This window comes from Neltuma alba, unplaced genomic scaffold (genome assembly GCF_004799145.2).
Source record: "Neltuma alba isolate B1F8T4 unplaced genomic scaffold, ASM479914v2 tig00012402_pilon, whole genome shotgun sequence".
Classification (NCBI taxonomy): Eukaryota; Viridiplantae; Streptophyta; class Magnoliopsida; order Fabales; family Fabaceae; genus Neltuma; species Neltuma alba.
The window spans coordinates 284,870-348,618 of NW_021636895.1; the positions used below are offsets into that span (position 1 = coordinate 284,870).

The window sequence follows — 63,749 nt, forward strand, 5'->3', positions numbered from 1 at the left end:
AGTTAATGCAGTTTAAAGTTTTTCTTGGTCTGTGTGAAACTTATTGGAAGTGCCTTATAAATAGGACAAGAGGAATATTAATGAGATATTATTACAAGAGTTGATAATTATGTTACAATTATTTGAAAATCCAAAAAACACATGATAAATAATGATGATGGAGTTGTGAATATCATTGTAAGAGTTATCAATCATGTTACGAATATTGAAAAAATCTCCAAGCAAAGCTGTCAGTTGCCAAAGCTCTAGTATCTATTGCTAGCAACCGATGGTAACTTGAGTTTTTTTTTAAAAAATAAAAGACAACATTATAAATCCACCAATATTTTAAAATTTCTATCTAATCATTAGGGCTAATTTGGAATTTCTCAAATTTAAATGATCTTTTTGGATTTTTGAAAATTCAACTGTCATTTTCTCTAAAATTTTCCTTTCATTGAACAATCAACATAACATGATTATGTGATTGATAAAATAAAACGAATTAATATTTGAATCTTTATAAAAAATGTGTTCTGACAGTGTTTTGAACATAGTTGTCTCCGAGTTAAAAGAAAAAAAAACACGCATACACTTATACTTAGGGAAAAAACGGTTTTTTTTTTTTTTGACCAGAAAAAAAACGGTTGATAGAAGCATAAAATAAACTTTTATGGGCGTTACAGATAGTTAGACGGCTGCAGGATCTGGGCTCTGTGCCACTCAGAATGCTGTGTAAGTCGACATTGCTGGGTCCGAGTCTGTTTATGCTTCTTGGGGCTTAGAAGTGTGTCTCTCATGATTTTACTTATAAGACTCTCTTCAAATATTGAAAAATGTATAGTTGTCTCCGTTTCAGAAGGAGCCAATCTTACAGATATAAATATGACAAGAGGTAATTCACAATTATAGTATTTATATGACAAGAGGCAGAAACACAAGATGAAGAATACAAAACAAAAACAATGAACTCCATACACGCATCTGCTCTTTTTTTATAGCTGCATACGAGTATGGTCTTTTAAAGATGATTAGCTTGGCTTGAATTATTAGACAATTCACACAGTGTGTAGTTTATTACTCCTATGTGTTAAGGGATTCTTTCTAATAGTTGGCCAGTGTTCTAATACTCCCTCCAATCATATATAAAAGCTTCACTTTTGAAGAAGGATTTGATCCGAAATATAAGTTTTATTTTTCAATTTGTCTCGGCATTTATTACTCTTTTTCCTGTTTTGTTTTTAGTTAACTGTATTTAATATTTCATCTCTCTTATTAATATTAACTCCATATATTTTCTTTTATCATTTGTTCATTTATTGCCTCTTTTATTTACTCTCTTAACAAATAAAGACAAATTTAGAAAACAAAATATATTTCTGATATATTTATTATTTTTAACTAATTTTAATTATTAGTTCGTTAAATGTGACTTGGTTATTTGAAGCTTATATACAGGATCAGAGGCAATATTAAACTCACATTTTAAATTGTGTTAATACTAAATGTGTTTTAATTGAAAGTTGGATTAATATTCACTAAAAGGGCTATTTAAGAAAAATTTCCATCCATTGTTATAAGGTCCACTTAATTAAATTATGTAGTTTAAGAAAACTGTTAAAATTAAAAATAATAAATATGTTAAAAATATTTTTTTTAAATATGCCTTATTTATAAGTGGGTAGGTGTGAGTGAGAAGAAAATAAAAAAATATATGAAAAAAAGATAATAAAAGGGTATATTAATTAAAAATAAAATAGATAAAAATATATTTATTATTCAGATAAACACAAAGAATGTCAGGCAAAAAAGATAAACACAAAGAATGTTTTATAAATAAAAACAAACTAATTCAAAAAATTAAATTAGATGGAGGAGCAGTTATTTCTTTTCGGGCTTTCCTCCAACAGGTCTTGGTAATTGTTTGGCTTCTGTTGTGGCGGTGGTTAGGTGTATTGATTAATTATTGATTGATTGACCCACAGATAATGGGATTTAGTATCCTGTTACGTATGTCATTGGGTCTGTGTCATTTCAGGCAAAGCCTGGGCTATGGGACGTTGAAGAAATAACTGCAAAACTAATTAACCCCCATCCATACTGATCACTTTTTATTATTTGAGCTAAAAAGCACCCCCTCCACAATTTATGGATATAACAGTTCGGTTTCTCGAAATCCCATGTTTACTGTACTAGTACTATAAAAGATGGAACACAAGCATGGGGATTTGATAGGATAATATTAGCTCTGATCCTAATTATAAAAGTCAGTTCACTAATTTGAAAAAATTAAGAAAAGAAGTTAAGTTAGTTATTTATAATAAATAGGTGTTTTCTTTCTTAAAATATCCTTATTAATAAAGTATATTGGCTAAAACTATAATTATTAGAAGGATTATCTTGAAAAAATTGAGTAAATATGAGAGATAAAATGGATTAGGGTTTTATGTTTAGGATCAATACAAAAATCAAACAGGATCTTATATTAAAGACCGGATGTAATATATCTAATTACGCATGTTCTATTATATTGACTAATAATGACGAATGAGATGAATGCCGCTCCCACAAGCTTAAGCATCCCAAAAATTTTGTCACTGGTTTGGTATATTTACACGAGGAGAAAAATTTTATCATAAGCTACTTAGAAATTTTTTTTGTCTTAAATATAAATCACTTATGAAATATTTAATGATAATTTTTTAATTTTATTCTTATTAAATTCTCGTTGAAAAAAATAAGAAAGATGTGATAATGATTTGTAAATATATAAAAAAATATCTTACTAACAAAAGTAAATTTAAAATTTTTTATTAATTCAATATGTTTCTTAATATATGAAACTAAATTGCAAATAAATTATAAGTGCTAGATAAATTGACGGTGAGGAGGTAATTCTTGTACCATATTCTTGTGAACTGAGTGGGACACAATCATTTATTACTTCGGTCGTAGCGCGGTGCTAGGCCTAGGCCGCGGGCGTTCGTCTGTTCCTGAGTCCTGAGGACGGGCATTTAGAACCTGAAATTTTTCGGTGAAATAAGTACAACCATTCAAATAGATAAAAGAGATATTTGGGTTGAAGTAAAATTATGGTTTTAAAAATATATGAAATAAAGATGTAGAGTAGTTTTTTTTTATTTATGAAAAAGTATTTTTCAAAAATATTTTTTGGATTATCCAAACACTCCCAAATATTTTGTCAACAACACTTTTATGGTAATAATGCATAAAGCGAGAGGCACAATACATAGAGATCTCAATCAAAATCATACAGTCCACTTGACTGGTATAGTTTCCTACCCAATTCATTCTTAGAGAGGTAAAAGGGCCAAGACGAGTGTATAGAAAGTGACATCCTTTACGAGAAATCAAAGTTTGAATTAAGAAGAGGCACCAATATTTATATCCAACAGTAACTCAGATAAGATGTTTTTAATAAAAGAATATCTGTACGCGCAGAAACAGGCACCACTTACCTCGCAGACGATAGTTACTTTGTTTGATATGATTCCATGAAATGGACAAGTTGGCCAATGTAGTGTTGATGTTGCAGCTCCATGTCTCTGATAATTGCAGCAGCCTGCCCTGCACGCAGCCTCAACGGCTCTCCTTCTTCCAAAACCATGGCTAATTTCAAAGCTCTTGCTATGTCTTGTCTGTTAAAAGATCCATCTTCTGCTCTCTCTATCTCCACACCCAAGCCTTTCTCTACCAGTAATCTTGCGTTTAAACCTTGATCGGCTATCATCGGAAGAAGCACAAGGCTATGCCCAAACCCTAAAATCTCAATCATAGAGCCCCATCCTGCGTGAAACAATGAACCCCCAATTGATTCATGGCTCAGGATTTCCATCTGGGGCGCCCAACCTAAGCTCACCACCCCTCTTCCTCTTGTTCTTGAACCAAAGCCAGGAGGTAGAACTTCTGTTTCGTCCTTAGCCCATTCTGGTTCTCTCAGAACCCATATAAATGGCAGATCTGACAGCTCTAACCCGTGAGCTATCTCGTGAACTTGTTCCCTGTTGAGCTTGCATTCACTGCCGAACCCAATAAACACAACCGACTTGGGCTTTTGTTCATCCAGCCACTTGAAGACGTCTTTCCATGGCTGATCATCAAGTTTTGTTCTTTCAGGCATCTCTGGTGGGAGAAAACCCGCTGCCATCACTGGCTTCCCGTGAAGTTCTTTAAGCAGATCCAAGTAAGGGCCCTCAAACTCACTACATGTCCTTAACAAAATTGCTTTGCTATTCTTCATGACCTTTGCAAGCCGTTCTACATCAGAGAACTGGGTGCCATTTGAGCCAAAGAAGAATTTGAACATATGAAAGGCCTCGTGCTTCTTTTTTGCCACTGATGAAGGAAATTTGATCCAAGGCGGGGGTGACATCAGAGATTCCATGGATGGCCTGACCTTCGTTCTGGCTTCCCCAGTCAGATATTCCGGAGGACCAACAAATGCAGTTGTAGCAGCAGAAAACGCACTCAAATACATGACTGGAATATTTAGTTCTTGGCCAATGTCTATCGCCCAGTGAGACATGAACTCAATGATTATCCAATCTGGAGATTGATCTGCCACAAATTTGTGAAACGAGTCTTGCAAGAGATCGTATGCCATTTTCAACTGTGGGATCTTCTCGAATGGGATGTCTATTGAAGCTTCCGCACCTTTTGGCAGGTCTCCGTTCGGCAGCTCTGGTAATGGCAAGCCCACCAGGTTTATAAGAGAGGCTAAATTGGAAGGGACTTTGGGAAGTCTTTGAATATTTTTTGGGGTTGACACAAAAGAGACTCGGACTCCAAATCTGGCTAAGGCGATGGAAAGCTGAAAGAATGGCATCATGTGGCCAAAGGCAGACCACGGAAGCATCACCACATGAAGATCCTTCGCCATTTTCTTCTTCGTGTGTTTTGCTGCAACCACTTACTATTTGATTTATAAGCCTAGCTCTTCTTCTTCTCCTCCTCCTTCTTATTTCTTTTGGCCAACAACTGTTCGGTGGCCGTTAGTAAGGAGCATTGATTATTGAGTAATTGACGGGTTGATAATCGTTTCTGTCTCAAAACGTGTCGGTACTATTAAATACTTTTGTCGTTTAACGTACGTCATCAACTTTCTCCTCTCGCGTAATTTACTTCCTCACGCGCTAAATAATGGGTCCTAAGATAATTCACCCATACTAATAAAACTTGGTGACATTATTATTTTTTTTTACCATCAACTTGGTGACATTATTTATACCAATCATATGTGAAGTCATTTCATTTAATTATAAAAACATATTTTAAATGTCATAGACGAAAAAGACAGAGAGATGCAGTAAAATGACACATTTAATAGCGTAGAACCTTTTATAAATTTCAATTTGTCTCAAAATTTAAGATTTTTTTCCTACAATTTTATTTTTAATTATTTATTCTTTCTGTGCCACACCTTCTCTTATTATATTTTTTCATATATTCTATTCTATTTTTTATTTATTATAAAAATATATTTAAAAATAAAAATATGTTTCTTACCTTTTTATTACTTTTTGTTAATGTTATCTTAAAAAGCAGATTTTCAACTTCACTCCTATTTAATATATATACTGTTTTCAGTTTAAAATAAAAGTATGCAGACCAATAATTAGAAATTAAACTTTACATTTATATAATAAATTAAAATGACTTGTCTTATGTTAAACAAAAAAACACCCTTGTTAAGCTATAAATACAACAACAGGATTATGTGTGTTAGGGTGTCTGTTGGAGGCATTTCAAAAATAACAATAGAACCAGATTTTTTTTTGGGACTAAAGAATTAAAAAAAAAAAAGGTATTGTCAAACGGGAATAACCCACTCATTTTTCACTATTTCTTTTGCATTATGTCACACAACCTCTTGCTACTTAATTTACTGGTCTGGTTCTTTCTTTTTTGGTTTTTTGCCAACAGGTTTTGATAATTGTTTGGTTATTACAGTTGTGGTGGTAGCTAGGTGAATAGATTAATTGACGGATAGATAACCGTTTGGGTCTCTCAAGTGGGGTAGATATATAATCGCATTTAATAATGCCGTTACGTCCGCCAGGGGGTTGTCTGAACATTTATAATTTTTTTTTTATTTTATCCTTAGTTGACTATATTTAATACTATTTCTCTTTCATTAATATTACCCCATATATTTTTTAATTATTTTTTTATTTACTGTCTCTCTTATTCACTCTCTTAATAAATAAGGATAAATTTAAAAAAAATATTTCTAACCCATTTATTATTTTTAATTAATTTTAAGTGTTAGTTTGACAAACATGATTTAATTATTTAGAGTTTATATAGAGAAGTGGAGGGAGTATTATTTGAGCTCAAAAGGCCCCCTTCACAACTCAACGTATTATCGATATCAGTGTTCGAAATCCCATATTTACTGTAAAAGGCTGGGGAATTGATATAATGATAATATCTAATTTAAATGGTTTATAACAAAGATCAGGGCGGCGGATAAATTGACAGTGAGGAGGTAATTCATCTTGTTTTTTTCTTCTTCCCCGTTTTGACCACCTGAGTAGGGAGGGGTAATTCCTTAGATTCTTGTTAAGTAAGGGAGTATTTGGTAACCTCAAAATCATGGTTTCAGAAGCACTTTTCCGTAAAACAAGATAAATTTCTCCACATATTTACTTCGTAAACCGTAAAAACACTATTAAAACCATGGTTTGGTTTCTATCCGAACACCTCTAAATTGGCAAATAAATTAGGGATACATATTGATTGATTAATTGAGTGGGACATGATCCTTTATTACTTTGGTCAAATTGCGCTGCTAGGCCACGCGCGTTCTTTTGTGGGGCCTGGTGCTGAGTCCTGACAGGGCATTTAGGCTGTGTTTGGATGACACCCCAAACCATGGTTTGGAGAATAAATCATCCAAACACCCACCCAAAAACTAAAACTATGGTTTTGGAAAAAATAAAATTTTTTTGTTTTTGGAGAAAAAAAGAGAGAGTGTGAGAGCTTATAGGATATGTATCTTGTTATTTTTTTTATAAACATATTTAATCTTATATTTTATAAATATATATACATATTAATTAATTATTAATTATATTATCTTATGTATTATTAATTATGTTAATAAAAAATATATTATTAACAATTTTATTCCTTCAAATTAAAATATATCATAAAATCTATTTTTCCTGTAATTATCATATTAACTTATGTCTTTTTTTTAGTAATTTGTATATATAAAAAGTGCTTCTAATAACAACTATCCAAACATTCTCACTTCTGAAAATCACTTTTTCATAAAATCTATTCTTTCCAGAATCTATTCTCCAGAATCACTTTTCTAAACCACGGTTTGGTTTCATCCAAACACACCCTTAAAGCCTGAAATTTGCGGGTGAAATGAATGGAGATCGAGCAAGAGAAGCATTAAATTTTGGATAAGTTCGACAACTTGGGATTCGTTTCGACTAGTTTTTAAGTTTTTTTTAAAACAGAATATACAATATATATGTGAAAAAAATTTTATTTTAACTTATTTAAAATGTGTTTATAAATAATTTTTAAAGCTATACTAAACAGCTTTTTTGTTATCAACCATTCTTTTAACAGCAATAATGCACAAAGCAAGAAACACAGTACTGATATCTCAATCAAAAGCATAAAGCCCACTGGATTGATACAGTTTCCTACCCAATTTATTCTTAAGAGCGGTAAAAAGACTCGAAGACAAGTGCATGGAATCTGAAAATAATCTAACAAACACTTCTTACCTGGCACTCTTATTGTTGCAAACGATGGTTTACTTGGTTTGATGTGATTTCATGAAGTGAACAAGTTGGCCAATGTAGTGTTGATGTTGCAGCTCCATGTCTCTGATAATTGTAGCAGCCTGCCTTGCACGAAGCCTCAACGGCTCTCCTTCTTCCAAAACCATGGCTAATTTAAAAGATCCATCGTCTGCTCTCTCTATCTCCACACCCAAGCCTTTCTCTACCAGTAATCTTGCGTTTAAACCTTGATCGGCTATCATCGGAAGAAGCACAAGGCTATGCCCAAACCCTAAAATCTCAATCATAGAGCCCCATCCTGCGTGAAACAATGAACCCCCAATTGATTCGTGGCTCAGGATTTCCATCTGGGGCGCCCAACCTAAGCTCACCACCCCTCTTCCTCTGGTTCTTGAACCAAACCCAGGAGGTAGAACTTCTGTTTCGTCCTTAGCCCATTCTGGTTTTCTCAGAACCCAGATAAATGGCAGATCTGAGAGCTCTAACCCGTGAGCTATCTCGTGAACTTGTTCCCTGTTGAGCTTGCATTCACTGCCGAACCCAATAAACACAACTGACTTTGGCTTTTGTTCATCCAGCCACTTGAAAATATCTTTCCATGGCTGATCATCAAATTTTGTTCTTTCTGGCACATCTGGTGGGAGAAAACCTGTTGCTAATACTGGCTTCTCGTGAAGTTCGTTAAGCAGATCGAAGTAAGGGCCTTCGAACTCACTACACGTCCTTATCAAAATTGCTTGGCTATTCTTCATGATTTGTGCGAGCCGTTCTACGTCAGAGAACTGGGTGCCATTTGATCCAAAGAAGAAATTGAACATATAGAAGGCCTCGTGCTTCTTTTCTACAACTGATGAAGGAAATTTGACCCAAGGTGGGGGTGACATCAGAGATTCCATGGATGGCCTGACCTTCATTCTGGCTTCCCCAGTCAGATATTCTGGAGGACCAGCAAATGCACCTGTAGCAGCAGAAAATGCACTGAAGTGCATTACAGGAATATTTAGTTCTTGGCCAATGTCAATCACCCAGTGAGACATGAAATCAATGATTATCCAATCTGGAGATTGATCTGCTAAAAATTTTTGAAACGAGTCTTGCAAGAGATCGTAAGCCATTTTCAACTGTGGGATCTTATCAAATGGGAGGTCCACCGTAGCTTCTGCACCATCGGGTAGGTCGCCATTCGGCAGTTCTGATAATGGCAAGCCCACTAGGTTTATGAGAGAGGCTAAAGTGGAAGGGACTTGGGGAAGTCTTTCAATATTTTTTGGGGTTGACACAAAAGAGACTCGAACTCCAAATTTGGCTAAGGCGATGGAAAGTTGAAGGAATGGCATCATATGGCCAAAGGCAGACCATGGAAGCATCACCACATGAAGTTCCTTCGCCATTTTCTTCCTCATGTGTTTTGCTGCAACCTCATGCTATTTGATTTATAAATCTACTTCGTCTTCTTCCTGTTTTTTTTAAATTTTTTTGGCCAATAACTGTTCAGTGGAAGTCAGTAAGGAGCATTGATTATTGATTAATTGACTAGTAGATAATCATTTATGTCTTGGAACTGGTAGATATTTCTCCTTAATATTTAATTTAATCCTAAATATAAAAACCTAATTTATTTGTTTTTCATATTTATATATTTTTTCAAAATAGTTCTTATAGTAGTTGTACATGTTAAAGGTTCCATCAAATGGTAATTTTAATTAATACATATAATTAGTAAGGGTATCTTAAAAAAGACAATACCTATTTATTAAAAATAACTAATTTAACTAATTTTCTTAACTTCTTCAACTTAGTCAATTAGGTCTTATATTAAAGATCAGAAGTGGTATTAAATATTCGTTTATTACTTTTGTCATTTAGCATAAGTTGGCACATAAACTTTCTCCTCCAATGTTATTCATAAGACGCTGCCATTTATCGAAATTAAAAGACAATCCTAATTTTTATTAACTTTATTTTACAATTTAATAACTTTTTAACTTTTCTCTTATTCAATATACTCCTCTAATCCTATTTATTGAGTAAAGAGAGAATATTTTTTTATCTTATTTATAGGGTTTGAAAGAAATTTTTTATATGAATGTACAATTTTACTCTTCATTTATTATTGTGCTGACTTTGTTACATGAGTTATGATGTATATTAAATAGGAATAAAGTTGAAAACTTGTTAGATTTTAAATGAGATTTAATAAAGTTTAACATTTTTCTTGGTCTATATAAAAAAATGTTGAAATGACTTATAAATAATAACAAAGAAGCATATATATATTTGGCCAATTATTCAGCATATATGCTTTAATGAGAAGTCAAAAAAAAAGTATACAGATCAATATAAATTAGATATTAAATTTTAAATTTATACAATAAATTTCAAATGACTTATATTATATTATGAAAAAAAAACTCTCTTTCTATGCCACAAATAGAAGAAGATTACGAGTGTTATTAGTAGTTTTTTAGAGGCATTTCAAAAATAACAATAGGAGCTGGACTTGTAGGTGAAATAAAATGAAGTACATTTTACAACATTGGAATGTATAATGAAAAAAATCTTACCCACAAAAAGTCACTTCCACGGGACCCAAAATTTTTTTTTTTAAAAATTACCGCCACCTCCCATCCTTAATATAAAAGTTTATTTGACTTTTATTTTAATTATAGATATGAGTTTCTAATTCACTTTATTTCTTATATTTATTATTTTTTTCTCAAAGTAGTCCTTATAATCATGGTAGTTTTAGCTAATATATTTGATTAGCAAAGATATTTTAAAAAAGATAATAAATATTTATTACAAATAACTAACATAATTAATTTATGTAATCTACTTAAATTAATCAATTAGTTTTTATATTAAAGAGTAGAGGCAGTATTAGTCAAAATGTCAAACTACCAATCAAAGTATGATTAATTTTGTCAGGGCTCCAAATCTTTAAAGGCGCCAGTTTTTTGCTTGAGCCCATCCTCAGACAAAAATATTTTTAATTTTTTTTATAAACTGAGATAAAGTTTTTTATATATTTATTTCACGTATCATAAAATTATTTTAAAGTTATGGTTTGGTTTCTATTCAACCCTTTCAATTTCTATTCAAATATCTCTTTAGTGCTTATTTGGCATCACTTGTACATATATTTTATATAAGTTGAGACAAGAATCCTTTCATAGTATTATCTAAACATGATTAAAAAGCTATTTATAAGCTATTTTAAATGGATTCTTAATTTTTGTAACCACTTCTTTCGATTGAAAAAAAAACGCGAAAAGAGAGGGAGAATTTTGGTCCAAACCAATTTCTAATACAAGGACCCTGGTGAAATCATTTTATTTAATTATAGAAACATATTTCAAATGTCACAGACAAAAAACACACACACAGACACAGTAAATAAAAAGCATGGATTAAGAGAGACAAGTTAAATTTGATGTTTATGGAATGATAGAGACATAAATCAGGTTGGTTCAAGATTTTCTGTGCAGATTCCCTTCTAATGACGATATCACCCCGAAACACAACATGATCAACACAAAACAAAAACAGTACCGCTACAAGTGAATTGTACAGTTTATTTAATTTCTTGCCTCCCTTAATCTGTTGCTCACGATTTTTTTTTTCAATTTGTTTGTTTAGATATGGAAGAATTTGGATACCAAAAGTAAATCTAAAATTTTTTTTTTACATAACTCGAGACAACTTTTTTTATATATTTTTATTATATATGTTAAAATCATTTTTAAAATGCTAATAAAAAACACTCTTATGTGAGTTCGATTCACCCTTCGATGTGCGTTGCCTCGAAATCGAGAAGGGTAAAAAAAAAATAATTAGAATTTATAAAAAAATCTCAACTTGTTTTTATTTTTATTTTAGGATTATATTTAAAAGGAAAAAGGTTTTGCAATTTTGCTTAATTTACAGAGGCCTGAGGCTTTCTGCGGCCCAAAAGATGGTCCATTTAATTCTTACTGTTGAGTCTGCGTCAAGATGACCACTCACCGGCTAGTAAGAAGATACTTGTGTCAGGAAAAAAAAGAAAGAAAGGAGACACTACATGAAGCATATCATAATAGAATCAATCATTGCAGAACAATCCAGCCCAAGATGACGAGACGCAATACATTCTTCCATTTTGAGATGCTGATTCAGAATCCTCATAACAAGAAATTCCAGATCCAAATATGAAAAACAATAGGAACGGCAGATACGCATCCGGTCTTTTTATAGTTTCAGATGAGTTTGGTCTTGTAGAGAATAATTACTTAGATTTATTATACGATTTCATAAACTCAACAAGTTGGCCAATGTAATGTTCTTGTTGAAACTTGATATCTCCAAAAACAGCAGCAATCTGCCTTGCACGAAGCCTCAGTGGCTCTCCTTCTTCTGAAACCATAGCCATTCTCAAAGCCTTGGCTATATCATCCCTGCTAAACGATCCATCTTCTGCTCTGTCTACTTCTACCGCCAAACCCCTGTCTACCAGTAATCTTGCATTCAAACCCTGTTCAATTATCATAGGTAGCGCCACAAGGCTGTGTCCAAATCCCAAGTTCTCATTCACAGAGCCCCATCCGGTGTGAAACAATGAACCCCCAATCGATTCATGGCTCAGAATTTCCATTTGGGGTGCCCAACCCATGTTCACTAACCCTCTTCCTCTTGTTCTTGAACCAAACCCAACAGGTAAAACCTCTGCTTCATCATCAGCCCATTCAGGTCTTCTTAGAGCCCATAGGAATGGCACATCAGAAAGCTCTAACCCATAAGCTATCTCTTGAATCTGTTCCTTGCTCAGCTTGCACTCACTGCCAAATCCAACAAACACGACTGATTTGGGCTTTTGTTCATCCAGCCACTCAAAAATATGCTTCGGTGATTGACCACTGAGTTCTGCTCTTTCATGCTTCTCTGCAGGGAGCGAACCTGTTGGTATTACTGGCTTCCCAACAAGTTCTATAAGCAGATCCAAGTAAGGGCCTTCGAGCTCCCTGCATGTCCTCACCGACATAGCTTGGCAATTCTGCAGTATCTTTGCATGGCGTTCTGCATCAGAGACTGCAGTTCCATTTGAAACAAAAAAATTATTGAAAAGGGGAATGGCCTCGTGCTTCTTTAGTGCGAGTGGAGAAGTAAAATTGACCCAAGGTGGGGGTGACATCAGAGATTCCATGGACGGCCTCACACTCGTTCGACCTTCTCCAGTGAGATATTCTGGAGGACCAAGAAACACATTCGTGGCGGAAGAAAATATACTGAAGTACATGACTGGAATTTGTGATTCCTGAGCAAAGCCAAGCACCCAGTGAGCCATGAAATCAATAAGTATCCAATCCGGAGATTGATCTGCCACAAATTTTTGAAACGGGCGTTGCAAGAGATCATAAGCCATTTTAAGCTGCGGAACTTTCTCAAATGGAACGTCCACTGTAGCTTCTGCACCATCTGGGAGGTCTCCGTTTGGCAGTTTTGGCAGTGGCAGCTTCACTAAGGCTATTAGAGAAGCTAAACTTGAAGGCACATTTGGAAGTCTCTCGATATTCTTCGGGGTCGACACAAAAGAGACTCGAACTCCAAATTTGGCTAAGGCGACGGACAGTTGAAAGAATGGTAACAAGTGACCAAAGGCAGACCATGGGAGCATTACTATGTGAAGTTCCTTTGCCATTCTTTTTCTTCTTCATCTGTTTCGCTTCAACCTGGCTTCTTCTATATAACTAAAAAGTTGTAGACTGTTTGGTGGTACAGGGACGTTTACGTTGCAGATACAGGTTGGTTGCTCTTCTTATCACCTTTTTGTGGCTGGTGCGAACAACCCACACAAGCACAAGGAGCTGCCCCTATGTGGGCCGTCATTGTTGTGCAATATCTGCATATTTTGGGCTTAATGAGTGAGATCTGGTCGAATGGGGTTGACGGCATGAGGCCCAAGGGATATAATTCTTTTAAAACACATTGCTGCATAAATTGCTTACTTCTCAACTTGAGTCCAGCATAAAAGACTAGTCTCTTACAACATGTTGAATTAAAATTTAAATTTTTTTGTAGGAGATATGCTCACATTGAGTACTCGATAGTGTCTTGAACAAAATTCTCTTCAATAAAAAAAAAGGTTTCTCAATCTGTCAAAGTAGAGTTTTCTTGAATATGAACATGAAAAAAACACAAATGGATCAACAAACTCATTCAAATTCTTTTTTTTTTGTTTTTAATAATTTTTTCTCTTAACGGATTCACAATTTAGAAAAAAAAATTTGAACTTTCATTTCATAGAAAAAATGAATATATTATTTAAAATTATAAATTTAAAGATTTAAATTTGGACAGTTCAAATTAGACATATGGTTTATATCTCATCACAACAATAAGCAATTATTATTGATGAAGAGGGAAAGCTAATATTTGGAGCTTGCTAGACAGACAAAGGCTAATGTAATGTTTGGTTTTGTGTTTGTTGAAAGATCCAGACACGATCATGTTAGTCAGCTAGGATTTCAAGGGTAGGTTACCTTCTTGACATGGTCTCATTCCGAATTAATAATCATTTGACCTATGTTTGTATAAAATATTTAGGTTATTCCATAATATTTATAATGCCTTCTCGGGTATAGTTCCCCCCTTTTTCGGCATACGTAGTCATGACTGCATCTTCTAATATTTTCTCTGCTCAGTTAAAATTAGTTATTTATAGCAAAAATCTCAAAGTCACCCGATAAAAAGCCATTAATTGATGGGGTTTAGTTAATTAGTTAAAAAAATTATAATTAATTAAGAATACTCAGTGAAAAATTTTATAATTCTAACCAAATATGTTGTTCTATGAAATATTTAAGAGGTCTTTATAATAAAAATTAAATTTCAACCAGTTGCAACTGAGGACTGCTTGCTCCAATACCAATTGTATGGATTTCAATGAATAATAATAATAATTCAGTTACAAGGCATATGGCTGTACCGTATATCTTCAACTCATCAAAAATAGCATGATTCCTTTTATGAGTTGATGTTTCATTTTAAAGATGGACATGACAAGTTGATTGAACGAAGCAGGGGTGAACGGGATAAGGCAGAAATCCAAACCCTAGAATCCTACGAAACCTAACAAGATCAGCGATGATTGATTGGTGTTAACAGAAGCCGCATTAATTAATGAACCGAAGCTAACATGCCATTGGAGGCCAGCCGCTTTTTCCCCAGCCCCACCACCTCGCCACTTACAACTAATCATAACGTTAAGATCCATTTCTTCAATGACCAAATTTTTTATTCTCTAAATTTTTGATCATGAATAGGAAAATATAAGATGCTAATTAATTTTATCTTTTAAACATACTTTTTTAAAATATTTTTATTGATGGTCCATGATAAGAAAATTTATACTAAATAGTAGTTATAATGCATATGATTAGAAAGATTATTCCGGAAAAAAATAACAAATTAATAAATACTACTTCCATTCTATATTATAAAAACTAGTTTGATATTTAATTTAGTCATAAATATAAAATCCTGATATATTTTATCTTTTATATTTATTTATTTTTTAAAGTAGTTCTTATAATAGTTGTATATGTTAACCGTTTTATCAAATAGTAATTCTAACTAATATACATAATTAACAAGAGTATTTTGAAAGAAATAATAACTATTCATTATAAATAATTAACTTAATAAATTTTTTTAATGTACTCAAATTAATCAACTAATTTTTACATTAAAAAAGTAATAATTAAATTAACTCATATGGATGATGTGGAGTATTTTTCAAAAAGAAAAGACAAAGAATAATGTTATCTTTTGTCGGAAGCAAACAGAGAAGTGGGCTCGTGATGGTGTTTCGAGTTTCGGCACAGAAAAGTTTCTGTGGCTTGGAATCACATCCGCAAACACCTCCACTTATTAATGCCCATTTAATTAAACTTTTACCTTTCTAGAAATTCTGAGTGCTCTCGTGACTTACAAGTTACAACCTTCAAATTATTATTATTATTATATGTTTATTTCCTTTTAGTTATTATAGGTTTGTCATTAAAAAAAAACCTCAAACGTCATTAATTTTATCTTAAAATTTAATAATTTTTTTAATTTTGCTTCTTTTTAATATATAATATAGAGTATCACTTAGAACAAAGTCTATGTAATAATAAATGATAGATAAAATTATATATTTATATAGAAAAAATTAATGATTTAACTTGTAGAACTAGAAAAGTAGTATTTTTTCTTCTACTTTATAAATAGGGTCAACAGAGTATTTTATTATAATTTATCGACTTAATTTTTTTCTTTGAATAAATTATGTCCTTAATTGGCTAATAGTCAGACAAATTTATCCACTTGAATGAAATGCCATTCCCATTATTAATATGGGGTACAAAATCCGTGAGCATGCATCTTATTTTAAGATCCACCCCACATTCCTAATTAAATATTATAGCTAATTAAAAATTTGACGTCCTGCCAAGATGTGTATGGTGAAATTCAACCTAAATTGCTGATGTTATATGCCACTAGTTTGAACTTTTAGATGGAAAAATATTTTTTTGGGGGGAAAAAAAACAAACACAAACTGTTGAGTCCCCCCCCCCCCCAAAAAAACAATGGATACTCTCGCAAAACAGTCATATCAGTGGTGAATACATTTTACATTCTATGTTGATGGTTCTTCATATCAGAATCAAAGCTTTGAATTCTTGCAATACATTGTACTGAATATTTAGAAGGTGCAAATATGCCATGAAAGCTTAAAACTATAACAATATTGCTCTAAATACTACTCCTTCAGTCCTTAATATAGGATCTAATTCTTGAGTTAGTTTTGATCTTAAATATAAAAACCATTTCTCATATTTATCAATTTTCTCTAAATTACCTCTATAGATACTCCCTCAACCATAATCAAGTAGAAGAGGAAGAGGAGGTATTAAGAAAGATGATTATAGTGTTTTAGGAAAAATGTGTCACTTTTCTTATAATTAACTAACTTACTTAACTTGCTTAATCTGATCAAATTAGTTAAATAGGTGTTATATTAAGGACCAGAAGAGTGTTAAAAATGTTGATGGTTAACATTAGTTTGTTATTGGTAAGGGGAAGTATTATTACAGTTTTAAATTTTTATGATATATTTACATCTCAAACAATATTTGGGTGCCCAACATTCCCAAACAAAATTTTTTTGAAGCAGATTGACATCTTAAAGGTAATTAGTTTTAACATCATCTTTGTGCAGTTGAACTTATAATCAGGGAGTCTCTCTGTTAATTTGAAATATTTCAAATGGTCATAAAAAATATTATCCATGGCGTGAGAGAATGTTTGTAAGAGAAGGAAGAAGATAAGGATATAAAAAGAGGGAGGGCGGAGGGAGCATGACAGCCCGTGAAGAAGGAAGTGGGTCGGCAATGGGTGTGGTGGTGGGAAGGGGCGTGAAAGCGAGAGAGAGAGAGAGTGCGCGCACGCGCTCCCTCGGTCACGGACGACCTTGCAATCCCCATTCCCATGATAAATCCAGCGGTCCAATCACGCTTAAAGCCAAAACTGTGGGTCCCGCAGGGCCTGTGTTCATTCCACCACTGCCCTCCCAAAGTAAAACGGAGCCTTCTTCTCACTCCTTATCACCTCCCTCCCATTCCATCCTTTCTTCTTCTGTCCTTTCTTTGCTAAATGCCATCTCTTCTCTCCTTTTTATACTGAAGATTGAGAAAGCAAACGGAGGGAGTAATCCTTATTTAATAATCTCACATCTCTTTATTGTGGATCTTACGAAGACTTCAAAACATTTTTTTTTAAAAAACAGAGCAGGACAGCACACTCAGAATTCGCTATATTAACCAAAAAAACTAATGTTGAGAAAATGATTTTCTCGCATCAAACCAGTTAACTTTTGATGGCAATTTGATGGCAATTTTTTTTTTTATATTATTAAGACACCGTTGTCCATAAAGTCAATCATGGGCATTACTTTCTTATATATTGCTTGTTACATACCGCCTCTTGCACTTATCATGAGAATTAATTAGGAGTTAAATTTTATTTTAAATATAATACTTCAATCTAATCTGTCCTATAAATTTATAAATTTTTTTAAAATATTCCTATTAATTATAAAGTATTTTCAGTAAGAGGTAGTGTCGATACACATAATTATACAGGGTAGTTTAAAAAAGACAGCACAACAAATAATCAATTTAATTAATTTTTCATTCTTTTTAAATGAGTGATCTGGTCTTTATATTAAGAACCATGTGTAGTATTTAAAACAGCTTTTATAAACACAAATTTCAGTTTTGTAACTTTTTTCCTTTCAGTTTCACTGTAAGTGTGCTGCTTTGGACTTTCCCGTGATATTTTAAAGAAAATAGAACGAGGAAATTAATGACACGATAATTTGAAACTCCAAACCACAATTAACTAACCCGCCGATCTAATTTTAGGTCCATCATCCACCTACCCTGGTCCAATCAAAGACTTCGTATTAAACTTATTCGCACTCTTTCATATTTCTATTATAAATTTTTAATGAAAACATGTTAGTTATCTCTTGTGGTCTTTAATAGTAAGACAGCGAATATGTGTATAATTTATGGTTCATATGATACACAAGCAATACTTGCTTTAATTTGGGAATAATTAAGATACTGAGAAACAAAATGTCTGATCAATTACAATTAATGACGAATTGAATTTTGCAGATAACTTGGCGTCTCATAGAGAAGATTTGAACGCTGTGTGATTTTGTCCAAAGCAAAAGGAAGAGAAAATTAATTAGCAAGTACTCCCTCCGTTCCTTATTATAAGAGACAAATAACCGAAGTACGTTGATAAAAAAACAGTTAAAATTAGTTAAGAACAATTAATGTGTAAAATGTATAATTTTTTTCTAAAAATGCTGTCATTAATAAGGAGAGAGAGCATGAGAGAGAACAATTAAATTATTAAAAGAAAGAGAAGTGGGAGGGAGAGAGAGTGTGAGTTGGAGATAATAAATATGGGTAAATTAGTAAATCAACACAAAAAAGTAGAGACAACTTGTAAGTGTCTCTTATATATAGGAACATGCCATAAACATCAAATGTCTCTTATAATAAGGAACGGAGGGAGTATCACTCATGGATTTGGAGAAAAAAACTCCCACACACAAACTAATATTAATACTTGTACTACTCTACTATAATGATTATATTTCTCTTTCCTATATTAATATGACAATACCTCTTATAATCATATCAATTACTTATTTTTAAACATGACTGACACAGACTTACAGTTTACGAAGGGTGCTTTGTTATACAAGTAGAACTAGAAGGACCAGTATATTTTCATGCTTCAAGTTTTGTTTTCTATTTTAAATACACGGTTAAGGAGAAGTTCATGAAACGACAAGACAAGTTAAATTATGGAGAATTACAATTAGAAACACAATCAATTTAACTAATCCATGTGGCTTGCTCTTCTTATACTAGCAACAGAGTAACCAAAAGGCGTAAAGATTTCTATTTTCTTCGGACAATGCAAAACGGAGCTGGTTGAAACAGAACAGCCTAGCCAATTTCTTGTCCATAATAGGCTATTTATCTCTGAAAATAACTAAAAATTTAAAAAAAAAAAAAAAAACAGACAGGGAAATGGGATTGTATCCATGACGATGGACACAGAAGGAAAATGATTCTAAGTGGCAACTAAATTTTAATATTGACGTAATCATTTGCAATTAGACCTTACATTATGGGGAAAAGCTTTTTTAACTTTGTTAACCGCAAATAAAACAACCCCTCTTTTTCCTATAAATAATACCCCACTTCTCTCCTCTCTCTCTCACGCACAGGCAAACCAGAACTAAACTCAGATGCCTTTTTCTCTCAGGATCATGGAGGTAATCAAACCCCATTTCTCTGTATTTCAGCCGTATATTTTTGTGAAAATTACGAAAGAATAGTCTCCGGCCATAAATGCTCTGTTTTTTCCGCTTCTTTTTCTTGTTACGGTATAAATGCTCTGTTTTTGCAGGTGATTGGGAAAATAGTAGTGGCTCTCATAATGGTGGGGGTGGCGATTTCAGAGAGGGGGGAGAGCAGGAACGTGAGGGACGTGACGACGTCGTTTGAGTACGCAGCGATCAATTGCAGAGCGCACAGTGCATCGTTGAGCGAGTACGGAGGGGTGGGAGACGGGAAGACGTCGAACACGAAGGCGTTTCAGAGTGCGATAAGCGCACTGAGCAAGTACTCATCGGAAGGAGGGGCTCAGCTGTACGTTCCGCCGGGGAAATGGCTCACCGGAAGCTTCAGCCTCATCAGTCACTTCACGCTTTATCTTCACAAAGAAGCTGTTCTTCTTGCTTCTCAGGTATGCCTCCATTCTCCTTCTGCTTCTTTAAGTCTGAACTTCGTTTTGGCCAGAAGAGGAGAGGAGAGGAGAGGAACCTGTTTTTTTTACCTTGTTGAGAATATTGGGTACGAGGGATGGAATTGTCATTGCGCATATATGGACATAAAAATTGACGCTTTCGAGTGATTCACGGGCTGGAAGTCGTGTGGGACATCCCATAATTAATATAGGGAGATGACCCCATAAATAAAGTTAGAAGTGCGAATTTATATTCTGTTCAACCTAACCTTTTGTTATTAGCATTAGCAATTCTTTTTATAAGTCACAAATAAACGAAAATTTAAAAAAATATTATAAGTTAAAATTGATTAAAAACAATAAATATATTTTTTTATATATATTTCGTTATTTATAGAGAGGATGAAAGAGAAAGAGAAGGGGAAAAAAATGAAAAATATATAATTAATTGAGAGTAAAATAAAAAATACATTAAATTTTTAAATATCTCTAAAAATATAACTCATAAGAAGGATCAGACGAGTATATATTTGTTTTAGATACTGATGGCAAAAAAAATTTTTTTTTAGATAATTTATAGAAATAAAAAAAATCATGAATTTCGACTCTTGATTTGGGAAGTTTAGACTTTGGGTAAAATAAGGAGTTTGTAAAAAGAAGGGGGGGGGGCATTGATTTCTTTTCCGGAATTATAAGAATCAGTTATGTTAATAAATAAGCTAGGCAGTGTTTCAGATATCATGAAGGCAAAAGAATTGACCCCCCCCCCCCCTCCTTATTTGTAAGATGAGGAAGAGAAGCTGTTATAATACAAATACAATTAGATTTATCTTGAGTTATGAATGAAATTCCTAAAAGTGCATGAATATGAATGAATCAGGACATAAACGAATGGCCGGCGTTAAAGCCGCTGCCATCGTACGGACGTGGAAGAGATGCGGCGGCCGGAAGGTTCAGCAGCCTCATCTTCGGCACCAACCTCACCGACGTCATTATCACTGGTTTGCTTCTGCCTCACCCTCTCTAACTATCCTCTTTTATCCGTCCCAAATTCATTTTCTATGCTCTCTAACTAGATGATTAATTTGTAGATATTAAGGAAATTAATTAAGTTAATTAGTCATAAAAATTTATGTAGATGAAAACCCTCTTAATACGTGTTATCAACGGATGATTAATTGAAGTTTTACATTTAGAATCAAAATATATCTTGCTCAACTTAGGATTATTAAATATTGAGTACGCCTCATTTGTATCATTGAACTATTTTATGTGGGGAAAAATATCAAAACTTTGACAACCACAGCACTAAGAGGGACAAGGTTTTATTCAACGCATTAGTTTGAGGTTTTGGTAAACCTTTTCAACAGAAATGTGGTAGTTCGAATTCCAACAACTCCCACTCGGCCACTCCTCTCACTTTCCCACATTATCTTTTGCTTCTTCTGGATTGGTAAGAATGTGTAATTAAAATATGAGGCATTGGATTGGATGACAGGGGACAATGGGACCATAGACGGTCAGGGTGCATTCTGGTGGCAGCAATTCCACAAGAGCAAGCTCAAATACACCCGCCCTTACCTCATCGAGCTCATGTTCTCCGACAACATCCAAATCTCCAACCTCACCCTCCTCAACTCTCCCTCTTGGAATGTTCATCCTGTTTATAGCAGCAACATTCTTGTCAAAGGAATCACCATTCTTGCTCCTGTCACTTCTCCCAACACTGACGGCATCAACCCAGGTTTGTCTCCCTCAGATTAATCCATAAAGATTTGAGCTTTCCTTCGTGATCAAGTAATCTATTAAGACTGTTATTATGTGCTGACATTTATTTTGCCATTCATTCTCTTGAAACCTCGACGCATCAGATTCTTGCACAAACACCAGAATTGAAGACTGTTACATAGTTTCTGGAGATGACTGTGTGGCCGTCAAGAGTGGCTGGGATGAATATGGCATACAGTTCGGAAGGCCCACAAAGCAACTCATTATCAGAAGGCTCACCTGCATCTCCCCTTACAGTGCCACCATTGCTCTCGGAAGCGAAATGTCCGGCGGCATTGAAGACGTCCGGGCAGAAGACATCACTGCCATCCACACAGAATCTGGAGTCAGGATCAAAACTGCCGTGGGAAGAGGAGGGTTCGTGAGGGACATATACGTCAGGAAGTTCACAATGCACACCATGAAGTGGGCCTTCTGGATGACTGGCAATTATGGTTCTCATGCTGATAAGAACTACGACCCCCATGCACTGCCTGAGATTAAGAACATCAACTACAGAGATGTGGTGGCTGACAATGTCAGCATGGCTGCTAGGTTAGAGGGGATTGCCAATGACCCTTTTACTGGAATTTGCATTGCCAATGTCACAATTGGGATGGCGGTTAAGGCCAAGAAGCAGCATTGGACGTGCACTGATATCGCAGGCATGACGAGTGGTGTGACGCCGCCGCCGTGTGATTTGTTGCGAGATCAGGGCCCGGAGAAGATCACGGCGTGTGATTTTCCAAAGGACAGTCCGCCCATTGATGAGCTGGAGTTCAAGAAGTGTACCTATAGATTGAAAGTTGCATGATCGGTGTGTTCAATTGGACTATTTACATTAGTACGCGTAGGTTATGTTTGTAAGGTTAGTCTTTCAGATTAACCAAAACGATATTGCTCAAGCTAAGCAACGAGTTATCTTAAATTGGTGGTTTTGAAATCAGTTGCATCCAACAAAACCAATGCAAATTGTTAAAAAAAAAAAGTTACCAAAATCAATTTAAATCTGTCTTCACTTTTTGACAAGGTTTTAAGTGAAAATATAGCAGTTCCGCTTTCATATATTTTTTTTAAAGAAAAAAAGAAGCAGCAAACATCAACTAGCTTGCGGCTTTAAAAGATAAAGAAAAAAGTTTTCTTACATTGATGTTTAACTTCAGCCGAAACAATGACCAAACTCGGAGAAACTGACCAACCCATACTATTTCTGAAACATTCGAAACACTAACACACCAGTACATTCACACGTCTGTCCCTACAAATCAAAGTGTTCTAGTGTATGCTTCTTGACCTAAAGGATATAAAAACTAGCAGCACCAGATCACTGCAATAATTTAAGGTCCTAGTCTGTCTTAGCTGAAAGACAGATACACCAAGAATAAGTAGGAGCTCTCACACATATTCTGCTGAAACATCTCTGAGATTTCGGCACAAGCAGCCTCGCAGAGTGCTGCTTAACTTCTGATCCTTCTGCCACAAAACATGGCAACAGTGCATATATCCAAGAACGTGAGACTGAGCTAAATAAAAAGACTTCATCAAGCTTTCGTTAAGTTGCGATCATCTTCGATATATTTTCAGAACTTCCCTTCTGGAGGACTTAAAGCTTTCCAGATAGTGTTGTTTATGAACCAATCAAGTATTTCATCGAGCATGCACAGCAGTGTCTCAGAAATGCGGTGGATCAGGATTGAACTTCACAGATTCTCTCCAGATAAGTTCCTTGATATCTTCCTCAGTAAATGACGGCTGCTCAAAATCAAAACTGAAAGGTCTGGGGCAAACGGGTTCCTCATTTATATCATGAAGAGGTGCCAAGTATGGGTGGCACAGAGCCTCATCAACTGCATAACAAGCATAAGGTGCTATCAATGAAAATATTCTTTCAAGAAAAAGAAGAATCCATCGTAATTAATATGCCTTAGCGGGCAACAGCTCAAAGGATTAACACAGCCCACACAGGTTTTCACCAAAAATGATAGGCTCAGAAAACCTGCTATCAAGAGACTAGAAATTGAGAGAACCTATCCGCTAAAATATCTCATAGAGGAGCCTACACTACTTCATGTGAGACTAGGCATCTGATAATGTTTTCATCTCTTTCGACTCAGGCAGCCGCTAGGAATAATCAGCAGTCCCAACTCCGTCAAAGATAGATAGATAGATAATGCCTTAGTGTGAGCCAAGTCACCTGTAATGCGTCTGTTAGGGTCAAAGACAAGCATCTTCTCCAGCAAATCAACAGCACCAGGAGACATGTTGGGAAATCTAGCAGAAAACTGTTGTCTGGGATATTGTGGAAGCTGTCTTACATATCTACGAGCATTATCACTCCGCAGAAATCCAAGGCTAGCATCATCAGGTGAACCTATGAGCTTTGAAAGGATACGGAATTTTGTCATTATCATTTCTCAACACGGTAGCTTGGTTGAAAAATCTTGTATGAGCATGGTCGATTTGTAGCAAGTTCAAAGATATACAGAATCACACACTCGAACCTCTCGTATTTCAAATTTTGGGTTCATGCGCTTGGTTTTCAATTGTACTTCAGTTTCTTTTTCCCTTTTTATTTTTTTCAAAGAAAAGACCTTCCTGACTCCTATAGCGACAGGGTTTGATAGAAGTGTGATCAAACTCAAGGTGAGTGATACAAATTTTATAAACCAGCCTCCCACACCCACACTTCATAATCACTTATATACGATTCTTAGAGCAGTTTCAGCTTCATGTCCTTTCATTAGAAAGTATAACAAGGGATATGCACCCAAAAAAAAAAAAGTTTAGTTTTATGGCATTTACCTCTGTGATTAGTCTCAGCTGATGGACATAATCTTTGCCAGGGAAGAGGGGCTGCCTTACCATCATTTCACCAAGGATACAACCAACAGACCATATGTCAATAGCAGCAGTATATTCTGAACAATTAAGAAGCAATTCTGGAGCCCGGTACCATCGAGTGACCACATACTCAGTCATAAAATCAGTTTCAGACGTAGTTCTGGCAAGCCCAAAGTCTCCAATCTTAAGGTCACAATTGGCATTCAAGAACAAATTGCTCGGCTTTAAATCACGATGCAAAACATTTGCTGAATGTATATATTTGAGTCCTCGTAGCAACTGATACAGAAAATACTGAAGGAATAGATCTTATTAATGACAGTAAGACAGAGATATAATTATATGCAATTACTGGATGAAAGTCGAAGAAAATTAAGTATAAGATTAAATATAAATTGTAAAAGCACTACTTGCATTGTTCTTATCATTTTCACGTGTAAGTAATCAGGAGGCCAAGCAAATATATACACATACACACAACATCCTACACAATCAAATTACTGTCGAGATCAAAAGATCTCGGCTGATAATTACACCGAAGATTCTCAAAAATTCAGATTTTACTCTACTCTAAGAATACACTCCCCATTGTCCAAAGGGCATCCGTGATTGTAAAAAGGAAAATGCATCCCATAAAACATTGAAGGACAACATAAAGTATACAGTCAACAAAGCAAACAATTAATTAGCAAAGAGGGAAAACTCCATGTAGAAAAGAAAGGTGCACATTAAATTTCATAAGCCAAAACAAATAGTTGAAGTGCCAACCCGACAATGATCATCAGTCAACAGTTGATTGGAACGTATTATTTGGTGCAGATCAGTGTCCATTAATTCATACACAATGTACACATCATTGAAATTCTCCTTCTGTGGAGGTCGAATGATGTCTTTGAGGGCTATGACCTGCATTGGAAAATTAACAGAACAGTGAGCAGTGCTCTTTGAAAGCTGAGTTCAGAAGTAGATGAATGAGAGAATAAAGAATAAATCAAACAAAGTGAATTTTCTGAACCAAAGAAAAAATAAAGACCAAATAAACAATAATGAGAAAACAAGGTTTAATTATAAGAAGCTAATAAAAAGTTTGCCAAAATTACATTTTCATGATCCATGTGCCGAAGCAGTTTAATTTCACGTAAGGTCCTTTTGGCATCTATTCTGTTGTCGAATGCATTGCCAATCTTCTTAATTGCAACTTCCTCACGTGTCTCAGCATTTACAGCAGCACTAAAGAAAATTACAAAAATGTATCTAGTGAATAATAATAATTATTCTTATAATAATATTGAATTCAGATTGTTGATAAAAGACATACAAGTCGCATAAAAGATAAATGAGAACCAAACGCCAAATTATAGGAAACTGTCACAAATAAGTGATCCTTAATTCAATGATATTGTGCTCTTTATAGTTTCTATACAACCAGATCACAGAGATACCATATGAATCATTGAATCATGAGTTACAATTTGATTTAAGAAAAACTAATGAATCCGTACACAGAGATAATCCAGTGCACAATAAAGAATGCACAAAACTATATATAGTCAATTTAATCCAATGTGAGCAACTTCTAAATTAATGTATTCCAATCAAACTCAAACGATAACAAGAAATGGCGATAACTCGAATGTTAACTACATAGAAAAAATAACCGACACACTGATTCAGCTTTGTAATTTTTTTCCGCCCGTAACAATTAATAAAAAAGTGAAAGACCCCTATGTTATTTAAGAAGATGAGCAATTTTGGTGTGAACTTAAATATAGCGTCCATCATCACCAAAATAATCACTTCGATCATTACTTAAGAAAATTAGATTTTGCCAATGACAGAAAATACCGAATAATACATGCCAAACCCCGTGAGAAATGTCTAAAATCCCCCATAAAGTAAATAACAAGAATCTAGTCCCTCCACATATATAAGTAAGCCTTCACCTTTTAAGTACTCCACTGACAAATGGTTCAATTATCAGAAGAGAGAACTTTCTTGCTTTCAAAGTCACAAATCCGAAGTCCCCCAAAACATGCCTTAAAGCAACCCCACAAACACCCCAGAATCAACAAAAACACGGTAAAACTCCCGAAGCAAGTTAAATCAATACAAAAGTTCAAAGCCACAAAATTTCTTACCAAACAATACCGTAAGCACCTCTGCCCACAGGCCGAAGTGGAGGCACGTACTTTCTGGAAACCTCGAATTGGTTTCCGTACACATTGTACTGAACGTAGCGTCCACCATGAGTGGGCGCCCCTTGGATGTTGTGCTCAGCTGAAGCAGAGAGTGATTGAACAGACATGTCTTTAGAACTTTGCTTGAGAGGTCCGATTCCGAAATGGGAAGAACTTAAGAAAGCAAAATACCAGAGGGAAAACAGCCAAATCGGAAGAGGAGATGCTGAATTGGGAGGGGACGTGTCGGTAGATTTAAGAAAGAATTTTGACATTTCTTTTCGGTTTTTTTTTGGGGGGGGGGGGGGGAGAGAACGCGTTTGTGTGAAAACTTTGAAGGAGGCTTTTGAACTTGGAACGCACGCTTGTATGACTCGTGAAGAAATTGACTTTGATAAATAAGTAGATAATTTCAAAAAATTACGAAAGTAAAATATCTACAAATTTATTTCCTTTATTAATTTGTTCAACGCATGTCTATTAATTATTATTTATTCATATGAGGTGAAATTGAAATATATATATATATATATAACTATTCAATACGCTGATAAAAGTCCTTCCCCTTTTTTTTTCTTTTGGTATTTTTACCCTTTTGTTTTGGACAAAAACTTGTTAACTTGTAAGAATAAAAAAGGAATAAGTTGGATCGATGGATTTTTGTTGGGGTGAAAGGATCGATTAAACTTTTCTCATATCTTATAGCAATACTTTTTTTTTTCCAAAATAGTCATATACCTGTAATTTCTACGAAGTTGCACGTTCGGAAAATCGGGGTCAGATAAAGTGTGGGAAGGCAAGAGTGGTTTGCAAAGTTTGAAGATTGGGCAAAAAAAAGGGTGAGCGTGTGAGGACGACGAAGATAAAGGCACAATGGTCAAAGTCTAAGGTTAGGAACTTAGGATTGAAACCGCCAGCCTACAGATTTTTGTTATTTCTAAGTTGAAAAAAAATAAAAATACCATCAGGTTTTGTGTCAACTGAAAACTTCTTTTAATCTGACCAAACTCCACAAAACAGTTTAGTCAAATGTCTGACTTGATGACAAAAAGATCGATCAATTTTTTCATGTTTTTTTTTCTTGATTGAAATTTAAGATGGATGCTTTCTAACTGAAGTGATAGTCCATAAGGTTGATCACTTGATCTATCTTAAACAATGCGTACACTTCTATATAACAACTTCAACAACCTCTTTTGTCCTCAAATTTTTTTGTCCTTGAGATGCACAAAATAGATAATACTTGGGGACGCGAAGACTTGCTTCAGGTATATGATTAATGTATTGCATGAAAAAAAAGGGAGAGAACTACTAGAAAATAAAAGGAACGAAAGAAAAGTACAAAAGCATGGAGAGCCAACGATTTGTTCCTCAAATATGCAAATGTATCACTTGTGGCATTTCTCATTACAACTTGGACCAGTCCGTACTGACAATTGTATTATTTTAAGGGGTGTTTAGATTGACTTTTTAAAAATAATTTTACAATATTCAAAATAAATATATGAGAAAATTTTTTTATCTCAACTTGAGTGAAAGAATTTGTTTTAAGTATTTTTAAGGGCTTCCAAACTCTCCCTTAGTCAAGGTCAAACATAAGAATTTGAAGTACTCTAGAAGGTTCAGGTGATAAAAAAAAAAGTACTCTAGAAGGTATTTGACCAGCAAGAACAAGATGGAAACGAGATTGATCTCCTTCCTTTGCTATGGAAAAATAATCAACACGTATTCTTCAGTTCACACTACTCTTTTGAAATGGTGTTATCCCACATAATTAATCCTGTATTCAGAAATCGGGAATGCTTGAATGCATACCGAAACATAATTTTTAAAAATAATTTTATACTATACGAAATAAATATATAAAAAAATTTATCTCGATTTGTAAAAAAATATTTTTTAAAAACACTTTCTTAGTTACCCAAACACCCCTTAGAGTAATCATACTTGTAAAACAATAGACTTGTCAATGTTTAAAAGGAAAAAAAAAACATTTCGATGTTCTAAATTTGGGGGGGGGGGGGAGGTCTATATATAAAAATAAAAAAAAATTCTATACATTTTATCAAGTCACCGTTGTCATAGAGTTAGAGTTATCTGAGTGGTTGTTAAATTTGTCAATCACGGTTAATGTTCGGTATAACCCTTTCGCCTGCCCTGTAATCCTTTGCAGAGTTTTACCCTTCCAACTCCATATTGTTTCTGCTCCCTCGCCTCTGAAACAGTTGATGGGTCACCAAGTGCACATATGCTTATTAAATAGCAAAAGGCACAAGCCTCAATAGCTATTGGGGATTGATTCAAGGTTGCCGAACTTCGCCCGAGAGATCTTCATCAGCAAGAACATTTAACATATCAGGAATCCAATCAATGCCATAAAGGCTGAAAAGCATGGCCAAAAAGAGATGAGGAAAACTACGTTGTTGCGACAGCTATCAAGTTCTTTTCAGTGGATCCATCAGGTTAAACTAAAACCAAATCAGGTATGAACAATCATGCTGCAGATTAATTCATGTTCTATAATGAACTATAGCTGCAAATTCATCCAATGTAATGTCTATCAATTTCAGGTCAAACAAATTCCACTTGACAAAGCAGCTCCAGCATCTAATATGCGCATTATCGCTTGCTATTAAAAATAGAAGAGCGTGATACGCAAGAAACAGAATCCCTCCCAAAAAGGAATACAGAAAAGATCCAAAGATACTAGGAGTCAACACTTTCCAGCTTGCAAGTTCACATAAAACACTATTCATATATTTTATATTGTTTGACATTACACAATTACGCCAACTTATACATTTCCCCGCCATAGCATTGTAACATAACCTACAATAAATACAACAATAAGCCAAACAAGACTGAAAACCACAATAGACCATAAAACATAAAACGCCACCATACCTAGGCCCATCAGTATGTAACAGAGTTAGGTTGCAGCATATTCAATTTACTCTCTGCTCATCCATAGTACCCCTAGGGATATTGTCGCAGAAAGTTGCACCTGACCTCAGAGAAGATAGCAAGGCATCACGGCCAGATAAGACTACTCGGAAAAAACCATCCACTTCCTTTGCAAGATGGTCTAATCCTTGTGAAAGCTTCTCTGCCGCCCTGCTTGTTTCCTCAACAGTCTTCTGAAGCGCTTCTGTCTCAACAGCATCTTGTTCACCCTGGATTATAGGGTATAATTTCTTCACAAAGGCATCAACTGCTTCCAACTCCTTCAATACAGCAAACCTTCCATTGGAAAATCTAACTTTAATTTTAATTTCCTCATTTACAACGTTCCGCAAACTTGTAAAAGCTTGAGCCCACAAATATGTGTCAGCTACATCCAACCCTAACAACTTTTCTGCAGAGCCTGAGAAAACTGCAGCAAACACACTGCATAAAAATGCTGTTTGCACCTTGACCCCATACATAGCTTGCATCAAAACCTTCCCTTTAGCTGAATTCTTAACCTTTGGCAAATCAAGTGATCCCAAAAGATTATCTAAAATGGTGTCACATTTCTCAATCCTAGGATTCCTAGAACTAATATGATTCCTCCATCCATCGATTGAAGAACATGCTCGCACAAACTGCTGTGGTGAGGGGGTGTTTAAATTGTGTAACGCACACTGAAGCAAAAGATGCCCCTGGTTCAGGCGTGAGAGCTCAGAACTAAATGCAATGCATATATCGAGCAGCTTCACACTTATGTCTAAGTACACATCAATCCATTTTTCATCCCAATCACTCACAGGGAGATCAATATCTAGTGCAAGGGTTTTTATATCATTGTGAGTTTCACAAAGTGATTCCATTGCTAGGGTCATCCATGATATACTACGAATTTCATCCTCGTTTTTCGGCATAAGCTTCTTCAGCCTCTCTGCCAGTGTTGCCTCAAAAGAATTTAATATTCCAAGAAGTTGTGAGGACATTTGAGAGCCTTTAGGTGATAACATTCGGAAAGGGTTTCCAAAAGGGAAGAAAGATCTGTGTGGATCCCGTGCTCGGCTCATTTTTCCGTTCTACTGTAACAGCAAAAATGGAAAATCAGGATGTACAGTATTGCCAAATAGGTCAGAAGCATATGCATCTAACAAAGTCTCAGAACTCCAAACATTGATGTTCAATATATCAGGCTAGCTAGCTATGGATCCATTAAATAATGAAAGTGGACAATAGCTATACAGTTGACAATATCGCAATACAAAACTAATCTATATTCAAAGTAAATCAAACCCAAATACAGACTTCATCATCCATTGCGTGGATTCATATTACGAAGCCATACTTCCCACTTCCCCTCTAACTCTACCTATATAAATCTCCTCCACGCAGGAGTTAAACATAAAGTAATAAATATATCACTGAGTCACTGACACACACAGACATATCGCTGCTAGTTAAACATTCATTGAACTCTTCTGCAATAAAAAGTTCCTCTTTCAGCATCAAGCATCCAGGCTAAAGCATGGTCAGAGAGATCATTTGAACCAATTTATCTCACAGAACCTTAGGATTGAGAAACAAAATTCCTCTAAAATTTTTAACTTACAATTTTTGAAGGCAAAACCATAAGATATTGTTATTAAGGAAACAATTCCAAAATCAGAAAATTACGCTATGAATTCATCCATCATAAAGTTCCTCTTTCATCATCAAGCATCCAAGCTAAAATATGGTGAGATATCATTTTAACCTTTTTATCTCAAAGAACATACGGACTGTGAACGAAAATTCCAGGGGAAAAAAAAAAGCTTATAATTTACTTAGAAAAAGAAAAGGTATAATCCCAGGATCTGGTGGTTACTAGGGAAACAAAATTCCAGAATCAAAATTTTAACTTCAGTTCGTTTCTGCATATTCTTGCACGTCACAAACAAAGAAATAAATAAGAAACTCACCGCCAACCACCCCCCCAGGGGGGGGATTTTGGCAGAAGTAAAAGCTAAAATTGTCTAAACTTCAGCAAATATGGTAGATCGGCATATTGAGAGCCCGATTAAGGCGAAGACTTCACCGACTGTGCAAAGGAGATCTGAATCTCCGGATTTTCTCCAAATAAAAGAGAAACAAATCAACTAATTGAGAAGGTAAAGGAGCACATGGAGGCATAGCGAGAGAGAACGTACCTGTATGTGATCGCAGAGGTCGGAAAGATCAGAGAATTTGAGTCAACGATAGAGCTTTTGCCTCTCGGAGACTTTCAGATCTAGAGGATGAGATCAATGGAGGCTGAATTGTGGTGGCTGGAGCGGCAGGTTTTGATAGCGTTACCCAGCATTGCTGAATGACGTTTCGGGAAAGCGAACCCTTTTAATATCTTTTCGTTTACAAATTACTTTTATATTTTTTAGGGTCAAATACATTTTCCTTATATTTTATTTTAAGGAAAAACCTCAAAAAAAGCCCTTAAAACATAAAAAATTTCATATTGGGTCCTGAAATTTTAAAAATGATAAAAAGGGTCAATGACTCAACCTGTCATTTGCAAAATCAAGAGGAATTGACAACTTTGCTCTCATTTGTATTCACCCCAATGATTTAAGGAATCACTATACGAGTTTAGGCATTACCTAGATTAGTATAGAGAATAACTATTAGTGATTCTTTAAATCATTGTAGTGAATACAAATGAAGGCAAAGCTGTCAATTCCTCTTGATTTTGCAAATAACAGGTTGGGTTATTGACTCTTTCTGTCATTTTCAAAATTCCAGAACCCAATATGAAATTTTCTATATTTCAAGAGCTTTTTCTGGAATTTTCTCTTATTTTAATTATGGAATTTTTTTTGTACCGTACTATCTGTTTTACAAAACCCACATACACTTTTAATTTATTCAACTATTAAGTGGTAATATTTCCTTCACATTGTATCAATTTGACCTAATCTTCAATTTGTTCCTTTATATTGTTTCACCCTTTTCATTTTTTTAATTTTCAATTTGAAGTAATTTTTATTAATTCTTAATTTAATACTTTCAAAACATTTAATTTTTTTCTCATATACACAAACGCAAAATCAGCTAAATGCCAGGCCTTGAGTCGTCATGAGAGTCACGATCCTTGTTCCCTATCCAGAATAACCTTTTTTTATAGAGTGCTATGCCACTTTTGGTGTAATTTTGTTAAGCAGAATATAATTTCTTTCACATTTCTTTTAAAAAAATTTGGATTTTTCACTTTTAATTGTTTGCAACGATATGAGTCATTTTTATTGATATGAATCACAATCATTTACTCATCTTTAATTTATATATATTTATTATGTTTAGCAAACCAAATATAAAAACCAAAAAGCATTTTTATCTTTCTCAAAGCGCGCTAAATAGGGAAAATATGTATTCGTAAACTTATATATTTTATATTTTCCCCCTCATTTGTACCCATTACTTACCCTATAAGAAACTATTATTAGTAACGCTTATTTTGAGTTGATTCAAAATTAAAAGAAATATACTAATTATATAAGTTTAAGCACCAAAGCTTTCTCAAAATAAGTATAATTATAAAATATAGAATTTCTTCTAAAAAAACATAGAATTTCCTTCCATGAACTTGAACGATTGTTTCAACTACCAGTCTTGGTTTTACTTGCCCAACAATTTCATTCAACAACCAAGAGAGGCAATATAAAGGCACCCAAATCACATTCCTAAATTATGGAGTCCCCATCATTCATAGACGCAGCCAAATCAGAAACAGCTTCAGGATTATTACTTAGCAAGAGAAGCAAGAACGCGGCGAGGTGGTTTATATGTGTTTCGAGAATGAAGGACGGCCAGATTATCAATCAACAGAACATCGCCCTTTTGCCAAGGAACGGCCACAGATTCATCCTCCAAGATTCTGAGACAGTCATGGACGACATCACCTGGCAATGGTTTGCCATCTCCGAACGTGACAGCATTGGCAGGATCATTTCGTTCATCTTTCCAACCTGTGTATGCAGCCACCAAGCTGTTGAACCAAATCTTACGTTGTCTTGCCTCGTCTTGCTTTATACCTGCGATTGGACCCATTATTGTCTTTACTCCTCCATCTTCCAACCATTCCAGCTTCATTCCTAATCTCGCCGCCCTGCAGTGAAAATAAAGTGAAGCTGAGGTCAAGCAGGTTGACAGAGATATGATGATGTCGTCCCAAAAACAGAAGATGAAATGCTAACAGACTTCTCTCTTCCATTCTTACTGAAGCGACAAGACAGAAACATGGTACAATGATATTAAAGTCAAATTCTACGAACCTTTTTTCAGCTACGATCTTGTCTTGGGTCAAGAAGGTGGATTTCCAGCCACGCCCAATTGGAGATGAAGGGTTGTCTTCTTCCCCTAAAACCCTTATGTATATCAAACCATGCTTCTCCAGTTGTTCAACAAATTCTGGGTGCCTCTCCTTCATCTTCTCGTACACAATATGGCTGGGAACAATTGGAGTTTCACCTCCACTAGCAGGCAGCACATCGCAGAAGAAAAACAACTTTGAAGGGAACGCAGGTAGCTGTTGATAAAACCCCAGTCAGTAATAATTTCAGGGTGAAAACTGAAAAAAGTGACACAATGAAGGTAGGTTTCCGCGGTCAACATGTATGTCAATCAAAACAAAATTTTAAATGGAAGAAGGAACATAAACATTTCCGGCCTAATAAGAAGCACAGACACTAACACAACACCACAATATATATTATGTTTGATTATGTGTACCAAACAGACACAGGAAAAGACAGAGACAGGCCTGAGCCATTTCATGGTGGAAGTGAATCTTCTGATCAGGCGGTGCTTCGTTGGCAGTGTAAACCCGACCCACGACGTTACGCCGAGGAGCATTGCCACCCAGGTAGGGAAGCTCCTCATAGCCAAATGCTTCGACAACTTCATTGAAATCGGAGGCTGTGTTCACTGGGAGGCCTCTGAGAAGTACGGCACCCGATTCAAGAAGCAGAGATTCCAGGAACTGCTTGTGGAAGTGGATGGAGTGAGTGAGACGGGACAGAGACGAGGAAGAAGTGGGAGACACAACGGAAGGGAATTGAATTCCGTCATAAACCTTTTGCTGTGGAATTTGGATTCTGACGAAGGTATCTTCCATTGCCGGTTTTCCTGAGCTATTTTTTCTGGGGTGAAACAAGCATATGAATGAAGAATGCGAACGGGATTCAGGGAGAAGAGATCATCGCACTTTTGGACCCTGCCTCAAAGTCTGCGCTTATGTGGCTATGACTCGATCCACTTCAGACCGGGCCCAATGGCTTCTCTGTTTTCATAGCACGCAACTCGAAAAATAAATTTTGTGGCTGCCACTGGGAGACAAGTAGTGGGCCACTGCAAATTAGTTTCTTATCATGTGGACGCTGCCTCAAAGTCTGCACTTATGTGGCTATGACTTGATCCACTTCAGCCCGGGCCCAATGGCTTCTCTGTTTTCATAGCACGCAACTCGAAAAATAAATTTTGTGGCTGCCACTGGGAGACAAGTAGTGGGCCACTGCAAATTAGTTTCTTATCATGTGGACGCTGCCTCAAAGTCTGCACTTATGTGGCTATGACTTGATCCACTTCAGCCCGGGCCCAATGGCTTCTCTGTTTTCATAGCACGCAACTCGAAAAATAAATTTTGTGGCTGCCATTGGGAGACTGCAAATTAGTGTCTTATCTTGGCATTCATAATATCAATATCAACGATCAATGAGAGTTGGTCCAAGTGGTAAGCGGCTTGGTACTACTTAAGCAAGGTTTCGAGTTCGATCCTTAGCGTATATAGAAATCCCTGTTGGGAGACTCACCCACCACAGCCAGGTGTGTGATGCGGGTCGGATCCACGTGTTGTTCCTCTATAGCCTTGAATCTCTCTGAAAAAAGATTTACTTATCCTAAGGTCCTGTTTGATACAAAGTATTGAAAATGAGGAATTAAGATTGAGATTGCAATTGAAAAAAACTATTAAAAGAGTCTTTAGTATAAGAGATTGTTTATTACGTGGGATTAGCCAAACCTATGTATGTGGAATTGGAGAATATCATGGGGGGAAGTGGTATTCCCCAATCCCACCTCTATGGGTTTATCTAATCCCATATAATAAGCAATTAATCATACGAAACACTATTTTAATGATTTTTCTCAATTGCAATCTTAATCTCAATCCCTCATTTTCAATGCTTCCTATCAAACACAATCTAAAATTTATTGATAATTAAGAAGCATGTAATGACAAGTTCTGGAATAGGAAATAACAACAGCTTCATACTAATCATTTATTATTAGAATTTTTGATAATTAAAATTTTTTTCTTGAAGACGTCATGATCATTTTTGCTTCTATATACATACGATTATATTATATATATTTTGTGCCCCATTTTACTAAATATCGAGCCTCTGATTGCTTCTTGTTCCCTTTTTAATGCCGCGGGTGAATGCATAAAGTCCATAAAAGTGACCTTAGTGTTTTGTCTTCCATTTATCAAGTCAATAACACACGCATCTTTTTCTAACTGGAATTAGCGTAAGCAGCAGAAAGGATTGGTATGGGAAGAAATCTGGTGCTTTTAAAAATAAAGAAAAAGATGAGACATCATCAATAAAATAAAACCCGAAAATAAACAGAAACATATGGGTAGCCAATGACCATGAGAGGAATGGTACTCACATATTAGAGGGAAAGAATAATGAAATGGTATTATCTTTAGATCTTTGATTTTAATTCACAAATTTCTTGGCTCATGAAGACTTGATATTATAGGATGTTTAATGAGATATTTAATTGGATTGATACTACCACCACAATAATTAACTTTTGGATGGGATTTTTCATCCCACTTAGATACCCATCTACTGAAAATGAAAACCACATTTTTAGAGTGGCCGGTGAAAAACTAACCCTGAGAATGAAGATCCCATTAGACAATTCGCAGAACTTGTCAAATGTTACAAAGGCAATCGATCAAATCATTCTTTCTATTAGTAGACCAAGTGAAGGAGTCACGATTTATACAAAAGTAGAATCAGAATTTTCATAAAATAATATTACATCTGAGTTTACTCTTATTTCTATTCCCCCTAAAATATCTTCCCTCTAACTAAACGTAGCATAATATCGACACCCAAATCAAATGCCTAAATTGCAGCTACGGTATCTGCCAACTAGAAATATATATTTCTCCATCACTGATACACGCAACCCAGATATCAAAACGCTTCAAGTCTACTTAACAAGGGAAGCTAGAACCCTGCGAGGTGGTGTGAATGATCTTCGAGAATGAAGAACAGCCCAATTATCCAGCAACAGAACATCACCCTTTTGCCAAGGTATGGCTACAGATTCCTCTTCCAAGATTCTGAGACAATCATAGACTACATCACCTGGTAATGGCTGGCCATCTCCAAAGGTCACGGCCTTTACAGGATCATTTCGTTCATCTTCCCAGCCTGTGTATGCAGCCACCATGCTATTAAACCAAATCTTGCGCTGTCTTGTTTTGTCAATTTTTATAGCTGGGATAGGACCCGTGATTGTTCTCACCCCTCCATCTTCCAACCATTCCAACTTCATACCCAGTTTAGCAGCCCTACAAAATATTCATGTTTTCAACAGGTTAATATAGAAACTCAAATAATACAGTTATGTCATACAATTTTTGAACTTGGTGGCAATGCCAACAAATTTTACAAAGGAGTAAGTAAATCATGGATAATATATTGCTCACTGCTTGAATGTCATCTTGTCCTTCCATAGTCAAAGAATGCTCGTCGACAAAGCACAAGGACATTATTTTCATGTCTAGTTTTTGTACAAGTAGTGATTATGGTTTTCTCTTGGGCGATTATAAAGAGTGGTAAACCAACGAAGGAATAGCCACAACTGACGTGGTTAGTTTCTCCGATGAGCTCATTCATAACCACAGCTAAAATCTCTGCATCTTTTTCTCCGTAGGGATCAAACACGACACCCATATTCTACCCATAATGATTGAGGCATAGCCCACGGACCATGGCACAAGAATTCTTGGACCCATATAATCGCACCATGCATAGCTATTATCAAGTAGGAAACCAAAGATAGAAGGTGCCATCCCAATATTTATCAGAAATGCATATAATGTAACTCTAAAAGACTTCTTTCATTCTTGTCCAGTAAAGTGTCAACACAGAAACATGACACAGTGATATTAACGTTAGAAACTACAAACCTTTCTTCAGCTATGGTTTTGTCTTTGGTCAAGAAGGTGGATTTCCACCCACGCCCAATGGGAGATGAAGGATTGTCGTCTTCCCCTAAAACCCTTATGTACATCAAACCATGCTTCTCTAATTGTTCAACAAAATCCGGGTGCCTCTCTTTCATCCTCTCATACACAATATGGCTAAGAACAATTGGAGTTTCACCTCCACTCGCAGGCTCCACTTCACAGAAGAAAAATAACTTGGACGGGAATTCAGGTACCTGTTGAGAAATCCCAATAAAAAAAGAATGCAATATCAAAGTTAAAAACTGATCACTCAAAATCATACTCTTAAGGATGTGAAGTTCAAGCTATTAACGCTACATTAATCACACAAAAATGAAACAAGCAACATTTACATTCCAGTATTTACTTTGCATATCGGGGAAAAAATTGACACAAATGAATGTAAGCTTAATGCGCTAACACCGCATCAATCAGAACAAAAATGGTAGAAGAAACATTAACATTAGAAGACAGATGTGTTTTCTATTAAGTTAATCAAAAAGATCAAACATGCTCCGAAATCGAAACATGGATACAAGGCAAATATCGAAAGATTTTGAAAACAGCAAATGTAATTTAAGCTATTAACACAACATCATCCGAAACAAAATGGTAGAAGTAACATTAGCAAATCAGGACCACCAGGCATTCTCCACTTATTTAACAAAGGATCAAGTTAACCTGTTCTAACTTCCACCAGTCAGCATGCTTTCAAAGCAAAAATAGAACGAACTTGGAACATTAAAGGTAGATTATCGCAGTTAACATCCAATAAATTTCAAGCCCAACATGGATTTTCCAGTAATTTAACCAATTGAAAAATTATACCAACCTAAGAAGCACCAACACTGACACAACAGCACAGCACAGTATTTAGACTCACATACACATAAACTTTAGTATATCTGTATATGATTGCATTTATTGAACATGAGACGATTCTAATATGGATGCTTCACACAGGTCCAAACATTCCAACATGCTTGTAGAGTAAATATTTATAGAATTTGAGACGCCTGAGATGAGACATGCCTGAGCCATTTCATGATGGAAAGGAATCTTTTGGTCCGGTGGGGATTCGTTAGCAGTGAAAACCCGACCTACAACGTTAGTCCGAGGAGCAGCGCCACCCACGTAGGGAAGCTCCTCATAGCCAAATGCTTCGACAACGTCATTGAAATTGGAGGCTGTGTTCAAATGGAATCCCCTGAGAAGTACAGCGCCGGATTCAAGAAGCAATGATTCCAGGAATTGCTTGTGGATTTGGATGGATTGCGTGAGAAGGGAAAGAGAAGAGGAGAAAGTGGGGCTCCGCGGAGACACAACGGAAGGGAACTGAATTCCATTGTAAAGCTTTTGTTGTGGGATTTGGATTTTGACGAAGTTCTCTGCCATCGCCGGTTTTCCTCACTGAGTTTTCGGGGAGCTTATGAATCAGTAATTCCTACTTGGAGATCCTTTCGGATAGATTTTTTTTTTTTTTCCACTTGGGGCACGAACGTGACCACTGACCAGGTTCACAGGCACTTGGGATTTTTGTGCTGCATGGATTATTATTGTTGCACTCAATTTTTTTCCTTCATATTTTAAACTGTCACAAGTCTTTTTCTTTTATATAAACGTGTTTTTTTTTTTTGGGTTGGATAAGCAAATTCATATTGAAGAAGCAGGCAATGTTTACGATTTTACTTTGCTAACGGAACACATTGAATTGGATTTATGCAATTAGGATTTGGGACATTTAAATTTGAAGAGTTTACTTTTAAATATGTTTTTTATTTTCTATTTTTTATAGACTAATTAATTTAGTATTATATTTTCATAATTTTGGTTATATTAGAATTAACTTGATATATGCATATTTTCCTAATTTATAATAAAAATATTCATATATTTAGTATTAATTTTATTTTTAGAGTAATTTCTTAGAAGTGTATTATACCATGAGTTTGTATTTCTTAAACTTAAAAGAATAAAGACTTGTTTGCAGTTCTGTTTAAAACAGATTTTTAAATAAGTTTACATAAGTCAAGATAAAACTCTTTTCACATACTTATTTCATATTCTGTAAATCATGTTTAAAAAGCTATTTATAAATTAACCGAAACAATTCTAAGCTTGTGACATGAATTTTGTCATAACTTTTTTCAGTGTTTTTGGTGTTCTCAAACATAGTTGAGGCGCGTGTTGCTAACGGTGGACGCTCGTGCTGAGAATTCATTGTGGCAGGAGCAAGCACACGTTACAGAACTTCTTGAACACTGCCTGCTTCTTCAATATGAATTTGCTTATCCAACAAAAAAAAATTATCTAATTTTAAAAACATTTAGAAATTGTTTCTTATTTTAGAAATTGTTTCAATATGAAAAAAAAATTGTTTCTTCAAAATATCAGGAATTGAGGAGTCGGCAGAAAAAGTCATCGAAAATAGGGGGCGTCCCCCACCCCACATAGAAATTGTTTTTGACCTGAAGTTTTTAGATTCAAGTTCATAAGCTTCTAACCTCAACCGCTAATCAAATGATTGTCATCTTTCCGTCCTCCTCTTGCTTCCACCGGGAAGAAACCTCAACTACTGACAAAAATTTGCAGACAACACACGTGTTCTTGTCGGGCCGCCCTGTTTGTATTTTTCTCACAACCCTCCATCAATGAAGTTGCCGTTTCATTTTTGATCCAATCCTCTTTGCTTCTTTTATATTTATACACAAGCACGTACCATTTTCCCAGTTTGTCCAAATCCAGCTTGATAGGATTATAAATGTAGGACTCTAATAAGGTTGATAGGAATATAAGCGTCCAACCAGTTAAACCAGCTGTAATAAGTTATTACTACTCCCTTCGATTATTATCAGATAAAACAATACATCGATCAAAAATAAACATCACTACTGTTAGTTCTGTTGATCTTCAAACAAGAATAAACATATAATGAATGTGTACATCATACCTGTGAATCCCATGTTCAGGTATAAGACAGGGTAAGAAAAATTGGGGTAAAAATAATTATTGGCAAACTAATTAAATATCAGAGGATAAAAACGTGTTGCCATTTTAAATGTTAAAGAGCTAATTGTCAAACCGTTATCTCCACCTGCTTGGCTGATGATGACTTCTACTACTATCATGTGCTTCACTTTGATCAGTGATCCCTTCTCCATTACTTCTTTTATCTGAATTCAATTCCTTCTTCTCTTGACGATCACGATTGGAATGTGAAGATTCTCCCCTGATCCGGCGTTCCTGAGGCTGCAAAAGAACAAAGTATAAGACTGGAATTTAATGAAAGAAATCATCTTATGAATGAAAAACGTATTTTAACACACAAGAAAAGGGAATGTTTTTCCTATAATGGAACTGCAGAGGGTTTAAGCATTGTGGAAGGGTCTTGAGTTTGGTCTATAGGCAGGCGCAAAGAACTCACATCAGGGAATAGTAGGTCATCTGCCTCCAGCATGTGGATGATATGCCCCATTTTAGGCCTCTTAGTTGCATCAGGATCCACGCATCGAAGAGCAACCAGCAGTGCCCGTTTGAGAGCCTTTGAAGATGGCATCTCGGGGAGTTTAGGATCGACTACTTGCTCGGCTTTTCGATTTCCAACCATGGTTTTTAACCAATCTATTAAATTAACCTGCAAATTTCCCAGTTTCCACAGTTAAAATAATCAGAGCTGCAAAGACATCAGGTATATGGACAGTTGTAGATCTAGCATTTTCTGACCTCTCCTTGTGGTCTGCTATAATCGACAGGACTTCTCCCAGTAATCATCTCCATGATAAGTATTCCAAAGCTATAAATATCACTCTTTTCAGTCAGCATTCCAGTGCAGGCATACTCTGGCGCAACATAACTGATGGAAGCAAGAAAAAGGAAAGAATCATATCTCTGGACTTCAAATATTTTAGAGTAAGATTGACTCTTCACCTATAGAACTCGCACAGGAATTGATTATAGGGACAGAACCCCAGGTAACAAAGTGAGGTACTCCATGGGTAGGGTCAATAAACAATATTGAATTGTAAAAGATGTTACCAGATAGCAAAGACCAAAATACTAAATTTGGCCCCAAAAAAGGCCTATATAGCAAGGAACATATACAGTTCTAGCTTAACTCGATCATACTAACCCAAATGTGCCCATGACTCGAGTTGTGACATAACTATTCTCAGAACACAAGAGCTTAGCAAGCCCAAAGTCTGAAACTTTCGAGTTCCATTGGCGATCTAGGAGTATGTTGCTAGACTTTACATCCCGGTGAACAACCTTTGGTTCCAGACCCTCATGAAGATAGGCCAATCTGAAAATGGTTCACAATAAGCACTGTGATAAGAAGTTCAAACCACTCGTGCATCAACATGGATGGTATTTTTATGCAGATTAGTCCAAGAATATGATACCCTTTTGCAGTGCCCAGTATAATGTGCATACGGATATCCCACGTCAGAGGGCTTACAGCTCCAACATCCCCATGAAGCCATTGTTCTAGATTGCCATTGTCAACATACTCATACACAAGCATCCTGTAAAAGAAGATCAGACGGTAATGTTTATCTCACTGGCACATGAACAATATCCCAAGTAACAATCGCTGTTATAGAAAATAACATCAATGCCTGTATGCTCCCTCAACACAGTATCCGAGCAGCCTAACAAGATTCTTGTGCCGCACACGACCAATAGCTTCTACCTCCACTTTAAATTCTTTCTCAGCTTGGCCCCTAAAATGAGTTAAAAATGAAGTTGAAGAGCATTATCAATTTAGTAGTGGTAGAATAAAGGCCCAGAAAGAAAGTTGATTCTTTTCTTCACTCAAGTGAGTCACTTTAGATCCCAACTACTAACATTACAACACAACAATGAAAAAAGGGAAAGATTTCAAAAGTTGGGGGGAAAAGTTGAAGTAAAAGAGAAGTAAACACTGGCCTACAATCAAAAGCAAATGACAGCTTATGAGAAGTCTTGTTGATCACTGCAGAAGAGAAAACGAGTGAGCACTACTCACAGCGAGAACATCAGCCGTGCTTTTTCTTTAAAAAAATAAATAGAAACACAAATTTTTATCTGCTTTTTCCGTCGCCTTGATCAAGGCTTTAAAGGACGATTCATCATCAAGGAATCCAATCAAGAAGCCAAAAACATAGAGTAGCCTTTCATTTGGTGACCAATATGACTGTATCGGTAAGAAACTAATATTCCGACATTAAGCATACAATCGTTTTACAAAACTGCAGATGAATTCGAAACCCAGTATGAACAAAACAAGATAGGGCCCGTAGAAAAAGTTGAAACATTAGATTTCTCCAGCATGCTCCATACATCTAGCAGAAACAGTCATACTCGCAGCAATAAAACCAAACTGTATATGACTAGATGACAGTAATTCAAAGTAGCTTAGTTATTAAGAAGATATAGTATTTGATTATTAGCGTGGTCCGTCTCAATTCCAATGAAGATGATTCTGCGAGTAAAATCTGAAATGAAAGGCAATATCAAAATAAATAAAATAAAATTGCCATACATACTTATTATTGAGAAGGTTTTTTACTGCAACTCGAGTACCATCACTGAGTGCTCCTTTGTACACTATTCCATAGCCACCTTCCCCAACCACGTTTTCTTCACAAAACCCATTAGTCGCAACTTCAAGCTCTCTCAGAGTGTACCATCTACCCCACCCAAGATGCGAGACTTCTGGCCCGGCACTCCCAGTCCCACCACCAAAAGACGACGTCGTCTCGGAAGCACTCAAGGCCGTGCCCCTGCTCTCTCCACTAGAAATCCGATCGGAAAACACCACGACTCGGTGCTCTGATTTTCCGATGTCAGCATGGATCTCCGGCGGTGGCGCAGGGTGGTGCTGGTTGGGGCCACGTAGGTGGACGATCTCCTGGATTTCCTTCGATACAACAGGAGTGCCACTATCTGTGGGATCAAAAATCTTCTTTGGATTGTGGCGGCGCCGGTGGCGGCGAGAGGTTAGGCAGAGGGAGAGGAGGAAGAGAGCGAGGACGATGACGGCGCCGACGACGATTCCTACGACGACCCAGAGAGGGAGGCCAAATATTGAGGTGCGTTTAGATAGCTCTTTATCGAGAAAAGCGGCATCGTATGCTAACATTGTTGTTGTTTCAGCTTTTATTGTGGAAGGGAATAAACAGACAGCACAGTACAATCACGCACACTTACTACAAACTGGAAGGCATTAGATTTATCTGAAAACTCCGAAAAGAGCAAACTTTCACAGCAAAAGTGGTTGAAGCTGAAGGGGCAATGGAGGAGTAAAGGGGGTGAGAGGGAATGAACAATGAAGTGAAAATTTTGAAGGAGAAAGAGAAAAGTAATGGTGGGATAGCGAGAGAGAGGAGAGAGAGTGCGTGTTGAATTGAAGTTCAGAGACACAAGACCAGACCGGCAAGCAAAGACGTTATTATTTAATTCAGCGACTGTAAGCTTCTGTCTCTGTTTATTTTCTTTTGTATGAGCCCGATGGAGGATTGGAGTCTTGTGGAAGGAAACGGCTTAAATAGTCTTTTAGATTTTTCAGGATAGGTTTCGAAATATTTTTTATGGAAACCAAATCTAAAGTATAAATATATATTGATCACAAGCCCATGCCTCATTACATAGTGACATAAAAGTATAATTATCTTCGTGTAAAGTATGTTTTCTCTTTATGATCAAGAGTAGTAACATTTTTAAAATCACAATACTCGCTTCAAATTTTTTATTTTCTTTATGTTAGGTTTTCAAATCACACTTAATCATATGTTATATTTTTTAAAATATTAATATTTAATATCATTTAATTATAAATTTATATAAAGAAAGAAACAACATATAGCGATGTATAATTGAATAACTTAACATAATGAATATAAAAAATTTGAAACTTGACCTGAGTTTCTTATAAAATAATATTATGATCAAGAGTAGCACTGTAACATTTTTAAAATTATAAAAATTCAACAGTTATACATTGATGTCACATGACATTCTTACAAATTTTCATGATAATAATGAGGTCAACTTATTAGTGTATATGATGGGTCAAGAAAAAATATCACAAAATCAACTAATTTTTTTATATAATTAATATGTGCACATATGTTCTGAATTGAGCGGCACTAGGTGTAGCCTTGATTTTGTAAATTATTATAAAAAAATTTACAATTTTATTATAAAATGATCATTTAAGGAAGTAAAAAAAAAAAAAAGTTAGGCCGGAGCATATGGAGTATGAATTAGTGGAAAGCATTCGAAGTGGAAATTAAAATATAGTGTATTTTGTATTTACAAACATGTTTTTTTCATGCTAGCTTTTAAAATAAAATGGAGAATTACAATGAGGTATTAAGAAAGAAAATAATCACAAAATAAGTCTCACAAATTTTTATTTTTTACTCTGAAACTTATTATTCCAGATTATTTAGATTGTTATTGAGGTTTTTTAGTCATTATTGTTTTTCAAATCTTATTGTAATTCTCTCCCAATGAAATGAAAGTGGCAAGAATTAGCGGCAAAACGGATCATTTTAGATGATGGAAGCCAAGCCACTACGCGTTGTGACTCTGGCACTAGGGATGACACTTTTTTGGGGTTCCTTTTATGTTAAGACTTCAGAATAAATGTCAAGTAAGGATTAAAGTAGTGGTATGGCTCTCCATTTGCATAATGCTGAGAACATGACCCACTAATGAGTATTAATATTTTTTTTGGTGAAAAGTATTTACTTATTATAACTGCAACCAAATTTTGTTTACTTTCTTGTTATGAAAACCCTCAAATGTTCTTGAACACTCATAAATATGTATACGTGTGGGTGTCACTAGTATTTATAAGCAAATGAAGTTAATTGTAAATCATAAAATAATAAACATCGCTTTCTATGTGAGTTTAATTACGATTCACGAGAGCTGTGATCTAACGAGCATAATAACACACAGATGCGTTTGACGCTCATTTAAATGGATAGTTTATACTCTATAATTTATGTATGGCGTCCTGTAAGAGTTTTAGAGGGGAATGAAAATGAGAGTAAAAAGGAGGTTAAAAAGTGTGTTTGGTATATATAAAATAATATTTTCTCGGTTTTAAATATAAGACCTATTCTATAGCGTAAATTACAGTATAAAATCAGTCTTACATTCAGAACTGAATAAGTATTGAATTATTTTCATTTAATCTAGTCATGCCTTTCCAGTTTTTTTATGTAGTTATTTAATTTTTTAAGTTTTGCATATTATTTAAAAGGATAGTTACTTTAAAAGAGAAATCAACATTAAAAAGAGAGTCCTGGGTTTTTTCTTCCAGATTATTCAATAAAGAGTATCCTATTCCTAAGTTGAGAAAACCCGTACTCATCAGTCAAACAAGCCCAAATCTGAAAAACAAAACTCATTAAAACGATCAAAAAGGCTTTTCTTTGTGTTTTCTTAATTCTTTTGGGCCAATCACAATTTCGCAGCGGACCTTTCTTACAGAGTTAGGTTGGTCGGTTTTTAATTTTTTTTTTATACAAGTCGATAAAATATTTAATAATTTAGAGATGTTTACTAACCACTGTTTTTTAATAGGCAAAGCGGCCCAACCTTGTTTTTGGGGCTGTTAAAAGCAGTCCAAATTTATAGCCCACAGCTTGGAAGTTGACAGCGAGGAAGGGCGGTAACTGTAGATGGGAATTAAATTATGGTCTCGTGGAAGCGGAACGAGATTGACAAATTAATGTTCAAATTCCTATTAAAAAAAATACATATATTTAGTATCTGACAATATTTATGTGTAACAGAAAAATGTTTTTGAAAATAAAAACATATTAATAATTAAAATGTTCTGTCTATATTCTCCCTAGGCTAGATTCGTGCCTTTGATCCTCAGAGAGCAAGGGAGCAAATTTCCCTATTAGGCTAGCATGGGACAGATATCTAAAATCTAAAATGAATAACACAACAGATAACTAACATAGTTGTTTTTGTTTACCTTCCCCCCCCCCTAACTATGCTTTCTGTTTACCTTTTTAACCAACATACCATTGCTTATTTGATTTCCAATCTTGATTTAGGGCTTAATTAAAATGACTTATAAATAATTTATCAATAGTTTTGTCTTGATTTGTACGAATGTATTTACTGATCATGAATCCAAATAAGCCTTTACAAGATACTAAATAAGTATATGAAGAAAATTCTTGTCTCGACTAATATAAAATCTTACTTATAAACGCTTAAATAAGTAGATTCAAACAAAATTAAGTGTCCAGTTACCTTGTCAAAAGGGTGCAGGAGTATATTATTCTACAGTTGGATGAGGTTTGATATTCTAACTTGGCATTAACATGTTTGTGTGGGTGGGTTTAAATTGTATTAAAATAAAAAATATTACTCTGCACATTTTTTGTCAGAAAAATGTTTTTAAAAATTAGGAAAAAATTTCCACTTAAAAACTTTATTGATCAGAATAATCTGGGAAAGTTTAAGACCGGAGACTGTTCCCCCCCCCCCCCAGGGCCTTGAAGATGATCCAGAAGGAATCATTTGCGCCTGATTATTAAAAAACGAATATCATTTGTGATAATTATACAATTATATAATGTATAATGGTATTATGTTAGTGTCATTTAGCAGTTGAAAATGGATATTTACCCTTTGATCGTGAAATGGAAGAGAAGGTGAATAACGTCATTTCCGCCATAGGAAGAAGAGAGACCCCTAGTCAGGCTCCTCTCTGAACCTTTCCCTTCAAATCTGTTTTTTGACCCCTGAGAACCTCTCTCCCCGATCGATCGAAGAAAGAAGCAGAAAGAGCCCGAATAATCGCAAAATTTTTCACCTTTATACACCATGTTCTCGTGATTGATTCTCTCTTTCCCTCGTCTTCGATCCAGGTAGTTTGTCGTCTGTGAACAAAAACCCTAATTGTCATTTCAAGGAGGATCTCCTGTTAGATTAGAACAAAGCTCCTCTTAATTCTGTTCTTATTTGGATTCGGTGGGAGCTGAATTTCGTGTCTTTTCCTCACCGAGTATATAATCATTTCTCCTGTATCTTGCAAGTTGCAAGCTGTTTAACGGGCTGCTACATGTACCATCTACGCCCTTTCCACGAATTTTACTGATTTATTCTCTCTTTCTCTCTTGTCTTCGATCCAGGTAGTTCTTCATCTGTGAGCAAAAACCCTAGTTTCCATCCATGGAGGATCTCCTGTTAGATTAGAACGAAGCTCCCTCTAATTCTGGTGTATTTCGTTCTAGTTGAAGCTTAATTTCGTCTTTCCTACACGTATTATATAATCATTTCTCCTGTATCTTGCAAGTTGCAAGCATGGATTCTGATTTGTTTAACGGGCTGTGATATGTACATACCTATACGTCACTGTCGCGAATTATACTGAAGGAGGACTTTGCTAGCTGCTGGGCACTGGACAGTTTATGTCGACAATGGAGTTTTGACGGTTTTGAATTTTCGGCGGCGACGGGCCTTGTTGAATGAGTTGGATATTGCTTTGAGATAGGTTCTAGAGTAGATTTGATAACTTCGATGGACGAGGTTTTAGTGAGGGCGGTGGATAAGCAGGGATTGGCCTTCTGCTTGCACTAAATGATTTGGTTTTATCTGTATCCTTTACTGGGTTACGTGTTGGGAGTAGCAGAGCATTCATTAAATTTATTCCTTAGTCCCTTGTGGACTTAGGAGGCGTTTTGGCTGCTGACATTTTTTTTCGTGGAGCTGAATTTAGAGGATGAGCTTGTATAACCGAGCCACATAAGTGATAGCGGTTCTTTTTCTGGTTGATATCTGGGTTTTCATCTACTTTAGTTAGCAAAGTTCTTCAGTCGAGCGTTTAAAAATGAGCTTAGAAAACGAAGAGAAAAGCTTCTGCGATCAGTCAACTCATCATGAATTGCAGAAGTAAGCTTCTTTCTTGTCTTCCAACTCTCCCTCTCTCTTCCCCCCCCCCCCAAAAAAAAACCCAAGCATCTTCATCAAATTGATACGCATGTCTAAGAATTTATTTTATGGTGATTCAGGAAGTCGAAAATCTCGTATACAAGAGAATTCTTATTATCGTTGAGTAAATTGGATATTTGCAGAGAGTTGCCCAATGGATTTGACCCATCAATTCTAAGGTAAATTATCCTATACGATAACATCCGATTTTGGTGGAAGGAAAAGAATAATAAGATGCTGGAGACCTCATTTTATTTTATTTTTCCCCCAACTATCTTCCATCCTTTTCAATTTCTACTATCCCATTGCTGTGTTATGTCTTGCTTTTAATATCAGCTTGTGTCCTTTAATGGGCCCAGTGAATTCGAAGATGCTTCCCTGGAACGACAGAGAGAAACTGGAGGTTTGTCAAATCATAATTTCAGGCGTCACGAATATGGTTCATCCCCTCCCACTAGAGGAGATATGAATAGCTATTCACGAGGAGTTCATGGAAGATGGGAATCTCGTTCTTCTGGACGGTCTGATAGAGATAGTGACTCTCAATCTGAATGGGATGCAGGTGTGGTTTAAACTGCTTCAACAGTGTTTCCCCATTTTTGAATAAAATCAATTGCTTTCTAACCATTTAAACAGACACGTGATTTTTTTGTATTTAATTTTTGATTTTTGATTGCTGATGACTTTGTGGCTTTTAGATTTCGAAAGTTTGCCTGAACCTTTCTTAAATGCCCAGCTGTGGAACTTGTAATATAAAATGTTTGCTTATTTCAGTTTTTGAAAAGTTTTGCTAAGAAATCACCCTTCCAAGAAAGAATGGAGAAAACATAATAAATACTGATGTTGGCATATGATCTTAACTGAACTAGTTTGATATTTTGATTGTGCCAGTTCCTAAGGGTTTTGCTTGTCATTCCATTCTGCTATGACCTTGCGTACAAGTTCAGCGAGTGTTCTTTTTATCCCCTCTATGTAAGAAAATCAATTGGGTGCTGTATCGAATGCTGGATTCATTTTTCGTTCATCCTTCGTTCAAGCTTCTTATATGTCATGTACTCCTTTACGTTTCCTTAGTCTGCAAAATTGTGACATTGAAATGCTGTTTATGGAACCAGAAATTGCTCTTTAAGTCTTATCTCGATCCCACTGATAAGTCTTATCAATCTGCAGATTCTGGAAGACGTTTTGGCAGCCAATCTCGGAGGTCTTGGCAAGGTCCTGAACATGACGGACTTCTGGGTAGTGGTACTTTTTCAAGACCACCAGGATATGCGCCTGGATTGTCTGGTTCAAAGTTTCGAGCTAATGACCCCCACCAACTAAACCGCTCAAATGAGCCATATCATCCTCCTCGCCCTTATAAGGTTAATTGTTATATCTGTGTTGGCTGTGTTGGTTAATTATGTTACCTTTACCAAATTCAATGATAATTTTGAAACAATTGAACGGATTGTAATTGCAAATAACTTGATTTACTTTGACTCCGTGTATGTTTCTTGTCTAATGTTTTCCAGGCACCTCACTCACGTAGGGACAGTGACTTGTATAATGATGAAACTTTTGGTTCTTCTGAGTATACCAGTGAGGACAGGGTAGAAGAGGAGAGAAAAAGAAAAGGTAACCTTTTTCTTTTCTTTTTGGCTGGAGAAGTGGTAACTGCTCTCTTTTTCTTGGCTTTAAGAAGTCTTGTAACGTTTACCTCTATTCTGGCCATTATGAAGTTAACCTCTTATAACATTGAATTAAGTGGTTGGTAACTTGGTTTCCAGCTTCTTTTGAATTGATGAGAAAGGAACAGCAGAAAGCTTTCCAAGAAAAGCAGAAGTTGGGCCTGGACAAGAATAAAGATGAATTTGACATTACTTCACTCCTAGATGATAACGAGAAAAGACTAATTGGTAGAAGCAATGAGTCAGTGGAACCTCCTGTGGCTCTGTCAGCTTTAAGCAATGATTTTGAGAAGTCTTCTTTACTTGTGCACGCTCCTACAGCGACAAGACCACTTGTACCCCCTGGTTTCAAGAGCTCAGTTTTGGAGAGAAATTTGGCATCAAAAACATCAGCAAACACTGACGCAACGGAGGTTAGCCGTTTGTTCCTTTAACCTACTATCTTATGCATGGTTCATATGTGGTTATTTATTCATAACAGTGTATGTATAACATTTTGAACTAAACTTTAAGTAACTTGTGGCTTTACTTCTGAAGTTCTGGTAATAATTGCTGCTATCACCTGTGATGAATTTAGTTAGAGTATCTTTATGGCTTGCCTTATAGTTTCTACATCATTATTAAAGATTCCATTGCTTTTCGCCTTGAAGATACCCTGTAACTAATTGTCATTGACTATTGGATAATAAAATACCAAGTCCCATCCTTTTCCTGAATGCCTAATAACTCGTTATCAAATTTTGATTTTTAGAATATGAATTTCCTTAGGTTTACTTCTATTTATTCTGATTTGTGGGTTCTTCTTTAACACATTCTTCATTCTTCTGGTACTTTGGTAGGTTGGACAACCTGAAGTCGGGGATGCCAAAGGTAATCAAGTATTAAATGTCAATTCTGATAATGCTGAAGTTAAGTCTTCAACCAAGAAATTAGATATGGATCAGCAACATCAGGGAAGTGCAAGTCTAAATGTGTCACTTAACAACGAGAAAGAAAAGATTCTAAATTCATCATCAGCTGTGGATGCTCCAGACGTAAAGATGGGAAAAGGTTATCAGTTGAGGAAGAAGTCTGTTCTTTCTGAAGCCTTAGAAGCATCAGATGACAGGGAAGTTATTCAACTTAATACTGAGACCTCCAGAACTTTAAATCAGGATGATTCAAATTCTGTCCTGGACAAGCTTTTTGGCAATGTGTTAACATTAAATAGTAGCAACGTAATGAATGCTGAGGTACGTTTATTAGTGGAACTCGTTGAAATCCTTTATCAATATTGTTATGTAATTGGTTGCTGAGTTTTTTAGTAAGTATTTTGAGTTTGAATCTGAATCCAAGGTTCCATAATTTTTAAATTTTTTCTCTTTGGTTTTGGCATGGTGATAGAATAGTCTCTTGACGTGTAGTGCAAAATGATGCCAATCCAGAAATCAACTAATCATTGGATTGTCTGCCTTTGGTTTTTTTCCCTCAAGCCCTTCCTTAGGGATTCAAATGTCTTGGAACCCACAAGTGGAAGATATCTTTTGAATGTGGACAGTGGTGCCGGGATATGGAGTTGATTGGATAAATGTTATATTTCTTGCCTTTCTTTAACATTGTTTCTTCTTTGAATTTGACTGTTTATACAACTGGTCGTACAGCTGCCTGATCACAAAGCAGATGAAACATGGAGTCCTCATGCATCCCAGTCTTCCAAGTTTGCACATTGGTTTATGGAAGAAGGTACTTTCATTGTGATTTAGCCTTCAATAATTGGATGCTTTTCAATTTTAAGCTACACTTTGTGACTCGGATTGTTATATTCATTCTTCTCTTACTTATCTGCAGAAAAGAAGCCAGTGGAAGAATCCACACATAGGTCAAATGACTTGCTTTCACTGATTGTTGGGGGTGAAAAAGGTGCATTGCGAGTTCCTTTTACAAAGACACCACAGCACAGAGCACCTGATTTTCCTTTCCCAAATGCAGATCCTGCAAGTGGTAGTGTAGCCTATACTACTGTTGGCTTAATGGAGCAACCTGATTGTTCCAGCAGTTCTGACCATTCTACAGTTCATTTCTATGCAAGATTTTGACAAAGATTGAGGTCAACATCATGCATCAAAGCTGGAAGACATGGAACCAAATTCTACTCCAAATATGGATTCTGCAGACCAAGCACATAACATTGAAGGAGCCATCACGAGTAATGTGTCTAATAATTTAGGAGAGGCAAATACTGATGCTCCTGATTCTTCAAAGAGTTTGACCCTGGAAACACTTTTTGGAACAGCTTTTATGAAGGAGTTGCAGTCAGTTGGAGCACCGTTATCCATTCAGAGTGCTTTAGTTGGATCTTCTGGGTCTGATGTTTCTGAAACTCTTCAATTTCCTTTCCCAGTCTCAGACAATGGCCTCCCTCCTAAAGGTGAAGTTGCATTGAACAGGCAAGGAAGTGGCGTGCTGCCATCAGAAAAAATTCATCAACTCAAACCTAGTAGTAGATTTGAAGAGCAGTTGTCTGGGTTTGTTGATTTTCAGGGAGATGGTAATTCATCACGACTTCAAGGTGATCTTTCCAAGACTGGTGGTTTTAACAGGCCTACTGATATCTGCCTTCCAGAAGAAGATAATTTGATGGCAGTTGGTGATCCCCTCCAAAAAATTTTATCTGCTGGTAATTCAGCTAAAAATGAGTTGTCCCAAGACATACCAGTTGACATTGCCGGAAAACTGGCAGCTCTGGGTCCTGCATTTAGAGATCAATATCCTGTTATCGGAAATCAAGGTCCGGCATATCCTCATAGTCCTTACGATACAAGGGAACCTGGAATTCCCTATCAGAATGTTAATGTCCATAAATCTCCACAGCTCCATCCCTCTCAGTTAAATCAAATGGGTCCAATGTTCAACCAGTTGGATTCTCAACTTCCTCATATTAGTTCTCATATGAAAATGATGACACCAGAGCGCATGGTTCACCATGACGCTCCTCCAAACCATCAGATTCCAAGAAACATGCTTCGTCCTCCTTTCCATCAACCTAGTAGCGGGCTAACTGGGTTCAACCATGCTGCTCATCCTTCTGTGTTACAGCAGATGCAAATGCCGAGGAATCTTCCTCCGCCTAGCATGTTACAAGGGTTCCCATTGGGCGTCTCACCACCTGCTCATCCCAGCAATCCATTGCCTGGTTTCATGCAGGAGTCGCATGCTATGCAGGGCTTCCCGTTTAGTGGTCACCAGCAACATTTTGGTGGACCCGGGATGTCAATGGCAGGTAAAACATTTACATCATGCTTGTCTGCTGCATATCATTGTAGTTAACTTAAAAGCCAAAATATTCGCAGACCACTGAGTTATTTGGCTGATTTTAAAATATTGAGGCTCTCCCAATGAGCAAATTGATTGGAAATTGATGCTTCATAAAAATAATTCACATGCATATCTAAGTTCTGTTGCAGACCTGATATCAGCTCACAGTTAGTTTTACTTCTGTCTTGCAATAAAAAGGACGAAAGCTTTATAGTCAAATCACCCTTTTAACCTAAGATTGCATGGGATGTGAGTGCAGTGCGTCGTTGGTCATTTGTAATGTTTGTTACCCTGTTGTTACTGAATAAGCTTTAATTTATTTCTGGCCATGATGGGTAATGAGTTGGTGGAGCAGGGCCACTGGCTAGATTAAGTTGGTGCGTCTTGCTTGTAATCAATTTGTGATGATTCCGCGTTTTGTATATTATTTTTGAACGGTTAGAATTTCTTAAAAATGATTTTCCCTTTAAAAAAATCTGATGTGATAATCTCAGAATTTGTTCGAAATCACTCAGCTCCTTACTTTTCGTTTTGACTGCTTGCTTTAGCTCCTGATGGTGGTGGACGAAATCACCCGGAGGCATTACAGAGACTTTTTGAGATGGAAATGAGGCAGAATTCAAAGCCGCCGGTGCACCACCCGTTTTCTGGTGGACAGAGCCAGGGAATGTATGGCCAAGAGCTGGACCTGGGTTTTGGGTATAGATAGTGTATTCTCATCGTAGATGTATATACTTCTTTTGTGCGCATGTGCAACTCTTGCCCTATGTTTTCGTGGTTTCCTTTTTGTTTTTTTTTTACCACCAAAAATTGGGCGGGCTTACTGAATTGCCTTGATCTATCCTTTCTTTGGAATGAATAAATTTCTTTCCCCCCTTTTAACCATGTTGCTGACGTTTATAATCGAACTCTTTCTGAATTATAATTTTGTTGGACAAGATTATTTGAAAATCGATATTGCTAATTCAGTTTTGAATAATGGTAGGTTTAAGTTAGAATAATTTTTTTAACTGTTTCTTGGGAGGAGTGCATTTGAATTTCTATGATTCATATTCATAGAGATGGTTTGCATTTAAAATATGATGCAAGTGTAACCTTTATTCTGAGGAAGAGATTGGCTTAGGCAACCAAGAAACTGTTTCTATAATTAGCACATAAATAATCGGTTAATGCTGAATAACAATTACAAGGATAAAATTTATAAATACTTCAAAACTAAGAATATTTTAAAACTAGCTAAAACGTAGGGATTTTTTTTTGGGCCAGCCAACTATAACATAGGGATTAAAATGCCCGTTTGAGGATCAGAATTTTTATTTTCTCAACTTTCGAATTTAGCCTTCAATGATATACTTTTGTCATGACTTCATTGATTTAGCTAATTGTAGCATCACATGCCTTTTAACTGTAAATTTTTTTTTTTTGGTTGGGGTGACAATTTAACTGTAAAACTTTATGACAACTTGAAAGTTGCACGGTTTAGAATGAAATAAAACTACTCGAAAAATAGTATACATAATTGTGCTTGGGCCCTATAAAACCACATCACCACTCGGTTTCTTCAAGAACCAAGAGGTAATTGGTGGAGTATAGCAATACCATATGATTCATATTACCGGTCCCAGCTGCAGTGAGATAACTTATAAAGCTTCTTGTTGAAGGTTTTAATTTGTGGATGATTTCCCACAGTTGCACAAGTACATTTTATTGAAGGAAAAAGAGATAGTAATCATTGCATGGAAACTAGGTATAAATCAGTGTCTTACTCGCTCGTATTTCATACACAACACGCAAGCACTCGTGAAAATCCTCAGCAACATAGCACACAAAAGCTCACTCAACAGACTATACGGTATAAGCCTCTAACAGTGGCTATAACATCAGAGGGCAACCATATTATCAAGTTCATCACCTATCCACAATGCCCGCCACAGAACACTACTCAAACTCTTCCTACCACCAACAAAAACTCACTATAACTATATGCAACGTTTGTTTATATATACACGTATAAGCATCTAAATCCTATATCTCTTGTCAGCAAAAGCCGGCTGTTCCCTTTTTGCGGGTAAACCCTAAACTGCTAAACCGGCTAGGAAGAGAAAATGCCATTGCACTTTGAAAAAATCTAAAACCTCTGGTCAGGAGGAACCACTGACACTGGTGACGCATCCTCTAAGCAGACAGAACAGCACTTTCGGATTTGTTGGTCAGGGGATCATTGTAGAGACTACCAGTCTTCGCCTTCCTCAGGTCAACATCATACGACGAAAGCAATTTCTGCTGCATAATTTTTATATAAGTTTGTCAGAAAAATGTAAGGAATTGAGACGCGCAAATAAGTTATGAGGCACTAATCTTACTACTAGCACCAATCTATATACATTTATAATTTATACATTGGGAATGAAACTTACATGATCCTTAAACTTAGGACTCGTTAAATTGATGGAGAGGTTTCTCATCAACAACAATACCTGCAGAAAAGCACCATGTCAGTTCAAGGTGGCCGATTATAAATTCAAATCCTGTTCAAACATAGCCTAATAATTTATAAATTTTGGACCCTCACTCTCTTGATAAAAGAAAAAGAAGAATGGCATGGAACTACTTACTGTTTCCACATTTATTGGGTCCATCTTTTTCAGTCTCTGTAGATGATCAGTTGCATTTGGATCAAACACACTACCGATGAACCTATAGATTTGCGCAAAATCTGGCATTACTGCATGGGGCAGATGATACAAAGGTTGTGAGTATACTTATAAAACAGATCATCAACAACCACAATAACGGTTATACCTAGCACACCATAGCATTATGGACCTAATGCTATTAAGAAAAATATGCTGCAAGAAGCACCAAAATCTTGAACGCACAAACATACAAAGCTAAAAACATCTCTGGTTCAGATTTTATAAGGGCATAATCAGAAAAACAACAATAATTCTGGTTCAACTCATTCAGACAAGCTAATTAGGCTAAGCTAGTAAGCTTGAATGTAGACCAAGATCGGCATGTATTGACTTGTCTAATCAAGTCACACGCGAAATGAATGACCTAGAGCAACTGTTCTTGACTTTGTTCATTCAATTCTTGCTATCCTTGATATGCCATTCATGAATTGAACAAGCCCATTATATCACTCAAGATTTTTCACTAAACTAACTGAAAGTAGACTGACCACTTATCAGCTTGCCTTGGTCCACTTGATCTGTACATTTATTATTAGGCCAAACTCCAGGAGCGCTCTCATTACTACTGCTATAGCAACAATTACGAGGAACAGCTTGTCCAGCTAATCCTATATCATCTGACAAACAATTTACTCAGTTAGTATATGATGTGCCTCATAGAGTACTCGGAAACAATAAAAAGGAATTATTGAGTGATGGACAAACAAAACAAAAAACCTTTAGCCACTTGTGGCATGCTGACGGGCGGCATAGCATCACAATTCCAGGATGACAAAGGCACACTGGTAACAGGTGTTCCAAGCACGGATGACAAATCTGGCCTATAAATGTATGCAGGCTCCGCAAAAACAGATGAAGATTGCATTGGTCCGGTACCTTGAGATACCAATGCAGCTAATAAATGGCAAAGGAAAAATGAACAGTTATTCAAAAACTAATGTATTAACCTAAAAATAGAAATATGTGAATGCTGTCACTATGCTAACCATTTTTAGGGGCCTTTTGTGGATAAGGATGAGCAGCTTTTCTCTTCGGCCGGGGAGGAGGTACATGTTCGCTAGTCCCATTCTTCTGAACTTTTAGAAAATACTTCTGCGCATGACTTCTTATCTGCCAACAGCAAAATGGAGCATATATTGAATTCTTAAGTTCTTTCAAAGGTCTGTGGCCGAAAAACAGAAGTTCTTTCAAAGATGAAGGTGGAATACCTAGAGGACCAGGTAAGAAATACTAAAATGATCAATTTGTAGAAATTAACATTGAATAATGCAGAGATGTTTTACACACACACACACACATATCTAAAAGTTCTACAGAAACCAGAAAAGTCTGATTACCTGGATAACAGTTTTTGACCCAACAAATGCTTCAATCTTCTTCCAATCACGATCAAATCTGACGCCAATCAAGAGAAAGAAGCATACATAAGCAATCAAGCAAAACAAAGAAGTACATACGATACAATTATTGGCCCAAGAGGCAAATGTTTGGCGCAACTTATGAGAAACGAAGGATAATTCATAAGGAAGACACTGAACAGATTAAATTATGTCAATGACTCTATACTGAATTATTTATAGGTCCCAAACAGTAATTCCTCGACTTAATCTATATGAGGATGCTTCTTTTGACTTTCCCTTTGTTTCAGTTACTTTGAACTGCTGATAACTACTAATGCTTAAGTGTACTCTTATGACGATCTTAACCTCATACGGGAAGTTAATCTGTCATTGTTCAACCTGCCAGAGTTCACCTAAATAAAAAATGAAACTAATTTTACACTTCTTTGAATCATAACAAGAAGCAGAGATATAGAGAGAGGCCTCTCTTCATCCAGGAGTATAATTTTTGTACCCTCAGGTCACTGACAAATCAAAGTTCGAAACTCTGGAATATGAAGGATAATCCCAAAACCCAGGAACCGAGAAATGGGGGAAAACAAGTAAAGATTTTAATAACCTTAACTTAAAAACGAACAAACAAGAGCATCGCATCTAATCATTCAGAAGACTCGAGAATCCCCCCGGGGATAACATTCAAAATTCAAGGTTCCTAGAACACAGGCTAAAAATTAAAAAATAAGAAAGCAAAAATATTAATTCACGAGACAATACCAACTTATTCCCTCACTAATTCAGTCAAATTTATTTTTAAAAAAATTAGGGACTAAACTATCAATTTCCTCCAAGTCGTGCCAAGAAAAAACACATACAAAAATAAACAAGAAGGAAACTCTCAACAGCACAAACAGAGGAACAAAGAAAAAGAAGAACAAAATAGAACTTACAATTGGAGAGCTTCGAGAAACTTGTCGTGCTCCTGCTCGGACCAATTCTCTCTGGACTTAGTAATCGTATACGGTTTTCGAATCTTCTTGTTCGGATCATCCGAATACGTATTGGCAGCGGCCGGAGTCGCCGTCGGGGGCGGCAGAGTGTGATTGAGACCGGGAAGGCCAGTATTCATGGGATCGAAGAAATAAAAACCTTGAGATGGATTTGGGTTCACGGACACCATAAGACTATAAACAAAGAAAGACACGAGCCAACCCTTTTGGAGTTTGTGCTTTCCCCAACAACCTCGTTTCGTGTTTGGTCGTTGCTGCTTTCTGCCCCGCTCACTGCTTCCCCTACACTGCTGACAAAGTAATTCCTGGAACGAATTTTCACTTCAAATCCACAGGCCAAAACTGTCCGTTCATTTCGTATATATAGAGAATCTAAACTGAAAGGACTACAATACCCTCGGGGCATAATTTGGCATACACGTGGCACTTTTTCTGGGGTCCTCTTTTGCGGTAACTTTCATGGACACAATCGCAAAATGCCAAGTATTCTTTTTTTGGCTTCATTTTTGTGTTCTCATCCAAAAAAAAAAGAATTTTCGCAACAGTAAAATAATACTCCTCCGATCTTTAATATAGGACATAATTCTTGAGTTGATTTTGGTCCTAAATATAAGACTCATTTATCATGTTTATCAATTTTCTCTAAATTACCCCCATGGATACTCCCTCAACCATAATCAAGTAGAAGAGGGAGAAGGGTATTAAGAAAGATAATTATGGTATTTTAGGAAAAATGTGTCACATTTCTTATAATTAACTAACTTACCTAACTTCCTTAATGTAATCAAATTAGTTAAATGGGTCTTATATTAAGGACCGGAAGAGTAATAAGAAAAGAGTACACAGATTCAATCTAAGTAATTACTAGATAAGTTTAAATTACAATAATTTTACCTAATTACTCAATTAGTTCGCAAATTTATGGTAAATTAAGAACTAGAATGATGGTTAATCAATTCAAATGCGGGTTGAGGATTCAGGGATTCAGCGATAAGCAAAATTACTACAATTAAATTAATATGTTTTTACTTATAAACTGGATATTTTAAATAACAAAAATATAGAAAAATACTACTTCCGATTCTAATTATAATATCTTGTTTATAGTCTACAAACGAGTTCTTATAATTAATATCAGAAATAGTAACATAAAAATTTTTATTACAAAAATAATGATGAAATTAAAAAATAAAATGAGAATAGATAAAATTAAAAAAATCTAATTAGATATTTTATTATTTGGAAAATTTTGAGATGTTGGTTATGCAAATAATATATATATATATATATATATTATAACTTTCAATGTGTGTGTTACCGTTTTTAATGCTGGCCACAAAGTGTATGTATTTATTTATAGACACACAAATTATAACTTAAAGATATGTATCAGAGTATTGAAAGATTTAGGAATTTTTTATTGATGTTAATTTACTATTATTTTTATATTCTAAATAGGAGCAGGGAAAAAATAGGAAAAAAATTGAAAAAAAAAAACTCAAAATTTTGCGAATTTTATATGCATAGAGTGCTGATATTCTGATTTAGGTACTTCATACCAATAGAATTTTTTAATAGGGATATTTTTCTCAATGTTCTTATTAAAATAGTATTATAATGAAAGAAAACAAGATCAAAAGTCGAAAGTTGGCTTAATTTATTGAAAAGATAAGTTTAGTCATTTAAAAGAGGAGAATTGGGCCATGAGTGTTCCTTGGAGTAAAATGCAAGAAGAAAATGGGACCGTCAGATATATATGCTAGTATTTTTTTTCCAATCCATATATAATGCACACAGCCTTTTCTTTTTCCGGTAAAGATCACTTTGTTTAATGAAGGATAGAAATTAAATTATGCTCAAGCCAACCTGTGTTTAATTAATAAGAATAATTCTAGTATTACCTCTGTTCCTTAATATAAAATCTTGTTTGATTTTTATTCTAGTCATAATTATAAGACCCTAATCTTCTTTGTCTCTCATATTTATGCATTTTTTTCAAAGGTAGTTCTCTTAATAATGATAGTTTTCGCTAATAAACTTGATTAGTAAGGATATTTTAGGAAAGACAACATCTATTTATTACAAAAAAACTAGCTTAACTTATTTCATTAATCTCCTCAAATTAGTCAACTAACTCTTATAATAAGGACTATATAGTAATTTTTTTTCTAATTACAAGCAGAGACAATTATATTCAAAACATTGTTAAATATTAAATATAAATATTTTTTTAATAAAAATTCAAATATTTAATATTACCTCCGATCTTTAATATAAAACCTTGTTTAATTTTTATTTTGGTCCTAAATATAAGATCTCAATCCACTTTGTCTCTCATATTTATGCATTTTTTTAAGGTAGTTCTTATAACACTGGTAGTTCTAGTCAATATACTTGATTAGTAAGGATGTTTTAGAAAAAAACACCACCTATTTATTACAAAAAACTAATTTAACTTCTTTTCTTAATATACTCAAATAGTCAATCGGAGATAGTATATCACGTTATAAAGAATGAGTCATATTTGCTAAACCTAATCACGTTGGTATGTAGTGGAAGAGAAGGAGGAGGTGGGAGGAGGATTGTTGCTGGTGGAAACGTGTAAAGTCCTGGCTGGCTGTGTGGCCACTTTTGGACTACTATAACCCACATGTGCTTCCCATACCTTACCCCCCCCTCTCTCTCTCTTCCCCTCTCATTTTATCTCTTCAATATTTATGTACAAAATCATTCCTTTAAGCGTTTTTGTTCTCGGTAGACCCAGCTGGTTACTTTATTTTTTAAAAAAATAATTTATTTAGCTTGTAGATTTCTTACAATACCATATAAAAATATTTTTATAAAAACATATCATATTTAATAAATTTATTTGATTTCTTTAATATATCTTGCAATTATAAATCACATAATTAAATTTCTTACATGAACGCATAATTTTACCTATTATTTATCATGCTAATTTTATTCTCATAGAACATAACGTATACCAACTAAAGATAAAGTGAAAAAATTATTAAATTTAAGAAACATTAATTAATATAAAAAATATTAGGTGGGGGAGCGCAGGCAGCCTACCTCGGAGTTGTCGAACAAAGCTTTATGCTTTTGAGGCTGAAGCTTCTGGTGTTGTCCAGACAAGGCATGTGCAAATTTATTTATTATCCATTACCACCTGTCACATAAGATTGATTTAAAATTATAAAACATTTCAACTAATTTAATCTCTTTACTTATAAAGTTTAATTGTACAGGAGAACAAAATAATAAACTTTATGCGCATGATTTACAATAATCAGCTTTCATAAGGGAAGAATGAGAATGAGGGAAGCAAGCCAGCTTTTGGAGTGAGTTAATTGAAAGGTGAAATGGCAATAATTTGGTGGTGGAGAGATTGCTTCAGCCAAAAGGATTGAACCACATGCCTGATATTTGCAAGTGTCTGCAATTTGAGAGCCATTATTGTTACTACTACTAAGTACCAACCTCACTTTCCCTTCTGGACCACTCTTTCATGTGTCATCTTCAACTTCTAACAATCTGGCCAGACCCAAAGCATATGTGGTTTTTGTTATTCATTTTATGGTACATTTGATTCTGATTTTGTTTTCAATTCGTGATTATACGGTCCTCAAATGCCACTGTTGTTGAGGAATATGAGTTTCATATGTTAACTTGCCCATCTTCTATCAAGCATGTAGGCAACTAGACCATATTTGACTTCTCATGAAACATAAATTAATAAAACAATACTATACACATGCATCACCACTGAAAAGTTAATTAATTCTATTGAACATATATCATTCCAATCATTACTGACATAGACTAATTTATAAATGTAAAGAGTAAACTTTTTAGTAAGATTAAACTTCAAAAATTTAAGACATATTTAATGGCTTAATTGTAATTTTTTGGTATGTGAAAATTAGTTAAAAGGGCAGAATCACAAAAGGGAAAACATATGTTTTAAACTCTTTGGACAAGGTCTCTAGTCACATTTTAGTTATATAATACTCCTCCAGCCTTTAATATAAGATCTATTTAGTTAATTTGATTAAATTAAGGAAGTTAGATAAGCTAATTATTTATTAAAAAAAATGACATGTTTTTCCTAAAATACTATAATCATCTTTCTTAATATCTTTCTTCTATCTTCTACTTGATTATAATTGATGGAGTATTCATAGGATAATTTAAGAAAATTAATAAATATAAGAAATAAGTTTTATATTTAAATCAAAATCAACTCACTAAGTAAATCCTATATTAAGGACCGGAGGAATAACTATACTTTTGTGTGAACAGAATGAATATTAACTCAATATCCTTGAATTACAGTGATGGATTCCATTTTCTTCTTCACCACGGCCGTTGCAACCAACCTCGACATTTCAATCATCTTAGGTCAATTCTTCCTACCTAAACTTTTTGGACAAGACTTGTTATAAATTCTTGTTTGAAAAATCATCAACATCCATATAAAATAAAACGTACCATTTATAAGAACATATACTATTCATGAGCTTAAGACAGTGCGACCTTTTTCACTTTCGCATTATCATTTTATAACTCTTTCCTACACGTCCCAATCAGTTTTCAAGAAGCCCTGGCGTAATTTATTATTATTATTATTATTATTATTATTATTATTATTATTTTTTCATAATGCTTC

The 63,749-nt window shown here is 35.4% G+C and overlaps 10 protein-coding genes across 21 annotated transcripts; 2 read left to right on the forward strand and 8 right to left on the reverse strand.

Annotated features, from left to right (window-relative positions):
* Window positions 1-3,461: 3,461 nt before the first annotated feature.
* LOC114726793 (putative UDP-rhamnose:rhamnosyltransferase 1) lies at window positions 3,462-13,349 on the reverse strand. Of its 3 annotated transcripts, XM_028913503.1 has the most exons (3): window positions 13,345-13,349; window positions 7,933-9,160; window positions 3,462-3,654 (listed from the first exon to the last, which is right to left on the reverse strand). In XM_028913503.1, the coding sequence occupies exons 2-3, from the start codon at window positions 9,155-9,157 to the stop codon at window positions 3,473-3,475; spliced, it is 1,407 nt and encodes a 468-aa protein (XP_028769336.1). In that variant the 5' UTR covers window positions 9,158-9,160; window positions 13,345-13,349; the 3' UTR covers window positions 3,462-3,472. The 3 variants fall into 3 exon arrangements, with proteins under 3 accessions (XP_028769336.1, XP_028769335.1, XP_028769337.1); XM_028913502.1 differs by lacking the exon at window positions 13,345-13,349 and having other exon boundaries at window positions 7,933-9,348; XM_028913504.1 differs by lacking the exons at window positions 7,933-9,160; window positions 13,345-13,349 and having other exon boundaries at window positions 3,462-5,011.
* On the reverse strand, window positions 12,031-13,440 carry LOC114726730 (UDP-glycosyltransferase 91C1-like). Its single transcript, XM_028913413.1, has one exon. It carries the CDS (start codon window positions 13,438-13,440, stop codon window positions 12,031-12,033), a length of 1,410 nt encoding a protein of 469 aa, XP_028769246.1.
* Window positions 13,441-19,576: 6,136 nt separating this feature from the next.
* On the forward strand, window positions 19,577-22,830 carry LOC114726792 (probable polygalacturonase). Its single transcript, XM_028913501.1, has 5 exons — window positions 19,577-19,647; window positions 19,782-20,120; window positions 21,001-21,121; window positions 21,619-21,864; window positions 21,992-22,830. Exons 1-5 carry the CDS (start codon window positions 19,621-19,623, stop codon window positions 22,699-22,701), a joined length of 1,443 nt encoding a protein of 480 aa, XP_028769334.1. The 5' UTR covers window positions 19,577-19,620; the 3' UTR covers window positions 22,702-22,830.
* Window positions 22,831-23,011: 181 nt separating this feature from the next.
* On the reverse strand, window positions 23,012-27,177 carry LOC114726794 (mitogen-activated protein kinase homolog MMK2-like). 3 transcript variants are annotated; one of them, XM_028913505.1, is made up of 6 exons: window positions 26,867-27,164; window positions 25,829-25,958; window positions 25,497-25,634; window positions 24,690-25,022; window positions 24,082-24,265; window positions 23,012-23,734 (listed from the first exon to the last, which is right to left on the reverse strand). In XM_028913505.1, exons 1-6 carry the CDS (start codon window positions 27,031-27,033, stop codon window positions 23,559-23,561), a joined length of 1,128 nt encoding a protein of 375 aa, XP_028769338.1. In that variant the 5' UTR covers window positions 27,034-27,164; the 3' UTR covers window positions 23,012-23,558. The 3 variants fall into 3 exon arrangements, with proteins under 3 accessions (XP_028769338.1, XP_028769340.1, XP_028769339.1); XM_028913507.1 differs by lacking the exon at window positions 23,012-23,734 and having other exon boundaries at window positions 24,084-24,258; window positions 26,867-27,176; XM_028913506.1 differs by lacking the exon at window positions 23,012-23,734 and having other exon boundaries at window positions 24,116-24,314; window positions 26,867-27,177.
* Window positions 27,178-28,947: 1,770 nt separating this feature from the next.
* Window positions 28,948-35,029, reverse strand: LOC114726783 (protein BPS1, chloroplastic). 5 transcript variants are annotated; one of them, XM_028913488.1, is made up of 3 exons: window positions 32,032-32,166; window positions 29,810-30,927; window positions 28,948-29,234 (listed from the first exon to the last, which is right to left on the reverse strand). In XM_028913488.1, exon 2 carries the CDS (start codon window positions 30,913-30,915, stop codon window positions 29,851-29,853), a length of 1,065 nt encoding a protein of 354 aa, XP_028769321.1. In that variant the 5' UTR covers window positions 30,916-30,927; window positions 32,032-32,166; the 3' UTR covers window positions 28,948-29,234; window positions 29,810-29,850. The 5 variants fall into 5 exon arrangements, with proteins under 5 accessions (XP_028769321.1, XP_028769322.1, XP_028769323.1 ...); XM_028913489.1 differs by having other exon boundaries at window positions 28,948-29,287; XM_028913490.1 differs by lacking the exons at window positions 28,948-29,234; window positions 32,032-32,166 and adding an exon at window positions 35,026-35,029 and having other exon boundaries at window positions 29,610-30,768.
* LOC114726787 (clavaminate synthase-like protein At3g21360) lies at window positions 33,422-35,016 on the reverse strand. The gene is made up of 3 exons (XM_028913496.1): window positions 34,635-35,016; window positions 34,147-34,400; window positions 33,422-33,980 (listed from the first exon to the last, which is right to left on the reverse strand). The coding sequence occupies exons 1-3, from the start codon at window positions 34,986-34,988 to the stop codon at window positions 33,617-33,619; spliced, it is 972 nt and encodes a 323-aa protein (XP_028769329.1). The 5' UTR covers window positions 34,989-35,016; the 3' UTR covers window positions 33,422-33,616.
* Window positions 35,030-36,834: 1,805 nt separating the features above from the next.
* Window positions 36,835-40,006, reverse strand: LOC114726786 (clavaminate synthase-like protein At3g21360). The gene is made up of 3 exons (XM_028913495.1): window positions 39,156-40,006; window positions 38,085-38,338; window positions 36,835-37,463 (listed from the first exon to the last, which is right to left on the reverse strand). Exons 1-3 carry the CDS (start codon window positions 39,516-39,518, stop codon window positions 37,100-37,102), a joined length of 981 nt encoding a protein of 326 aa, XP_028769328.1. The 5' UTR covers window positions 39,519-40,006; the 3' UTR covers window positions 36,835-37,099.
* A 534-nt stretch (window positions 40,007-40,540) lies between these two features.
* LOC114726781 (probable serine/threonine-protein kinase At1g01540) lies at window positions 40,541-44,542 on the reverse strand. 2 transcript variants are annotated; one of them, XM_028913484.1, is made up of 8 exons: window positions 43,649-44,542; window positions 42,740-42,844; window positions 42,524-42,646; window positions 42,253-42,423; window positions 41,847-41,976; window positions 41,548-41,757; window positions 41,222-41,372; window positions 40,541-40,939 (listed from the first exon to the last, which is right to left on the reverse strand). In XM_028913484.1, exons 1-8 carry the CDS (start codon window positions 44,242-44,244, stop codon window positions 40,692-40,694), a joined length of 1,734 nt encoding a protein of 577 aa, XP_028769317.1. In that variant the 5' UTR covers window positions 44,245-44,542; the 3' UTR covers window positions 40,541-40,691. The 2 variants fall into 2 exon arrangements, with proteins under 2 accessions (XP_028769317.1, XP_028769318.1); XM_028913485.1 differs by lacking the exon at window positions 40,541-40,939 and having other exon boundaries at window positions 40,946-41,372.
* Window positions 44,543-47,793: 3,251 nt separating this feature from the next.
* Window positions 47,794-54,743, forward strand: LOC114726731 (uncharacterized). The gene is made up of 11 exons (XM_028913414.1): window positions 47,794-49,031; window positions 49,151-49,249; window positions 49,430-49,632; window positions 50,241-50,434; window positions 50,585-50,687; window positions 50,840-51,153; window positions 51,580-51,972; window positions 52,381-52,462; window positions 52,568-52,791; window positions 52,847-53,999; window positions 54,583-54,743. The coding sequence occupies exons 1-11, from the start codon at window positions 48,970-48,972 to the stop codon at window positions 54,741-54,743; spliced, it is 2,988 nt and encodes a 995-aa protein (XP_028769247.1). The 5' UTR covers window positions 47,794-48,969.
* A 998-nt stretch (window positions 54,744-55,741) lies between these two features.
* Window positions 55,742-59,404, reverse strand: LOC114726785 (protein REVEILLE 5). Of its 3 annotated transcripts, none has more exons than XM_028913492.1 (8): window positions 59,018-59,404; window positions 58,068-58,125; window positions 57,717-57,840; window positions 57,448-57,606; window positions 57,219-57,347; window positions 56,650-56,759; window positions 56,452-56,511; window positions 55,742-56,317 (listed from the first exon to the last, which is right to left on the reverse strand). In XM_028913492.1, exons 1-8 carry the CDS (start codon window positions 59,245-59,247, stop codon window positions 56,210-56,212), a joined length of 978 nt encoding a protein of 325 aa, XP_028769325.1. In that variant the 5' UTR covers window positions 59,248-59,404; the 3' UTR covers window positions 55,742-56,209. The 3 variants fall into 3 exon arrangements, with proteins under 3 accessions (XP_028769325.1, XP_028769324.1, XP_028769327.1); XM_028913491.1 differs by having other exon boundaries at window positions 57,448-57,624; XM_028913494.1 differs by lacking the exon at window positions 57,219-57,347 and having other exon boundaries at window positions 57,448-57,624.
* Between the last annotated feature and the right edge of the window lie 4,345 nt (window positions 59,405-63,749).

What these genes read in the sequence shown, in the direction of transcription:
- LOC114726793 (XM_028913502.1), bottom strand. Translation starts at nt 9,169, where the DNA reads ATGAGGAAGAAAATGGCGAAGGAACTTCATGTGGTGATGCTTCCATGG. An exon ending in GGAGATAGAGAGAGCAGACG is followed by an intron (nt 3,655 to 7,932) that starts ATGGATCTTTTA and finishes AGAGAGCAGAAG; the next exon opens with ATGGATCTTTTAACAGACAA.
- LOC114726781 (XM_028913484.1), bottom strand. Translation starts at nt 44,244, where the DNA reads ATGTTAGCATACGATGCCGCTTTTCTCGATAAAGAGCTATCTAAACGC. An exon ending in ATACTGGGCACTGCAAAAGG is followed by an intron (nt 42,424 to 42,523) that starts GTATCATATTCT and finishes AACCATTTTCAG; the next exon opens with ATTGGCCTATCTTCATGAGG. An exon ending in TAGAAGTCATCATCAGCCAA is followed by an intron (nt 40,940 to 41,221) that starts GCAGGTGGAGAT and finishes AACTTATTACAG; the next exon opens with CTGGTTTAACTGGTTGGACG.
- LOC114726730 (XM_028913413.1), bottom strand. Translation starts at nt 13,440, where the DNA reads ATGGCAAAGGAACTTCACATAGTAATGCTCCCATGGTCTGCCTTTGGT.
- LOC114726794 (XM_028913505.1), bottom strand. Translation starts at nt 27,033, where the DNA reads ATGTCTGTTCAATCACTCTCTGCTTCAGCTGAGCACAACATCCAAGGG. An exon ending in TGACTGATGATCATTGTCGG is followed by an intron (nt 25,023 to 25,496) that starts GTTGGCACTTCA and finishes CTATTCCTTCAG; the next exon opens with TATTTTCTGTATCAGTTGCT. An exon ending in AGCTGAGACTAATCACAGAG is followed by an intron (nt 24,266 to 24,689) that starts GTAAATGCCATA and finishes ATCCTTTCAAAG; the next exon opens with CTCATAGGTTCACCTGATGA.
- LOC114726787 (XM_028913496.1), bottom strand. Translation starts at nt 34,988, where the DNA reads ATGGAAGATACCTTCGTCAGAATCCAAATTCCACAGCAAAAGGTTTAT. An exon ending in TCCACCATGAAATGGCTCAG is followed by an intron (nt 34,401 to 34,634) that starts GCCTGTCTCTGT and finishes TTTTATCAACAG; the next exon opens with CTACCTGCGTTCCCTTCAAA. An exon ending in AAGATCGTAGCTGAAAAAAG is followed by an intron (nt 33,981 to 34,146) that starts GTTCGTAGAATT and finishes TTTTCACTGCAG; the next exon opens with GGCGGCGAGATTAGGAATGA.
- LOC114726731 (XM_028913414.1), top strand. Translation starts at nt 48,970, where the DNA reads ATGAGCTTAGAAAACGAAGAGAAAAGCTTCTGCGATCAGTCAACTCAT. An exon ending in TCAATCTGAATGGGATGCAG is followed by an intron (nt 49,633 to 50,240) that starts GTGTGGTTTAAA and finishes ATCAATCTGCAG; the next exon opens with ATTCTGGAAGACGTTTTGGC. An exon ending in ACATTGGTTTATGGAAGAAG is followed by an intron (nt 52,463 to 52,567) that starts GTACTTTCATTG and finishes ACTTATCTGCAG; the next exon opens with AAAAGAAGCCAGTGGAAGAA.
- LOC114726785 (XM_028913491.1), bottom strand. Translation starts at nt 59,247, where the DNA reads ATGGTGTCCGTGAACCCAAATCCATCTCAAGGTTTTTATTTCTTCGAT. An exon ending in ACAAAAGGCCCCTAAAAATG is followed by an intron (nt 57,625 to 57,716) that starts GTTAGCATAGTG and finishes GCCATTTATTAG; the next exon opens with CTGCATTGGTATCTCAAGGT. An exon ending in ACCCAATAAATGTGGAAACA is followed by an intron (nt 56,512 to 56,649) that starts GTAAGTAGTTCC and finishes GCTTTTCTGCAG; the next exon opens with GTATTGTTGTTGATGAGAAA.
- LOC114726786 (XM_028913495.1), bottom strand. Translation starts at nt 39,518, where the DNA reads ATGGCAGAGAACTTCGTCAAAATCCAAATCCCACAACAAAAGCTTTAC. An exon ending in TCCATCATGAAATGGCTCAG is followed by an intron (nt 38,339 to 39,155) that starts GCATGTCTCATC and finishes ATTTCTCAACAG; the next exon opens with GTACCTGAATTCCCGTCCAA. An exon ending in AAAACCATAGCTGAAGAAAG is followed by an intron (nt 37,464 to 38,084) that starts GTTTGTAGTTTC and finishes AATATTTTGTAG; the next exon opens with GGCTGCTAAACTGGGTATGA.
- LOC114726792 (XM_028913501.1), top strand. Translation starts at nt 19,621, where the DNA reads ATGCCTTTTTCTCTCAGGATCATGGAG. An exon ending in TTTCTCTCAGGATCATGGAG is followed by an intron (nt 19,648 to 19,781) that starts GTAATCAAACCC and finishes CTGTTTTTGCAG; the next exon opens with GTGATTGGGAAAATAGTAGT. An exon ending in CACTGACGGCATCAACCCAG is followed by an intron (nt 21,865 to 21,991) that starts GTTTGTCTCCCT and finishes TCGACGCATCAG; the next exon opens with ATTCTTGCACAAACACCAGA.
- LOC114726783 (XM_028913488.1), bottom strand. Translation starts at nt 30,915, where the DNA reads ATGAGCCGAGCACGGGATCCACACAGATCTTTCTTCCCTTTTGGAAAC.